Genomic DNA, 66,086 nt, shown 5'->3' with positions numbered 1-66,086 from the left:
TCAGTTTGAATCGCCCAAGCAGTGTCACAGTTCATTACAGAATGGTTGGTCCCAGTAGGATTAAGGGGGGCCACGTACGGTAGCTGAGCAGCTACCCGATTTTGCGATCTGTGTCGATAACTCCGCACAAATGGACCCCTGGAGTGTGGTGTCAATATGATATTACTTTGGCCATCTCGTAATGTATCCCGGCACTAATGCTACAAAAAAAAAATCCCTTACAATTTTTTATGTCATATCAAGAGACACAGCACCAGATGCAAAAAAAAAAAAACAAAAAACAAAAACTGTCGTCCATAAATAAAAATAAAGGGGACGACAGGAGCTACCGGCAGATAAAAGAAAGCACTGGTCCACGCCATCTTCACCACCCTAACCCTCACTCGCTCGGCATAATCTGCAAGGCGATGGGCGATTTAACATCACGAGAGAGGAGAGACGAGAGCGATCGAGCTGGGGGGGCCGCCGTGCATGTGCCGCTGGCTGTGACTGGCTGGCAAAAGGAAACAAGCTCACGGGTCCTACTTACCAGTTACCACTGCCCTCTACTTGCATTGAAAAAGAAAAACCCAGCAAGGAGAGAGGCCTGCCGCCTGCATCTGCAGGCTGCAGCCTGCAGGGACAGCCGTAGGACAGCGTCAAGGAGATCGACGCGCATTGGCTGGCGAACACGAAGGGATAGAGATAGAAAGATAGGAAATGGTAGACGAATATTTTTTTTATATGGTTACATGTGTGTGTGCAATGCAAGGAAGGCACCGTACCGTATGCATATGCATATATGCGAGAAGCACAAAGCAGGGCAGGGATGCGAGTAGCTAGCTAGCTAGCTGGTGGAGAGCACACGTTGGCAGGAAGCAAGCGAGAGCAAGCAAGCAAAGCGGAGGCCGGCGCATGTGACGCGCATGTGGAGCGATCGGGGCCCTGTTCGTGGGAATGTCCTACGGCCAGCGGGCACATGGCCATGGGGGGCACCGCATTATTTTGTGCCCCCGCTTTGAGTCCGCGCAACTTGCTCCCCACGCCTTACTGCCACCCTCTCTTTCCTCTCCTACTCTAACCACCGCCAGTAATGCCTTTTTTTTAATTTTTATTATGATTTATGAACCGCCGCCGCGGTAATGGTTTAATTTTTTATTTTTATTTATGAACTAATAAGAAGATGTTATGACTTACGAGTGCGGGAATTTCATGGCAAACGGTTCAAATATGAGTTGGTACAATTCACTGGTTCCAAACAGATCCAAGCTAAACGCTGAGATTGAAGACGGTGGACTTTGGAGGAGTCAAAATAACTTATATATATGCAACGTATATGTTCTCCTAATGCTAATTAACTAACTACTCCACAAGCAGGCAACTAAGCTACACCAAGGTGGTGCGTCCTTTGATCAGCCACGTTGGGTAATGCTCTCATGTGCCGCCCCCGGCTGCTACATATGCTTCGTGTTTGGGTCCTGGTAACAGACAGCGCATGACAGAGGAGAAGAATATAAAGCATCCATCGAAGATCATGCAGCGTGCCCGCCGCCCCGCCGTATCAGCCTCCAAGCTGAGCTGCTCCGATCCATAGCATGCAGTCAGATAAACTATACTCTATATAGTCTCAAATGATATATTCCATTATTCCCAAGCAACTTAGGGCCTGTTTGGCTCTAGGGTGTTAAAATTTAACACCCGTCACATCGAATGTTTGGATGCTAATTATGAGTATTAAACATAGATTAATTATAAAACTAATTGCACAAATGGAGTGTAATTCGCTAGACGAATCTATTATGCCTAATTAGTCCATGATTTGATAACGTGGTGCCACAGTAACTATTTACTAATGATGGATTAATTAGGCTTGATGGATTCATCTCGCGAATTAACACAAGGTTCTGCAATTAGTTTTATAATTAGTTTATATTTAGTTTTTCTAATTAGCATCCGAACATCCGATGTGATACTGTTAAAGTTTAGCATCTCGGCGTATAGGAGTAACTGTTAACATCACCATCATGGTTGTTCGGCATTGTCCTTCGTTCGACAGCGATGTTTCATCCTTATCTCCGCGCTAGAATCTCTGGATCTGGGATGTAAAATCCACGCCGAATTTTTGAACTGCTCGTAGCATGCATACCAGAGCAGAGGAGCAGCAGCAAGTGACCACACCTCTGGTCTCCAGCACGTGGTTGAGCTGCTCGGCAGCTGCAGCTGCCAGCCAGCTGACGGCCGGGCTCCCAAGTCTGAAACCCAGAACCAGAGAAGCCAGTAGTCCCTGCAGCTCCATGATTAATTAATTAATAAACTTCTGGGAGAGAAAAAAATTAAAAAGTACTCCACTGCTGCTGCTACCAGTCTATCTCTAATTCTACCCATGTATGTGTGTGATTGCCATGCATCTTCCTCCACAGTCTCTCACTTAGCTGTTGCTAGCTGTCTCCTTCCCCCCATCATGTGGCCTCCCTCCATCCATCCTTGCTCTCGTGCTACTTGCCACCCTTTTCCCCTCCCATCAAAGAAGCAAATAGATCCTAACTAACTTTGCCCTACCTAGCTAATATAATTACTGTACCTTTGGATAACTAACCACAGGCTGCATCAAGTCATCCATAACACAAGCTCTCTCTACAAAACCACCAACAGCTCACATATATAGTAGCATCAATATTAATACACTTTCTTGCTTGCTTAAAAGAATAAAAGGTAATGTAAATGAAAACAATGCTATAAGGTTAGCTTTTTTTTTTTGGCATTGACAAGAAGATGAAATTATTGCCCTGCGTAGTAGACTGCCCTAACCACCTAACCTACCACATCCCTTGGATCTTGATATGCATAGCCCTAAACACATGCATGATGTTGCAACAAACCGCCTCTAAAGTACATAGCGCTAGATGGGCCGCCGACACTAGCCCGATTTGGCCCGGCCTCGAATAGGCTTGATGGCTTTTTCATGCCATGCCAGGCCGGGCCGGCACTGCATGCCGAACTGCTGGCCTAGGCCCGGCACGATGACCTTTTTATCGTGCCGAGCCGACCTGCTAGTACGGCTGGTACTACCGTGTTAGTGCCGGGCCAGCATCGCCCCGTGAACGGCTGGCACTATAGGTTACACACCACTCAACTAAAACTCCAAGGTAAGGAGATGCAAAAATTTTCATCAAAATTACAGAATTCACATCATAGCACATTTAGACCACAGTCCAATCCACAACCAGAGATAGGAGAAACAATTTCAAAAGTTTGAGCTGGTGTAATGGCTGCCTCATTGAAAATCTATCTAGGTAAAACTCACACCTCGTGAGAAATCCTAGATAGGAAAAAAGAGTGCAGCCTAGCTCAATCAAATAAACATTAAAGTAGTTCAAAGTTAGTACAGGCCAAGTTTGAGTTACACATCTGAATCACCGGGAACATCTAGATACAAATTAGTAAAACTATCTTCAAGTTCCTTATCCTCCACCAGGTTCTGAATTCTTGCTTCTGCAGCCTCCCAGTCCTTGATGCAAGAGATCATCTCCACCATCTCAGAGCTCAATCGATGTCGCCTCTCCTCGATGATCCTGTCAGATGTACTAAAAGAAGACTCTGATGATACTGTAGAGACAGACACAGTTAGAACATCTTTAGCTAAGATTGACAGAATTGGATAAGTTCGTTTATGCTCATGCCACCAATTCAAGATGTTGAATCTATCATCAAAATGGGTGACAGTGTCACTATCCAAGTAGATAGAGAGTTCAGAGCCAATATCCATACTAGTTGCACTAGTGCTTGCTCAAAGCACTTGCAAATGATCTTCTAGACAAAGTGGGAGGCAAAGCGGGAGGAGGGGTGGAGAAAGAAGTACCAGGGACATCACCAAGTCCAAAAGCAGATACATCAGCATCACCACCACTTGAAAACATGTCATCCCAAGTATTATTTTTCTTATCAGAACTGGATGGCGGTGGAGACCTTTGTAATTTAACTGCACCAAACTTGTCATCATACAGCTTAAATGCAGTAGAAAGTTCAACTCTTACATTAGTGAAGTAAGTAGAATAATTAGTACCAGTAAGACTAGATAACAACCTGAGCATATTTTGAAAACCTTTCAATTTAGCTCTAGGGTCCAAGATGAATGCAACAGAATAAAGCATTAAAATATCCCTCCAGTACTTAAGATATTAATCTTTCATAGGAACAACCACATGCCTAAGCAATTCATCATTTTCATAATATTTCAGATGCTTAGCAATCAAAATAAGCTAATGCAACATAAGTGGAGATGTAGGATAATAAACACCAGAAAGTGCAATAGTAGAATCATAAAACAGTTCAAGGAATGATAATATACTCTCCGCAACAGTCCAGTGATCTTCTGTCAAAAGTAAATGATCTTTTTCACCCCGGGATAGTTAGTCTCAATAAAAACATTAAATGTCTACCTGTAAGGGATCAGATGCTTAAGAATGAGGTATGTGGAGTTCCACCTGACATCCATGTCCAAACCAAACTTTCTAGGATGAACATTCATAGCAAGGCAGAATATCTTAAATGCAGCAATGCGCTGGTTAGAAGAATTGTTGAAAGAAATTGCAGCTCTAAATACTTCAAGATATTGCTTAATCTAATGCAAGGCGGATTTAACCATAAGATTAATGATATGACAAGCACAATGCTGATGCAAGAATACTTTACCAACATAAGCAGACAATTTAGGACTCAGTTTCTCATTAGCATTGGTATTAGCATAGGCATTATCCAAAGTAACGGAAAACACATTTGAAATCAAACCATACTCCTCAAGCACAGCAGTCACACGATCAGCAATGTTCTAGCCATTGTATGATTCATCAATGAGCCTAAAACCAACTATCCTCTTCTCTAATTGCCAATCAAAGTAATGAGCAACCACACTAAGGTAATCTTCCTTAGCATTATCAGACCAGATATCAGAAGTGATAGGCACATATGAAACACTAGTTAATGATTCAATAGCTTAGCACGACAATCATTAAAGTACTTGCTGAAATCTCTAGTGGTCGTTTGCCTAGAGATAGTAGAGAATCTAGGATTATGAGCAAGCTTAATGTACTCTTCAAATGCAGCAAATTCACCAAAGCTAAGAGGAAGATCAAGTCTAGCAATCATTCGACATAGCTGAGTACGAGCTACCTTAGAACTATAATCCCAGTGATGGATACTTCCGTCCAAATTGAACTGGATCAAATATTGGAAAACACAAAGCTTTGACTTTCTCGCTAGGCATTTCTCAACATGTCGATTTAGATGGCCAATGCCAATAGAAGATCGAGCAGCGTATAAAGTGCCACAATGAATGCACTTGGAAGAGACCCTTACCCCCTTACCATCGATGTCCTTGAATATCTTTTCGAAGTCCTTCCAGCATTCAGAGGTGGTGGAACGACTCCTCTTGGTGTCGCTGCTCACAATGTCTGGATCAGCAGCAGCTGCTGCTGCTAATCCAGCACCGTCATCGCTGCCATCAGCGACGTCGATTGGTTCGATAGTACTGCCACCGAAGACCTCTTCCCGCTCTGCCTCTATGTCACTCTCGTCATCTAGACGCTGGCCCAGCATCTGAAGCTCATTGTTGTAGGTGTGCCCCTGGAACTCCTCCTTGTCATCTATCACCGGTGCTTTGGTCCCTCAATGGATTGCCCTGCAAACAGAGACGACAAGACGTAGTCAAGTAGCGAAGAAGACAACTAGACAAGAAGCAGAGAAGAGAGAAGCAGAGAAGGCAAGATCAAGCAGCGCGGCAAAAAGAGACGGCAAGATCAAGATCGATGGCTTACTAGCGAATCCGGACCACCAGAGCAACCAACAAGGTCAATGAACAACGGATCTAGCAAGAAGATGACGAGAGCGGCCGGAGAGTGGATCTAGTGATCTAAATCTAGAGAGGTGCGAGAGGATGAGAGTCGAGAGAGAGAGGTGGAGAGCGAGCGACGGGAGTCGAGGGAGGTGGCGACAGGAGAGAGCAGTGGGCAGGGGAAGAAAACAACTAGACAAGCAACGAAGAAGACAACTTGACAAGAAGCAGAGAAGGCAAGATCAAGCAGAGCGGCGAAAAGGGACGGCAAGATCAAGATCAATGGCTTACTTGCGAATCCAGAGCCTCAGAACGGCCAGTGAGGTTGATGAACGATCGATTCACCGGAGCTCTGGTCCCTCAACGGCTTCGCGACCGGCGGCGGTTCCGGAGCACCAAAGCGACCGGCGAGGTCGGAGCTCTTACTGACGGTTCCGGAGCACCAGAGCGACCAGCGAGGTCGACGAACAATGGATCTAGTAAGGAGATGATGAGAGTGGCCGGAGAGTGGATCTAGTCATCTAGATCTAGAGAGGTGCGAGAGGACGAGAGAGAGAGAGGCGGAGAGCGACGAGGAGTCGAGGGAGGCTGCGACAGGAGAGAGGAGTGGGTGGGGGAGCCGGGAGGCTAGGGTTTCTGGCCGGGGTAGCGGCTGACATCGGCTTCCCGTCGCCGTAGAGGGAGGAGATGAGAGGGCGAGAGAGAGTCGAGGGAGCCAGAGCGACGGCCGACGGGAGAGAGGAATGAGCCAGGCTAGGATTTCTGGCCGAGAGAGGCGCCGACGCCGGTTTATATACACCTCCCCTAACGGTCGGGACGACCTAATCCGCTGATCCAACTACTGGGGAGGGAGGTGGCTAGGGTATCAGACCGACCCAAAAACTGTGCCGGGCTCGGGCTGGCCCAGCATGTCGGGGAGGCAACCTAGGCACAGCATGGCGCATCGTGCCGGCCCGGCCCGGCCCAGGCACTATCCACTACGGGCCATGCTACGGGCCGCCCAGCGGGCCTAGCTAGCCCATGTGACCATCTATACTCTAAAGGCTACCGGCTTGTAGCATGCACACACTAATGCAAATGCAAATCCAGTGTGACGTGCCCCCACCATCACCCCTGCATGTGCCCTCACACGCCACGATATATACACAGCATATATGCCTCCACCTACTCTTGCAACCGATAACCATATACATACACACTATACGTCTCAACACGGCAAAGCATTGAGCAACAGTCTAGGAGAGAGGAGACTAGGCACTCTCTAGCTAAAGCCAAGCGGTGCCAGGAGGAAGAAGAAGAGGAGCTCGGGGGAGATGGCGCAGCTGCCACCGAGGGCGCCGAGCGCCGCGGCGCAGGACCACTGGTCGGCGGCGGGCGAGTTCCTCGGGTTCGCCGCGGCCAGGCGCGGCGCGCACCGCCGCTCGGCCAGCGACCCGGCCGCGTTCCTCGAGGCCGTGCCCATGGACGACGTCATCGCCGGCGACGACTTCGACCGCCTCGACGACGAGCAGCTCATGTCCATGTTCTCCGACGTCGACGCGCCGGCCGTCTCCGACGGCGGCGGCGGCGCGGAGAGGGCCGGGGACGCGCAGCTGATGGACTTGGGGGACGCGGAGGACGGAATGGCGGCGGCCTCGTCGCCGGCCAGCGCGCGGGCGGCCGCCGACGGCGTCGCTGACCCCAAGAGGGTCAAGAGGTTAGTTGCAACTTGCAGTCTGGTAAATTGTGTCAGTACATTTTGAGTAGAGTCTTCTTTTCATCTTCCAAATCTACCATGGTAAAACAGTAGATTGTGATCTCAGTAGTGACTCTGTCACTTTGTTGCTCATCCCGTAGACTAAAATTTCGAATTAGAATTTAGAAGTTACCAACGATAATTACTTTTGAGCAGTAATAATTAAAGTCAACTTTGAACCTCTGATTTTCACCAAATGAAAGGGGAAAAAAAGAGAGAAACTATAAAAATTTCTGGCACTTAAAATTTGCATTTTTACCCACATAGTCGACATATTATTCCTGAACTACACAACATTGCACATATTAATCTTCTTAAGAAAATTCTGGATTTCTGGCACTAACTCTTTCAAGAAGGAACAAACACATTTTGTCAGTCTTGTTTACTGAAATACGTAGTCTTTGTTCCTTGGGTGATTTTGTTTCAGGATATTGGCAAACAGGCAGTCAGCTCAGAGGTCACGAGTTAGGAAGCTGCAGTACATCTCCGAGCTCGAACGCAGTGTCACCAGTCTCCAGGTGACCACTTCTCTCTCAGACATAGTACATTGAACACTACTCCATCTGATGCTTAGATTCAGATATTGCCAAAATCAGTGGTTCTCTGTTTCGCTAATTCAACTCTACCATGGGTTACTATTCAGCTAAAGTAGTATTCACTATTTGCTTGAGCCATTTTGAGATCCATTTGTTTGATCATTCATCGTTGCTGCAGATGGAGGTGTCAGCACTGTCCCCTCGCGTGGCCTTCCTGGATCACCAGCGATCATTGCTCACCGTCGGTAACAGCCATCTCAAGCAAAGAATTGCGGCGCTTGCCCAAGACAAGATCTTCAAAGATGGTATCAGCAGATCCTTCTGCTCAGTTTAGACAGAATTTATTTGGTCTCCAACACACAAGTTTCAAGCTAATATGATGTAATGCAGCTCATCAAGAGGCACTGAAGAAGGAGATCGAGCGGCTACGCCAACTATTCCACCAGCAGCAGATCAAGGCCACAACCGGCGGCGCCGACATCGCCGCTGCCGCCTCGATGCAGGCGAGGCAAGAGCTGCTCGCGTGCGAGGGCGCTGCCATTCGATAGCGGAGGTGATCGTCGGTCGGCGCGACGCGCGCCAGCTTGTGCTGGGTTTTTTTGGAGGGGCAGTTCATCGTGTGGAAAGACACACCTGTTAGTAGTTTAAAAATTTGTGCAGTCTGATCGATATGCTGGCTTTGTTTGTTACTACTTCTTAATTTGTATGTGATGTAATTGCTCATCCTAGCTAAAAATTGGGCTGGGATGGGGGAATCGTTGTGAATGTATTGTTTGGACGGCCTCACATTTGTGTTGGTAAAGATCTTTCAAGGTGATTCGTTTCTTCAGTTGTTTGTTACGTCATCATTGCAAACTTCAGATATAGGGTTTTAATTGTAAGATAAGATAGGACCTATGTGAAACAGGGACGTAACATTATGATCTCCGGTGTCTACCAAAATATTCTGAGCGCACATATATTTTGCACGAATTTAAAGTCACGGTACGATGAGAAGTCTTCCCAGTTTGCTGAGGAATAATATGTTTATTTTTCTTTTGAGGTGAGGCATTTTTCTGTGCAATGAAACGAAATTTCTAAAAGACGACGATGAGATGGCGGCATTTCTCTCTTTCTTTCCGCGTAAGTCGGTTAAATGTTTGTGTGTGTGTTTCCCTCTTTCGGTCTTCGGATCCAGTTTGTTTTACATAGTCTTTGTTTTCTTTTTGGCTCATAATCGCTTTGTTAATTTTATTAGGTTTGCTCAACATCCTATTTTGCCTATCCATCCGCTTTGTGAATGTTCAACCTCAAGAAAAAGAATATTCTGCTCAAGAAAATAATTTTCTAGGTCAAATAAAAAATATTATACAAGTTGACCTAGATAGTTATGTGCATCAATTGCAAGATAGGCTGTTTTAGATATGCTCATAGGAATATGGTATGAGTCCCTATATTCATAGGGTTGAGTGTGTATGTAGATGTGAGCTTTTTGTGTCTTAGAAAAAAACTGCATGATGAGTGTAGACAAGAACATACCCTCTTACAACTTAAAAATATTTAACAATGCTGTTTTTTGTGTGCACTAGTCACATGAATTATTCTGTCTAAACTTATGACACGGGTATTGTTTGTAGTACCAAGAGATAAAAGAAATAAAGCGATTTTTTTAAAAAAAATACAAGATACGATGGCATATCATCCTACAAAAAAATTAAATGATAACTGTAGACAAGAACATACCTTTTTTAGGGGCATGGCCGCATGGGTGGGGGAGCAGAGAAAATGAATGATAAAGGGCTTGCGGAAGTGAGGAAGGCCTAGAACTAGAGATGGGCCACTGTTGAGCCATTTCTGGGCTTTGTGTGGTAGCTCGTGAACGCATATGGGCTCCCCCATCATGATGAATTCGGGAATGGGCTGGACCCTACATTCCGATGCACACAAGTGGGGAAACCGGCTTTTCCGTGAACCCCGCCGTCGTTGACGATGGTGTCAGGCGTCCGCGGCAGCCCTTGCCGTGTGAGCGCCGCCGGCAGCGAGGAGTGCCCGGGTAGGAAGGAAGTGAACACGACCGTCAATGAGAGACGACGGGACACGTGTGCCTTCATATTCGCTGGCCGCTGGCCGGCACTGTGCAGTGACGTCCACATGCGGACACGGGATACCCGTGTCATTTTCACACCGTTAGACACCTGTCCTGCCTTCTCTTCTTCTTTACGTGTGTCGTGTCGGCTCCTAAATCTGCCGGCCTTGCATGGACTTTTTCTTTAGCATGCTCGTGGCCGTGCCGTCACCGCTCGTCATGCCTGCCGCTTTTGACCTGCCTTCTTCCTTTCGTCGTGTCGCGGCGTCGGAGGCCACGCGAGACGTGGCAGATCTCTCGATGCCCGCCCGGCGGACGACGACGATGAGTCGACGACCCCACGCGCACCCCTCAATCGCGGCACCCGGGCCCTCCGCTCCACGCTCCTGCTGCGCTCGCTGCGCCAATTAATCCATCCGCTCGTATCCCGCAGCCTTCCCTTCTCCACTCGCTGCTGCTGCCACGCGCACCATGATGACCGTGCCGACGCGCCTCCTATCCCCTCTCCTCCTCCTACTCCTCCTCGCGGTCGCCGGCGCCGCCGTGCTCGCCGATGGGCGCCCCGTCTCCGGCGGCTGGAGCCTCCTCCCGGGGGACGCCGGCGCGACGGTCCTCCGGCTCCCGTCGGAGGCGGCGGCGGAGGGGTGCGAGATGACGTACGGGTTCCTGCCGTGCACCGACACGGCGCTCGGGAACCTCTTCCTCGTCCTGGCGTACGGCTTCCTCATGTTCAAGGCCGCCACCTACCTCTCCGCCGGCAGCGAGCTGCTGCTCGAGATCCTCGGCCCCGGCATCGTCGGGGGCCTCTTCCTCCCCATCCTCGGCGCGCTGCCCGACGCCATGCTCATCCTCGGTTCGTTTCTTTCACCCTTCATATATCTCCACTTCCGTGCCGCCGCCGGCCGCCCTCGTGGTTACTGCGAACGTTTCTCACTAGTAGTTAATTAAGCGCTTCGTAGCTGCATATTTGGTATTGGTACAGTACTCTGCTCAGATGAAAAAAAAAAGGTCACATTTGTCCGTTTCGAAAATCCAAAAGGCCATATCCGCACTCTTTTGCTAGGGGTAACAGTGAAACCTTGCACGTGCTTCAGTTACACTATCAGCGTCATCAAATAATTGTTGAGAATCAATCAGTCAGGACGAAGCTTTGTTAGTGTCCCAATCAATCAGTGATTAGTACACTTCTTCGAAACTTCAACATGGCCATGGCTTGTGTATGTTGACAACAACATCATCCACTAGTGAGATTTTGAGGTGCTATGAGACGCAAATTTGTGCCAAAGGTGCTACTCCACTAGCAACTAGTTTAGCCATTATCGTGCTCTCCATCTTATTTTTGTGCTTATAGTTGTAGATAGTTCATTTGCTCCCCTTTTATGTCACTCTTGTGCACCGACTTGAGTTTGACTGTACATGCGAAATCCTTAACCTGTTCTTTTTATGCTTCAGTTTCCGGGCTCTCTGGCTCTAAAGAGGTTGCGCAAAGCCAGGTTTTGATTGGAATGGGCCTGCTCGCGGGGTCAACAGTTATGCTTTTGACCCTACTCTGGGGATCTTGTGTTGTTGTTGGCAAATGTGATTTGTGGGAGAATTCAACTGCAACTGATTCTCAGGATACAAAACGCTTCAGTCTTTTTGGTATGTCGTTGGATACTGACCGTGTTCTTTCCCGTTTCCGTTCTAATATTTGAAAGGAGCATCATTCATTATAGACCTATACTTAGGAACATCTCCATTTTAACTGAAGATGGAAACCATATATTAATCAGACAATGGCAGAAGGTGAGGCTACTCAGGGTGTAACCTGAAAACATGAAATTTAGTTCATCTTGACGCGCTTTACCAGTAAACTTAAGCTTGAGGCCATGCAAATTGTTAACTTTCTGAGAGGGTCCTTTTCTCAAAATGGGTTCTTGAATGTGATGCCCCACATCAGTAGATTAGTTTAGATTGTTACTGTTGGCATTCAGTCTGAATTCAACGAATTGTGAGAACATTGTTCATGACACTTATGTCTTTTACCAGACATTTAGCATTTGAGGATTTAGGTCCTTTATTTGGTTGGTAAAATGGGAATTTTGGGGGCATGCATGGGAGTTGTTGTTTAGTGCAATATACCTACATCGATGCCCTTTATTATAACTTTGTAATGAAACTCTGAAGCTACAGAATTATTCTTCTCATTTTCCTTTCCATCCTGCCAAATTGGGCATTTAAACTAAATGGCAATTCTCCTGTGCAATCCAGTGCCCGCATTAGAGGCATTTCTTGAATCATGCAAGGTAAAAGAGAATCTACATTTTATTCTGTTCTGACTGTCCTTGAAACTTGGGATTTCTTCAACTGTTGACGCTGCTTCATTGGAATAATCTAATTTACATTACTTGAATTTGTGTTCTAATATTTGCTAAATAACCTCTGTATTTTTGCAGGCTCTGGTGTTTCTACTGATGTGCAGACCAGCTATGCAGCAAGAATCATGGCGATGTCTGTTCTCCCCTTTATCATTGTTCAGATCCCCAAAATTTTTAAGCTCCATTCCGGTCATCGTTTAACAGTCCTGCTTGGACTTATTGTTGCAGTTCTACTTGTGCTTGCTTATTGCCTATATCAGGTATTGTACTGACCTCAGGAAAATTTGAACTCTACATCTTGACACTTGATTTAATTCAACATTTCCCTATAGAATTAAGTTGAATATTTTTCAAGTGCTTGAAACCAACTTATTTTTTCACACTATACTAGGCCCTTGGATCAACATCAGCTACCTCAAACCATAAGTAGTTGGATGTTATCTAATGGCCTAGGATGGTGGCTGAAAATCAGGTTGGATTCAAACACTTGAGAATAACAAAACCAATGGAACTATCACCTATGGAACTTTGCTGGAAAAAATAAGAATATTTTCTCATCAAAACACTTGATGAAACCTTGAAATCGTCAATTTGAACCAGGAGAAACGTGGCTCTGTTCCATCCAAATCCAACTTTTCTTGGTTGAAGTGTCCTTTGTTATCTGCATGCCATTGTGCATTACTCTTACTTGATTAAATAATATTTTACCTTTCTTGCCCCATTAAACAACGGTTGTATCTTTCCACAAACAGATCTTTCAGCCATGGATCCAGAGGAGAAGATTAGAGTATGCAAGACTAAAACACGTAATGTCTGGACTTCTAAGACATGCTCAGATGCATGTGTTTGGCCGCCTTCTTGATGAAGATGGAAGACCGAATGTTCCTGTAATCGAGAAGTATGCCTCTGCACCTCACCTCCTCTTTTAGCTGTTTTTGCATATGCTAGTCTTTCTAACTGAGAGCCAAAAAATGGCAGGTTGTTCCATAAGATTGATCAGGACAATGATGGTAAACTAGAACGTGGCGAACTACAAGCTTTCATTATTGGTGTTAAGTTTGAAGATATTGACTTGGATAGTAGCCTAGCTGCAGAGCAAGTCATGGCAGACTTTGATACATCACAGAATTATGCCATTGAAAAGGCCGAGTTTGTTGACGGGATCTTGAGATGGCTCAAAGAAGCTAAACGTTCTGTTGCTTCCTCTGGTGCCTACTCAAAAAAGTTTTTGCAAGATTTTCATACGGTATATTTTTCAGTTCACAAGTTATGAAGCTATTTTATCGTACATGCGTAACAAGTTGCATCAACATCCTGTATATTGCAGAGAACTAGGGATGAACACAATCTGCTGCTTGGCAAGGATGATGAAGATGGTGAGGCCATTGAATATCCAACCTGGACATGCTTCAAGGCCATTTCACTGCTGCTGCTGGGAACTGCAATGGCAGCAGCATTTGCAGATCCACTTGTGGACGCTGTGCACAATTTTTCAAATGCGACTAGTATTCCTTCGTTCTTCGTTTCCTTCATTGCAATGCCCTTCGCAACTAACTCCAGCGAAGCTGTCTCTGCAATTATATTTGCTAGCCGAAAGAAGCAGAGGACTCTGTCACTTACATTCTCTGAGGTATGTCTACTGAATACCTCTTATCTCGTTAGACTGCCTAGAAAATACAAAATACCATCGTTGTGATTCGATCCAATACTTGTGCTGTACAAAAAATAACTTTCTGCATCCACCTTAAGTTTCGGATACTCCCCGTGTTATGCCATGTTTTCTTAACTGCAGGTCTACGGTGGGGTGACCATGAACAACACGCTCTGCTTGGCCGTGTTCCTGGCCCTCGTTTACGTTCGGGGTTTGACCTGGGATTTCTCCGCGGAGGTCCTCGTCATCTTCCTTGTCTGCACCATAATGGGCCTCTTCACCAGCTTCCGGACCAATTTCCCGCTCTGGACGTGTTTCGTGGCTTATCTGCTGTATCCGTTGTCGCTCATCATCGTCTACGTCCTCGACTTCAAGTTTGGCTGGTCCTAGGCCTGGGGTCTGTCAGGTGTCAAGTAACCAACACGTATAGGTATAACGTACAATGTACAACGTAGACGATGGGAAACTCGTACTGATCTGGTTCTCCTTGCGTATTATGGCTTTACTACGTGTAGAACCGTTGCAAATTTGTAGGACGGCATGGTCTGAACAAAATTATGGACGGGCACTAATTAGACTTGTGAGGAGTTCCATGTTATTGCTGAAAGCATCGAATAATTTTGAGAGAAAAAAGGTGATGCGGCTTCTGTGATTTGTCTTTTTGTTTGGTCCAAAGAGAGAAATATGTTGTCAGTATCCTGGCAAGTCATGCTACCAGTTGGAATTTGTCAAAAAAAATTATCTTAGTACATGGGCAATAAAAAGGCCTCTGCGCTAAAGTACACCATTATGGTTTCTAGGCCTGGTAAAAAAATTGTATCTAGGGCCGGTTTCTACAGCCGGTGATACGTAATAGTTCTAGAAATGTGTCATTTCTAAGCACCGGTTCTTCGACCAGTTAAAATGGCCTCTGCGCTAAACTACACTGGTTTTCAGGGCCGGTTTCTGCAGTCGGTGCTACGTGATCGGTTTTAGAAATGTGTTATTTCTAGCACTTGTTCTTGGATGGATCAGTGCGTTTTGAGGGATGTGCACCTTGCATGACCGGTTAATTCATCTTGCATCGTCTCTGTACATTTGTCCGGTGTAAAGTCGGACGCCTCTTTTTTGCCGTCAGCTCTTCATGTGATACTTGATCAGCTCCATCCTTGCCAACATTGCCTCCGAACATCTATCCAATGATTTTGTCCGACGCTCACTTCTTAACACCGTCGGATATTCGGGTGGTTTAGGGTTTTGCAAACACCGAGTCCAGAAAGCTCCGTCGCTCACAAATATAGCATCTCGTCGGATATTCCGGTGCTCAAGAGATTCTGCATTGTGTACCAATTGCTCTAATGGTTCATCTGATGCCTCAGCAAAACTCAGTGATATATATTTTCTTTCTTTAGACGCATCATTTGGATCACTTCAATACCATGACTTTGACTCTCGTTTAAGCACTGTTATTTAGATACCATGAAATGGATACCGTGACTTGGATACAATAGAATAATTCAAGATTCTTCATTTTATCATGGGTCACTTTAATACCATAATTTGGATTGCATCTTTAGGACCTATAAAGCTACAAATTAAGCACATACTTGACAAATCATTAGTTCTAATAACTATATTGTCACTCAATCACCAAAATCACAAACTATGCCTAATGAAACTATATTTCCTAAAAGCCCGCTTGGGCGATGCCCGTCATTATGTTCATGCGTACTTAACATGCATGAGGTTCTCGTGGTTAAATTGCGAGGAAGTTTACATCACTTTTAGGTTTAGAACACAAACTTCTCTCTTTACTTTATCCTTCAAAGAGGGTCTTTTAGAGCTCCAAAGGCTGTATCATTTTTTTTTGCAGATGCTATAAAACCAAGTGCAACACATTTTATTTGGATCCGGCATCGTAGCTACTACAGTTTGAAAATCAAATTATCTTCAAATTGTTATATTTGGGCTTTTGGCTAAGATGTTTAGCCTTAAGAAGGTCTCCTAAAATCCCGAAAAATCACCTACATTCATGTTTTGAAAAGCTGTATCTTACCAAATTAATTCCTCTCATACGTACTATCGGGAAAAATGTAAAGTTCTTCACAGAATCATGTGTATAGATTAAGTTTTAAATTTGAATTAAATTCAAATGTATGCGAAAAATGCTAAAAAATAGATAGGCTGTGTTAGATGCACATGTATGCTTAATGATATGTTCAGGATTTTTGGGTGTTACAATTTGGATCCTACACAGTACACACCAATCAATCTTCCCATATACCTTTTCATTTTCTCAAAAAGAAAAGAAAAGAAAAGAATGAAATCCGGCTTTGGTCCTGATTGCTACGCTCTGTGGTCTACTACACCCCACGTTAATGCGAGAGTGGATTCGGGTAGCTAGCTGTCCCGCTCTGCCCTGATCATAAGCAATAGGTATGGACACATAGGAGTATATGACAACTTTTTTTATTCTATTGGAACATTATTCGCTTAACTAATTAATTTGACCTGATGGGCAGCTAAAAGCCTAAAACTGATCTGGGTAGCTGTCCTGATCTGCCCTGATCATTGGAGATGGCCACATACAAAATGTTTTTTTTCCCTATCGGAACGTCGTTATTCTTTTGTCAGACTTGGAGCGCAGCCAAAATGGATCCGCTCTGCCCTGATCGTTGGAGATGGAGACTATTTGTAAACAACAGTTGTGGTCACATAGACACATACGACAGCATCATTTTCTGAGTTTTATTCAGTCCACGAGACATGGTGTGCACAGTCAAATCGTCGCCATAGGGTACTGATTCATGACAAAGGCTGGGAGACATAGGGCCTGAATTAGTCTGTTGCCACGATTTGCCGCATCAAATGTTAGCCACAAACCTTTAGGCCATCGTCCGATCGATTTGTCTCCTTACATTAGGTTTTGACAAAGAAACTTTGGGTGGTGAGAGGGATTGGCAACAAAGGCACAAAGCTGCTAGAGATGACAATTAGAGTCGACGCCCTATTAACAGTGGAAGGTCGGGTGGTAGCAGGCGAAGCTAGTGTGCGCGGCACATTTAGGACTAGAGGAGGCAAGAGTTTACAAGAAGAAAATATAAGTTGTTGGATCAGATACACGGATGGCTCCAGATTGGAGTGTGTTTGAATTGATTGAAAAAATGTTCAAGTTGGTTCTAGACTAAGTTTAGAAGGAAATAAAAATCTGGTGTTAGCAAATAATGCGAAAACAAGATCGATAGCGAGACACGATTTTTATGTGGAAAACCTTTGCAGGAAAAAATCACGGGCGCCAATCGGTGATCTTCACTATAATTAGAGAGTTACAACGCAGGGAATACAATAAGCCGTCGTTTTCTTCCCGTGCGGCTTACAAGATGTATATATACGGTGGACTAAACTGACTGCAGCCAAGTACGGAAACAAATTAGCTAATCACACAACCCGAACCATGGGCCCTCCAGGCATCCCCACAAGACTCACGTTATAATTCAAATCATATCCAACAAAGTCCACCTTGAGATGAATTCCATCTTGTAGCAAATGAAGTATCATCAATGAACTTACTTCAATAATAAATAATCACCGACGCCAAAAGTCACTAGGACTTAAACTTTAACACCAACCAAGCTTGAGCATAGCTCAAACTTAGCTGTAGGAACAGGCTTAGTCATCATATCAATGGGATTGTCATGAGTATTTATCTTGCATACTTTAACATCACCTTCAGCAATAACGCCTTGAATAAAATGATATCTCACATCAATGTGCTTTGTTCTTTAGTAAGGCAAATAGCACTTTGACTATCACAATGTATAGTAATGCAAGAAGAAATCCCACAAAGTTTAGAGTATAAACTCTCAACTAAATAAATTCTTTACAAGCTTCAGAAATAGCCATATATGTAGCTTCAGTAGTGGACAAAGTAACAGTAGCCTGTAAACTTGCTTTCCAACTAATAGCACAACCACCAATGGTAAAAACATAACCTGTGAGAGACCTCCTCTTATCCAAATCACCAACATAATCAGAATCAACATAACCAACGAATCCATCTCTAGATTTCCCAAACTGCAAACAAGCATTAGCAGTACCATGCAGATATCTGAAAATCCAATGAACTGCATTCTAATGCTCTCTGCCAAGATTAGCCATGTATCTACTGACAACACTCAATGCATGAGATAAATCAGGACGAGAAAAGATCATAGCATGCATAAGTGAACCAACTCCACTGGAATATGGAACTCTAGACATGTACTCCATATCATCATCTGACACTGGACATAAAGCTGAAGATAATTTGAAATGTGCAGCTAACAGAGTACTCACTAGTTTTGCATCATGCATATTAAAAGACGAAGAACCTTTTCAATATAACCTCGCTAATTGAGGTATAACATACCAGATTTTCTATCTCTGATAATTTTCATATCAAGAATTTTCTTAGCTGCACCTAGATCCTTCATCTCAAATTTTAAATTCAATTGTGCTTTCAACTTAGCTATTTCTGATTTATCCTTTGCAACAATCAACATATCATCAACATAAAGAAGCAAATAAATAGATGAACTATTAACTGTCTTCAAATAGGCACAACTATCATAATCAGACCGCTTAAAACCATGAGAGAGCATAAATGAGTCAAATCTCTTGTACCATTGCCTAGGAGATTGTTTCAAGTCATAAAAAGATTTTCTTTAATCTACACACAAGGTTTTCTTTTCCAGAAAATAACCTCTTCTAACTCCCCATGTAAGAATGCAATTTTAACATCTAACTGCTCCAACTCATAATCATGCATAGCAACAATACTCAACAAAGTACGAATGGAACTATGCTTCACAACTGGGAAAAAGACATCATTAAAATCAATACCTGGAATTTGACTATAGCCTTTAGCAACCAACCTTGCTTTATACCTTGCTGGCTCACTTGGAGAAATAGCTTCCTTTCTTTTGAAAATCCATTTGCAACAGACAGGTTTTTTATCCTTGGGCAATTTTACTAAATTCCAACTACCATTCTTTTCAAGTGACTCCATCTCATCTTGCATAGTGGTCTTCCAATTACTACCATCAGCAGAAGTAATAACCTCAGAATAATTAGAAGGTTCAGCACCTTCAATCTCTTCTGCAACACTCAGAGCATAAGCAATATTGCATTCTTCAATCAACCTTTTAGTTGGCTTAGGTGCCCTCTGGCCCTATCAGTAGCAATAGATTGTTATGGAGGCTGCACAACTGGAGAAGAATGCTCAACACTAGATGAATCATCAACAATTGGTGAATTATCAACAATAGATGCACCTTGGATAGCAACATTATCATTATCTAGTGTATTCTCAACATCAATAAAATGCTCCACCCGCACACTTGATTTTTGCTAAATAGGAGCACTACTAGATAGGTCGTTGTCAGGTAACATAGCAGATTCATTAAAGATAACATTCCTGCTAATTACAACCTTTTGAGTTTGTGGATTCCACAACTTATAACCTTTAACACCAAGTTGATAACTAAGAAAGATGCACTTAATAGCTCTAGGCTCTAATTTACCATTATCAACATGAGCATAAGCAATACAACCAAAAACTCTCAATTGCGAATAATCAGCTAGAGAACCAGACCAACCTCAATTGGAGTTTTCTTATCAAAAGCAATATGGGGTGAATGATTAATAAGATAGTAAGCAGTGGAAGCAGCTTCAGCCCAAAAATATCTATTCAAACCAGAATTAGACAACATGCAACGGGCCTTGGAGATGATAGTAATGTACATACGCTCAGCTACACCATTCTGTTGAGGTGTATAAGGAACATTGTAGTGCCTAACAATGCCTTCAGATTTGCAATATGACTTCAATTCATTAGAACAGAATTCCATCCCATTATCAGTGCGAAGCTTTTTAACCTTTTTTTCCAGTTTGGTTTTCAACTTCTTTAAATGCTGAAAAAGCTTCTAGTTTATCTTTCAAGAAATAAGGCCATACCTTTTCTAGAATAATCATCAATAATGGTCAGCATATAATGAGCACCACCAAGAGAAGGCTTGTGAGATGATCCCCATAAATCAGAATGCACATAATCAAAGAATACCTTTACTGGTATGACTCGAGGTATTAAATTTCATCCTCTTGTGTTTGCCAAACACACAATGCTCACAAAAATCCAACTTGCTGATGCTATGCTCATCGAGAAGTCCTCTCTTACTCAGCATTGCCAAGCCAAGCTCACTCATATGCCCAAGACACATATGCCAAATATTAGTAGCATCATAAGTTGATAATGAATTAGAAATTATAGCGGCATCACCTGTAATTATAGTACCATGAAGACGGTACAAATTGGCAGATTTTGAGTCACCTTTTATAATAATAAGAGAACCTTTTGACACCTTCAAAACTCCGTCTCCACTAGAGTACTTGCACCCTTTGCCATCAAGAGTACTTAAAGAAATAAGATTCTTGCTCATATCTGGAATATGCCTCACATTTGTCAAAGTTCCAGTAGTACCATCATGCATCTTAGTCTGGACGGATCCAATGCCAATAACCTAATGTGATCTATCATCACCCATTCTAATAGAACCACCTTGGATAGAATCATAAGTGATGAAGAAATCTCTATTAATGCATATATGAAAGGAAGCAATATTTGCATATCTAGCAAAAGCAACAAGAACCTTAGAACCATGTGAACTACCATCAGTAGCAGCAACAGAAGCATTACCTTCGTTAGATTTACCTTTTGGTCTATATGTGCCAGTTCTCTTTTCCTTGTTCTTCAACTTATAGCACTGAGATATAAAATGAGTCTTTTTCTTGCAATAATTGTAGAATTTCTCATCCTTGTCTCTAGACTTTGAACGACTCCTATAATCATTCGAGCTCTTGCCTCTATAATCATTATCTGCTTTCTTTTGTGTCCTGCCATGAACAGACAAAGCTTCTCCATTGGAAGCTGAACCTTCAGTAGACACCATCTATTTCATCTTTTCCTTGGCTGTTGCAATGCCTCATAAACTTCATTCATGGTTAGAGTATCACGACTATACAATATGGTATCTATGAAGTTTGCAAAAGAACTAGAACTAGGCGGTGAGTACAAAAGAATAAGATCCAAGTCCTCATCATCATATTTTACCTCCATAGACTGTAGGTCAGCAACAATCTCCTTAAAGACCGAAAGATGGTTAGGCATGTTAGGAATAGCACTTGTATTCATAACAGGGGCACTATGCCCATATATATACAGGTATATGGAGGGGTAAATATACACAAAACCCCCTAATAGAAAAGGTAAAATATCAACAGTACATATACATCTAACAAGGCACAGAACCACCTTCTTGCAACCTGTGCGTATATAACTTCATCTTCATATGCATCTTGCTTGTCAAATCTTTAGACATGCAGATTTACTCCAATTTGAGCCATAAAGCAGCAACGGTTTTCTCCTGCAAAACCTCTTGCAAAATATTATTTGAAAGATGAAGATGAATATGAGACAAGGCCTTACGATCTTTCCTCTTCTCATCATCAGACCAAGACTTTGAATCCTTGTTCCCGAATTTATCAAGCCTATCATCCAAATCAGTTTGCGCTAAAACAGCTCGCATCTTGACTTGCTATAGAGCGAACCTTGTATCTCGATCAAGCAGAGGAATATCATACTTCATCAAAGCCATTGCAAAGAAATAATCAGAAGAAAAAATAATCTGCAGTAATAATCTAGGTATATGTAACCCTAGCAGAACCTGCAGCCTGTGTACACTTCCGTGTACCTTCAGCAGAAAACTGAAGAACTCCTGGTAGCTTCCCGTGTGAGCGTAGCAGATTTTGCGAATTTCTTTTCACGCACGAAACGGCGGAGGTGCTGGTCTTCCCTCGATCCGCGTGCAACAGCTACCCGGAAACAGCGGCAGCAAATTCTCCTCCGCCCTGACGCAGCGGCTTGATTTTCCCGGTGACAGCAACTGTATAGATGGATGAAGCTGTACCGGCGACGTCGGCCGAGGAACTCGGCCAATCACGGAATCCTATTCCGTCTTGAACGCCGGGATCGCGGAGTAATCAAATCGACGAGTAACAGATTGGCTCAGCCGGCGGCGCGACGAACAGGATAAAACCTTAATTTTTTTCAATCTAATCTCGTAACCAACTCTTTTACTACTCGTTAGCGAATAATGCGAAAATAAGATCGAACACGAGACACGATTTTTACGTGAAAAATCTTTACGGCAAAAAACCACGGACACCAATCAGCGATCGAGAGTTACAATGCAGGGAATACAATGAGCTGTTATTTTCTTTCCATGTTAGTTACAAGATGTATATATAGGGTGAACTAAACTGATTTTATGCAAATACGGAAATAAATCCGCTAATTACACAACACAAACTGTGTGCCCTCCAGGCATCCCCGTAAGACTCACATTATAATTCAGATCATATCTAACATCTATGGGGGAGGATAGGGTAGAGTCGTGACCCTAGGCGTCAGCCTGATTTTTCCAACTATAGTGCATTGTTGGCATGCTTGGCTCACGGCCACAGCTCGTCACGCCACAGCCTATGGCGACTGACGCGAGAAATCGGCGCCACAGCTTGTGGCGTGATGTGGCGTGATCAGGGACCAAACAGGCTTTGTAGCATGAAGGTCCATCCTAGCAAGAGTAGTTGGTCCATGGAGTGGTCCAAGGTATTGGGGTAGTCCAGCTCCGCCCCTGGTAAAAACGACATAAAATAGATTTATGGTGATGATTTATATAACATTTTTATTTACTATGTTGGTTCTTGTGCAGTTAACCAATAATTAGGCAATAAAGATATCATAAGATCCTGGTATCAACTTTGTGAAAAGCAGCCAATCATTATTGGCAGCATCGACGGAGTCACATTGTGAAAGTAACCAAACAACCCCTGACTGCATCAACAGAGACAGCGTGTGAAAGCAACTAATCAACCTTGGCTGCATGCCTGCATTAGTGGGAACCTGGTGTTGCTTTTTTAAAAACTTCAACATGGCCTCACCCGCCAAAAGTCTACTGCAAGTTAAAAAGCTTTGCAGGATGAAGCCGGCCGCGGATTGCAAGAGAGAGTGGAAAATTGAAAGACGGTTGATATACATATACTTTTTATTTTATAAATGGAAGATAAAATTCCGGCTTCAGACATCCTCTTTCGAGAATGCATTAGATCACAAACAATACAGAGAGGCACATGTTCCAACTAAACACGTAGCCAAGATATCAGAAGATCTGATGTAGTAAAGAAACGTCACAAAAATAAAGAAAAAGGTGAAACTCAAAATCTTCAACAAGCTACTCCAGTAATCTCCCTTAGCGGCATGTTTCGTAAAGTCACCTTCAAATGAACTTCTCCACATCATGTGAAAGCAGAACCAAAGCATGAGCCAAATTCAACAACAGGGAAGAGAAACAACTCCATGTGCTGATTGATGCTCCGACCACCAAACTAAGATCGCAGCAAAACCATCCCCACTTGCACAATGGGGATAAGTAAGATACTATAGCCATTGAAGAATCCGAGTTGGGTAACCACAGTACCCACATGAAGTGCACCACCACTCAAAAAGCCTCCAAAATAACGCCTCCACCGAGGAAATGACGATAGTCGTCACCGCTGCTGTCCACCGGGATAAAGTTTTCACCTGAAGACCTAGTGATGGGGTGGATTCAGGACACATAGGTGGCGCCTCCAAGAAGGAAAATGACGCCCACAGGCATCATCGCCGTGGCTTTCGCCAATGCACCCTAACCCACCACAACACAGCCCCAAGGGTCGACGAGACACATCCTATACCGCACCATCGCCAACCACACGAGGTCAAAGCACCTAAGACCCAATGTCAACGAATTGTGTCTCATACCACACTCGTCGCACAACGAGTTCCTGAGCACCTCCGTTGCAAGCACGACATTTGTGACCGTAGTCACCAACCATCCTCTCCGGAATAGGTTCGTCGGACCGGTCCCCAAAGCCGAAGGGTGCCGGATCCAGGTAAGATGGATCTGGACGCTACCAGCTCGGGGGCGAAGGCTGCCGCCGTGAGATGCTACAGCCCCGATAGGAGAGGATGGGGGTGGGAACCAGCGGCATGGCTGCCTAATCACCCTGGCGCTACCTCCCAGCCACTAGGCGTTGGATCTGACCCCGGGAGAGGTAGATCAGGCTAGGGGCATGATGAATTTGGCACCGAGTAGCAAAATCTGGCCAGCCGGCCGCCGGATGCCGTGGCCACGGAAAACCTTTGGCATGAGGAAAGATGACCTCGCCACCGCCTTCTTTGCAACCGGGCGGGCTTCTGCTAGCCTGCTCGGGAGACGACCAGGGAGAGGGACGGAGGGAGGAGGTGGCGGCGCTTGGATCTCCCATCCGCCCGAGTTGCCCTAGGAGGAGCAGCGCGGGCGTCCCTCGTATGAGTCAGCTCACACAGGAGTTTCCAATCTTATCAAGGTTTACAGCCGATGACATTTTTGCACAATTTCAAAGATAGTTAAGATTGCAGCTACAGTTTATGTTCGGTGTTGGCCAATGGAAAATCGAAATACCATCTGTTATCACAAATCCACTGTAGAGCTAGCATGCGTGTGTTGTCACTCATCAATTGAAATAGTGTTACGCTGGAATGTCCAAGGGATTCTACTAAACAATCTGCACGGTCCTCAGTGTTAATTTGGCTGCGAACAATGTGCAAAATAAAAAAAATAATGCTTAACTTCACAATCAAATAATCTCCATCGTCAGCCCTACCACCATGTGCCTGCAACCGAAATATATGACATAATCACGGTCATGTGTGCCATCAGTGTGTCTCCTGTCGTCATCGTACGTTACTATTCAACAATCTATCATGGATATTTCGAATAATTGCCCTATCGCCTTCTTCGCATTATCATCTTGTGCTACACAACAACAAATCGATCTCTTGTGTGTTTTTAAAGTCTCTAAAATTATAATTTAGGCGCTACATCTCCTTGTTAGCCTACTGTTCTGATAATGATATGTACGACCATTAAGTCATAGAAAATTAACTAACGAACACTAGTAGAGAATTCACCTTCCATGCGCCCCATTTTATCCCGGTTTAAAGTTGGCCCGGGACAAAAGGTTCACCAACCGGGACTAAAGCTCGGTCACTGGTGGGGGGCTCACCAACCGGGACCTTTTATCCCGGTTGCAAAGGCTAGTGGAAAAAAAAGACCCCGGGATAAAAGGGTTGAGAGTCTTTTATCCCGGTTTGTAATACTAACCGGGATAAAAGGGAGTCTTTTTATCCTGGTTGGTGTTTCAAACCAGGATAAAAGGGTCCCCAATGGGGTGGCTGAAAGAGGAGTAAATCCCTCGAACCCTTTTATCCCGGTTTGTAATACCAACCGGGATAAAAGGGGGTCTTTTATCCTAGTTGGTGTTTCCAACCGGGATAAAAGGGTCCCCCACGAGTTAATACAAAAGGATTGCATCCCCTATATAGTCAGATGTGTTGTGTAGGTGGGATGGCAAGAAAGTTGTGGGTTCAAATCCCACGCAGCGCGCATGCGCATATTTCGCGTGACTTGTGGCTTGGGGCGTGCGCCCTCCTGGGAGCATGGGATTTCTTTTTTTCAGCGCCTGCCGTGGTGACCCGTTTTATCCCGATTGGTATTACCAACCGGGATAAAAGGGGGATCTTTTGTCCCGGTTGAGTGACCCTTTTGTCCCGATTGGTTTATCCCGGATGGATTTTCGGGAGATTTGCACCTTACCAACTGGGACTAAAGGCCAATTCTCTACCAGTGGAAACACACTTATATAAACTAACTTACCGTCAGAGTGAGCCACACATGCAAATCATCTACCTTTCAATTATGTTCTCTTTTCGTGTAAAATGGCTTACCCCAAAGTGTATTGTTTAGAGAAAAAGTCTTACAAGATTGTCCAACAACCTATCTAAGACCTTGTTTGTTTCAGCTAGAGATATTGAGAAAAGCATCTTGTACGTACTTGAAATGAGGAACGATGAATGTGTAAAGCTGAGGGTCCAAAGCTTGTGGCTGCCTGGTAACATGGATTCTATCTTACAGCCTCTTTCTCTGTTTCTCTACACACACATGGTAGAGAGTGGATTATAAATTCTAGACAAGTTGGCTCGTGGAATTTGAGATCAAAAGTTTTTGTAGCTAGGAATTATAAAAAGCTAGAATGCACAATCCTCTGGTTAAAACAAACAGCGCCTAAACTAACAAAGCATAACTAATCACATCGTATCAGAACACTTGAGCCACAAGAAGCCAAACCAGAACATTTCCTCTCTAATATTTAATCACGTCGAGCATCTCCAGCAATCTCCCAATTAACTCCCAATAACTAGTTAATGGGGATATCCCAATATCCATTTCATTGTTATTGGGAGAGTTATTTTTGCAGTCTTTCAAAACCTCATCCCAATCCAACTATCGTATTGGGAGAGTCACAACTCCTCCTCCTTTGTTAAGGGAGAGTTGGGGTGAATTATTGGGTTGTCCCAATAATTATTGGAAAAAGGAAAGAAAGTTTGCTGGAGCATTAATTTTTTACCAACCTTCCCAATACGGTAGTTGATCGGGAATTGGAGAACTGCTGGAGATGCTCACCGCTATCAAATACAAAAATTCACCTTTTAGTAATCACTCGAACCGCCGAATAATCCAAAAGATCACCTTTTAAGCTCAAAATCTAGGGTGCCACATTCCCTCCCTAGACATGAGTTGGATCGGATATAAAACAAAAATCATATCATGGAATCGGATTCGAGTACACATTTCCCATCCCTGCAGCATTAATTACCCTCAACCTCGAGCGGACAGCTTCCTCCCTACCGCCACAAACCATTATATTGCCATCACCATGCTGATCACCAACAAAGCCCATCCTATTTCCATAGGCTCGAATCAACCCATGCCGTTGGTGCTAGGCCCTGTCTGGAATGGAGGAAAATCACAGGAAAAATAGAGGAATCGATTCCAGAGGAAAGGTTTGGAGATTTGCTGTCTGAAATGGAGGAACGAGCTTCCCAGTTCCGCAGGAAAGGAAAGCTCTCCTTCACAAAACGTAGGAAATAAAACATCCACGCTGAGCTCTGGTTTCGCGTAAGCCCGAGGCAATGAAAGGGAAAGAAACAATCATCTCTGCCTAAAGAACGATGAGGACAAGAGAGAATCAGAAAAAAAAAAAGGAAAACAGATCTCAGCTCCTTGACCCACCGCAGCCATCCTGGGTTCTTTCAAGCGCTTGGCCGCGGAGCTCCTTGCAAGTTGCGAGCCGGGATGCTGCTGTAGACGCAGGCTTGCGCAGCTTGCCGCCGCCATGGAAACCTCGTGCAGCTTGCCGTCGCCATGGAAACCTCGTGCAGCTTGCCGGTCGCCATGGAAACCTCGTGCAGCTTGCTGCCGGTTGCCACCACGCATCTGCTCATGTTATTTTCTGTCTTGAGGAAGATAACGACGTGCACAAGAAATGGAAACGAATGGACCAGAGAGTGCCATATACATATGTGGGCCACCGGTTTTAATTTGGGCTGTATGGAAACGTGTGTATCTTAAATTGTTATATAATTCATGGAAAGCATACCTCTTGTTAAGTGTTTAACTTCGGTTGCAGCAATTTTCTAGCTGTGACAAAACTAAAAACCTGCACCGTTAGACTAGTAGACTGAGAGAGGAGTTGAGCTGAGCTAGCGATGGCCATGGAGACGGAGCAGCCACTGCCCATACTCCTGTCCGCCGATTCAGTAGCCGTCCTGGCCGTGGGCACCCTTCTTGCTCTTGCCCTGAACCACTTGGTCTCGTCATGGCGATCTGCTCGTCGTCTTCCCCCGAGCCCGCCGGGCCTCCCGGTGATCGGCCACCTCCACCTGCTGCGGCCGCCGGCGCACCGCACCTTCCACGAGCTCGCGGGAAAGCTCGGGCCCCTCATGCACATCCGCCTCGGCTCCACGCACTGCGTCGTGGCCGGCTCGGCCGACGTCGCTAGGGAGCTCATCCACCGCCACGACGCCGCCATCTCGGGGCGGCCGGTCACGGCGCTGGCCCGGCTCTTCTCCTACAGCTCCGCCGGCTTCGCCTTCACCCCCTACAGCCCACGGTGGCGCTTCCTGCGGCGGCTGTGCGTGTCCGAGGTGCTCAGTCCGCGCACCGTCGAGCAGCTGCGCCCCGTCCGCCGCGCCGCCCTGGCGCCGCTGCTGCGGGCCGTGCTGGCGGCGTCGGAGCGCGGCGAGGCGGCGGACGTCACCGGCGAGCTCGTCCGGTTCGCCAACGCGTCCATCATCCGGATGGTCGCCAGCGACGCGCCGGGGAGCGTCGCCGACGAGGCGCAGGGCCTCGTGAAGGCGGTGACGGAGCTGATCGGCGCCTTCAACGTGGAGGACTACGTCCCCCTGTGCCGCGGCTGGGACCTCCAGGGCCTCCGCAGTACGGCCGCCGGCGTCCACCGGCGATTTGACGCCTTGCTGGAGCAGATGATCAGGCACAAGGAGGAGGCCAGGGAGCGTGGCCGCAGCTGCGGCGCGATTTATGAGCTTGAGCACGAGCAGGAGGACGAGAAAGGGTCGGCGCCGGCGACACGCAAGCGCAACAAGGACCTGCTGGACATCCTGCTGGAGAAGGCGGAGGACGAGGCGGCGGAGGTGAAGCTCACCAGGGAGAACATCAAAGCCTTCATCACTGTAAGCTAGCTATATCTTAATTACCTTCATCGTGCGACATGGTCTATCGGAAAGTTTCATTAATAAACGGCGCGGCGCGGTGCAGGACGTGGTGACCGCGGGGTCCGACTCGTCGGCGGCCACGGTGGAGTGGATGCTGGCAGAGCTGGTGAACCACCCGGAGGTCATGCGCAAGGTGCGGGAGGAGATCGACGCGGTGGTCACCGGGGACTGCAGGATCGTCGGCGAGGCCGACCTGCCGAGGCTGCCCTACCTGCAGGCGGCGTTCAAGGAGACGCTGCGGCTGCACCCGGGGGCGCCGATCGCGCACCGGGTGTCGACGGCGGAGATCTCCGTCCGTGGGTTCATGGTACCGCCGCGGACGGCGGTGTTCATCAACGTGTGGGCCATCGGCCGCGACCCGGCCTTCTGGGAGGACCCGACGGCGTTCAGGCCGGAGCGCTTCATGCCCGGCGGCGCCGCAGCGGGGTTGGAGCCCCAGCCCCGCGGCCACCACTTCCAGTTCATGCCGTTCGGCGGCGGCCGCAGGGGGTGCCCCGGCGTGGGGCTCGCGCAGCAGTCCGTGCCGGCGGTGCTCGCGGCGCTCGTGCAGTGCTTCGACTGGGCGGTTGCTGATGGCGAGACGGGGTTGGTCGACATGGAGGAGTCCGACGTCGGGCTGGTGTGCGCTCGCAAGCACCCGCTTCTGCTCCGTCCCACCCCTCGCCTCAACCCGTTCCCGTCAGTCGTCTAGGCTAGCTCGAGTTGCCTCTTGCCGAACATGGATATTTCGCATATGCATACCACCACATGGACTACCCGAGCCATTCATCTTTGAATCAATAGTGAAATGGATCAACGTTGAATGGAGAAAAACCAACTGAGATAAACCATCGGTCACATGTACATGTGATTTTGCATTTTCCGCCTCTTGTCTGCATGCTGGCTGGCTTGCTGATCTATCTTCTATACAATGCTATCGTATGCATGCTCCTGTAAATCTGTAATGTATATAGGGGTATTTTACGACGCAATACCCATTAAGCTAAAAAAAAAAGAAGATACCATTTACCATCCTTCATCAGTGCTTCCTGCGCTTCTGATTATGGAGCTGTACGACCTTCCGAGTTAACAAATGAAATGAAACAACATATAGGTGGTAGGTTGATAGTTTCGATAGGTACCTAACCTACTCATACCATCAAGTTGGTTCAGCAAAGGATGAACGCAGTAACTACTCGAAGTAAACAATTCTACTCCTACCACTAGCCATACAAACCGAAATACCAGAAGATAAACTTTTTAATTGTAAGATAGCCCTCCTAAGGTCCCAGCCATGGCTTCACTTGCCCATCAACCACCCTCATCATACAGTACCTTCCCCGGAGATGCCATCTTATTCGTTAGGGACTTTATCTTGCAAAATGTATTTGTTAATGTTCAGGTTGCCCTTCTTGACTGTAGACAACACGAGCACGTATTGATCGCTCAAGCACGGGACTAAGCAACAAGCATAGCCTCAATGGCGTTCCACATGGCAACAACAGTGGTCATGGACAACAAGAAGGTAAGAAGCTTAAGGTAGCTCAGGACTTATTGCTCCTGAGCTGCCCACTGAATGTACGCAAGATTGGTGACATTCTCGATTCGACCTTTTCCACCTCTGATCATTTTCAGTGGGATGGTGATGGTGCGACATCAAGGAAATTGGCAAGTTGGACGCCACAATGTGGTGAGGACCCGCACTTTCCACAGCGCATGGTTGGTCTTCATGAGTTCCGTGGTATGGTCAAGCCAAGGAGAGAAGGCGTGGACGAGGAGTACGCATTGGAATGGGAGTAGATGGGATTTTTTTTGGACAAGAATAGATTGGATCAGCTGGAGGGGTTTAGGCTCTGGTTGCCATGTGAAATGTTGAGGAACTGCTGAACCCTAGTTAGGGGCGCATCGTTCATCTATTCAGCCAAGGAAAGCCCTTGCCATGGTAAGTACATGTTAGGTATGGTGTACAAGTCAAAAAGATACACAACTATCTCTATGATTTGTTACAAGATATTTATCTAACCTTATCTCTAACATGTTAGCATTGCATCTCCTAGGATCCTTTTTCCTATTCCTACTCTCTTTTAATTTATAAATACAATGGATGGCACTATAGAGCGCTAAGTGTGTCCATCCAATTTTCTCTCTATTCCTTCTTTTATGTGAGTTTATCTCTACCAACAAGAAGATTCAATTTTAGGATTGACATATACACTAAGTATGTTAGTAATTTCTTGCTCCTTCATTCGAAAATGTGATTTTTCACGCTCCTAGTGACTGGCGTCACTAGTGCAAAACTACTTCCTACATATTAGAAGATAGATATGATGGAAGATGGTAATAGATTGGTAACTCAATAGTAATACAAACAAATTGATTGACCAAGGATGATGGTTGGAAGTTATGTAGGCATGCTATCTTTTACCATTATTATATGTTCTTTGTTTTTTTACAGAAATAGTTTTCTAATACTTCTCTTTAGATGACAAAGTTAATCAAATATTACAATTCTAGGACAATTTATTTTTTTTGGTAAAATCGCTATTTCAAAATTGTACTAAGGTGAAAATTTGTTCATTGTTTGTTATTTGTTTTTGTCATTCAGTTAGTACAAACAATTGAGTAGTTTTAACTCACAAAAAGCACAAATCAAATATGTTGATTGAGGTTATTATAGGGCAAATAAACAGTGATGGATTGAGAGTGTAAAAAACAAGTTTTGGAAGAATAAGCATAAACTACAAAATTTTCTCGAATATGCAAGAGAACTTCGTATCATTGCATTAAGATAGAAGAAAGGCCAAAATAGTCATACAGCACACAGAGACCCTTGCCCACAACACACACAGACCGTTGCCCCTAGCGGGTTCTTATATCACATTCGTGCTAGGGAAAACTCAGAAATGACCATTAGCCTTTAACCAACTCTATCCACCGACAGGACCAGCAGCGGCCAAGGCGTTCAGCCCTTTAGCACCTGTGAGCATCCAGGGTCCAGCTCCTCCTCCGTGAGCAGGACAGACTGATCAATCCTAGGGGAGACATTATTGAACACAACCTCATTCCGTGCCTTCCAGATTATCCAAGCCACCAATACGACCTTCGTAGCTCTTGATCCAACCGTGTTACTAGCTTGCTGCCACCGATGGAAGAAATCATCTGTCTTGTGGTGTGACCTCATGTAGCTCAATAATGCTTAAAAGACGGTGCCAAAATTTACGTGCAAAGACGCTACAGGTGGGGCATCGCATGACGGGTGAGCCTATCAGCTATTGTTGGTGTACGACGACCCCAAAGTGGACTCCTTCACAATAGTCCCAAGTAGACTGACCGAAGGGTGAGAGGGTCTACCTCTCGGTCTGTTGCTTCACTTCTTCTCCCCTACTCACGCCTGCTTCTACCTCTACCTCCACAGCTACTTCTTTTGCTCCGAAATAAAGATAAGAGAGTAAATGCGCAACTATATAAAAGCTTTCATTAACTTCGGACCAGCCATCCCATCAATTACAGCTACCCCTCTATTTATAGGAAGGCGAACCACCTTAATTACGCTTTGTTGTTACACAATGATTAGATTCCGGAAATATTCCAGAGTAGAATAGCGATTACACCCTCGGTATGGAACATATTTGCCCTTCGTAGAGAAGACCCTCAGATCTACATTCTGAAGTTTTCTCCGGATGTCAAGCCTTGCCTTTCTTTGGCTACGTTGCTGATTTGCAATGCTCCATGATTCGAGGTTCACATCGCCATTGAGCACGGGCCTTCCGAAGGGGCCTTTGTTCACCTGCGGCATAGAGTTAGGTTTTCGAAAGTAATTTGAATGTCAGGGCGAACGTTGGACACATGTCTCGTTTCGATGGTGATTTCCTCAATAGCCGTCTAGCAACGATTGTGAGCAACCAACCAAAGAAAAACTTGCACTTCCTTGGAGCCCAAGTGTCCCAGATCACTTTGCTTGGGGCAAAGTGGACTGAACAAGTAAAGAAGGCCAAGTAGGCTGATCTGGTTGAGAACTGACTAGATTCTTCCAATCTCCATTTATGCACAACTTCCACTTCATGCTGAAGCACTATTGACGCTCGTTATTGACACACTTTTAGTACCATTTAAGTGGTGTTTTCATATATATTCTTACACTAACCCGCCACTTGACACTTGAAATAACCTCATTATTGCATACGTGTTGTATATGGAGGATATTCTATTTTTGCAAGAAATTGGACTAAATGGAGCATAATTGGATAAAGCCCTGAACAAGCGACGACCTAGAGAAAGACGAAGGCCAACGGGCTCAAAAAGGGCTTAGGCCGATCGGCCTATAGAGGCCTAGGCCGATCGGCCTACAATCCTTCGGGCTCCTCTGATGCTTATTTTTGTCAATCACTCCTCCAAGATTACTTAAGAGCTAAGTTTGCGAAGATATGGCAAGATGAGTTCGAGATCAAGGAGGATCAATCAATGAATTGGAAAGATATCAAGAGACATCCTTATCCCCAACCTATCGACGTGCCAGGCCCACATGCAAGTGAAAATAAGACTCCAAGATGCCTGAGAAGACTTGGGGATGAAGGAGGGCGTGAGAGACCACAAGGAAGGGCCAGGTCGATCAGCCTGGAAGCCCCCTCCCCTCGGGGCGATCAGCTTGGGGCTTTCCTTACTCCTCTCGCCTTCCAATTTTCACCACGCGCTCTTCAGACTATAAATACCTCAAAAATACACCGTCCACCAGAACTTGACGAAACCAAGGATATCTACCAGAGGGAGATGAGGGCCGCTGCAAGTCTTTGAAGTTGTCTAGGAGATGGCTTAGGTCGACCCTAGCCGCCATGGCCTCCCTGCGCGGTTGTGTCATGGTGGAGTTCAGGATCTAGTTGTGATCATCAATGGTATGTACTTGGAGGTGATGATCTAAATACATCTATTATATGAGCAATGTTCTTCATGTTATCCAATTTGTTAGCGACTCAATGCCTCCTTTTATGCTCTTCTATCTATCATGAATATGTTTATTCCTTAGTCTAATACATGATTAGACTACGTAGCATGCTTTATGTAATCATGGTGATTAGATCTAGTATGTTAATCCTTCTTGATAGCTAGACATGTTCACCTATGTTCGTGCCCTTAAACTGCCTGCGCTAATAGAGAGGATCGTGACAGGATCTGGCTTGTGTAAGGTGGGGGTTTTCGGGAGGTTGACTGGAGGTAGTTGTGGGGACCTCCCTTTAGGAGTCCTGCTAATCACCGGTATTAGTCCCTAGATCAGTAGGCTAATACAGTTACCATCACAGTTCAGTATTTTAAGCAATAAAAAATGCATAATTTGATAAAGGAAAGGTTTTCACCTTAGCATAGTGAAGGGAAGCGCAGGTGCCCATCCACTAACAAGATGGTCAAAATACCTGGAAACCTGTATGATGAAAGTAAGGCTGAGTACACTTATGGTTGGTACTCAGCAAACCCCAACCTTAACTAGTATATTAATTGCAATATGGGAGTGGTCAAGGAATATGGTTGAGAGGCAAAACGTATGCCTAAAGGATCTCACATATGCAAAGTGGATTTAAAAAGGTGAGTTTTGTAAAGACTCTCTAAAAGGTTATTATTATATTATAAGTGAAAGTTGTGGTCCTAGAGGGGGAAACTACCTCCCCTACCAGTCCCCAGGTTTTAATTCTGGAATCTGGTCTACGACCTTCATTTGGCAATTCCAACATGCTAATTTCCCACCCAAAGACTAATCATGGGGGCTTTAACAAACTGGGCTCATAACCGTGAGCCTCGGTTATCGATAGATCAAAACTCTGCGTAGAGGTGTACACATCCATACATTCGATCAGCCCATACCTTGTTCCTAGGCAGTACTGACCTACGAGACCCATGCCCGCCCATGTCTATCTCTAGACAGCATTCCCTAGGTCCATCCACGGATATACTCGGGTCTAAACAGGGGACACTAACATCTGCCTTGCGAATCCTCTCCCGGGAAATGTGCACAAAAAAAAATAAATAGGGCCTCCGGCCCTCAAGGTCTCCGATCCTCCAAACAGTCAACTTGTGTTGACCGGACGTGGGACTCTGCGAAGGTCCTACTCTAGCATATCCATTGCCCGTCTTGGCCCCTGTGGATGGATGACTAGGTTCAGCTAGCGGGGTTCAAATCAAGGCCTCACGTGAACAGGAACTCCCGAAGGTTGTACCTTTTGGTCGCGGCGATCGCAGTTAGGTCGACGACCAGGCCGACCGTGGCATTCGCCATCTCCTCATTCGTCACGATGACGATTGTCACGGTGGTGGTTGTCTAGTCGGCGATCGTCGTCGTTGGGATGGTGGTCATTGCTTTGGGACTGGTCCACCTCCTCCTCTTAAATGGGTTCCAGCCGACCTCCCCTGCAATGGCCATGATTGGCTCGGCTACGATCGGATCTACTCTGAGTAGATCGGATTCGGGAGTGCCGGGTAGATATAGATCTGGGTGAGACGATTGGCTTCATGAGCATGTTGGGACCTAGGCCTTTTCCTTGATCTAGGTGTTAGCAACATGGAGACGCACCCAGATCCTTTGCAGTTGCTCTGAATCTGGAAAGTTTTCTAGACCGGCAAAGACAGCCCTCAGGTTGGCTTGGGGTGTAGCAAAAACGTCGTGGCCGGCTTGTTCTAAGTCGGCATGTAGATTACGAGCACGCAGGGGATTAGGGCACCTCTGTCGACCTCCTGCGTCGTCCTGGCCACCATTGTTGCCGTTGTTAGGTGCCAGCGGGACGGGCGGTGCGCCGGCCGCTGCGGGGGTGGCAGGCAGCTGACAAACTTGCTCGACTCATTCCTGTTGGTGGCGCCTGCTACGGTCTCGATTCCCCTCGTCGTGCCCTTCCTCCTAGGAGGAAGTTTTGCCATCACGAGGAGGTTCGTCGGCGGAGACAGTGAATACTTCCCGATCTAGTGACGTAGAGCTTTCATCGTCACCCTCACTGTAAGGGTTTGGGGTTAGGGCGAAGCGAGGGACCTGGAACTCACTGCAGTTCAGAAATTGGGTGGGCTCGGGTGGGTCGTCAGATTGGATCTGGAAGCACGAGTTTTTCAGAAAACAGGGCAGCCGAGTTTTTGATGCCAAAAGGGGCGCAGGGCTGCCCTGCGCCGACCTTCTGGGGCGTGGTGCCGCCTCGGAGAGGTTGATGCACTCAGCAATGGTATTGCTAATGCGATCTTACCCCACGATTCGATCAGAGGGTGTGGGTAGGCGGGTTGCCGCGAGGATGCGCGGGATCCTCTTAGAGAGAGAGAGAGAGAGAGAGAGAGATCGCCGACCTGCTGGTAAGCGGCGTGATGATTCTCGGGTGAAGACCTTGCTCCGTTGATGCAGGTCCAACGGATACTAAGCTGGTGGCGGATACCGAGTCGGTGATGGAGGTGTTGGAGTCGGAGTCCACCGGTATGCTTCCAAAGCGGAGCTAGATCGGATTGGCGAGGAAGTCCTCCATGCTCTCGGGGAAGATGACGCCGGGACGGGATGCCATCGAGCTCGCTGGGGAGGATCTCACGATCACCCCTACCTCGTGCACCAACTGTTGGATTTAGTGATTGGCAGTCTAGCAGGGGGTTACCCAGGTGGTAGATTTGTAGGCGGGGAGATCGTAAGATGTAACACCATGTTCTCCAAAGCCACACTGCCCAGCCCTTCTGAGGGGCGAGCACACGTACACATAGCACCCTGCTTACACTTTCGTTCTCGCTTCATGTAAAATGGTTAACCCGAAGTTGCAATGGCTAGTGTACAAAGGCTTATAAGTTGGCTCCACCCTTACTCAACTAGCAATGTGGTACTAAACATGCGCACTTGTGCTCATGGACCACTACTGGGCCATCCAAATTTGGGCCGGATGTCACATACACCCCCTTAAAGAACTCGACGTCCTCGTCGGTCCAAGTCACTCACACATAGACAAATATCCAGGAACGTTCCCTCTTAGTGCACGACCGTACGTCCACCGCCGGCACCATATGTCATACCGTGTGTCCCATTCAAAGCCCACACGCGCCATGCGCCATATGCCCGCATATTGACCCGTACGCGCAACCGCGAGGGTCGGCTCTAATACCATTTGTAACACCCCGTCCTCCAAAGCCGCACTGCCCAGCCCTTCCGAGGGGCGGGCACACGTACACATAGCACTCTTCTTACACTTTCATCCTCGCTTCGTGTAAAAGGCTTAACCCGAAGGTGTTATGGCTAGTGGACAAAGGCTTATAAGTTGGTTCCACCCTTGCTCAATTAGCAATGTGGTACTAAACATGCGCGCCTGCGCTCATGGGCCACTGCTGGGCCAACCAAGTTTGGGTTGGATGTCACATACACACACCTCAAAGAACCCGACGTCCTCGTCGGTCCAAGTCACCCACACATGGGCAACTGTATAGGAACGTTCCCTCTTAGCACACGACCATACGTCCTCTACCGGCGTCATATACCATATCGTGTGTCCCATCCAAAGCCCACACGTGTCATGCGCCATATGCCCGCACATTGACCCGTACACGCAACCGCGAGGGTCGGCTCTGATACCATTTGTAACACCCCATCCTCCGAAGCCGTACTGCCCAGCCCTTCCGAGGGGCGGGCACACGTACACATAGCACTTTGCTTACACTTTTATCCTCACTACGTGTAAAAGGGTTAATCCGAACGTGCTATGGCTAGTGGATAAAGGCTTATAAGTTGGCTCCACCCTTGCTCAACTAGCAATGTGGTACTAAACATGTGCACCTACGCTCATGCGCCAGTACTGGGCCATCCAAATTTGGGTCGGATGTCACATAAGACCAAGAACTCGAATGGTAATACAGGGACGCAAGGTTTAGATAGGTTCGGGTCTCCGGAGAGAAATACCCTACGTCCTGTGTTCTAGTAGATTGTATTGTTGATCGAGGTGCAAAGAGTTAACGTGCCCTCGGGGGGCGCCCCTAGCCACCTTATGTAGGCTGACGACCTAGGGTTACAATTAGATATGATCTAATCCTAGTCGGTTGTTACATGTAAAGCAATCTGAGTCCGTTTATAACAAATGTCCCGTGATATCTGGGCAGAATCCGTTCACCCGACCTCCGGACTAGTGCTCCACATATCTTCATACCTTGGCCCGCATGGCGTGGTCGAGTGGGCCCACCTGTTAGGGCCGACCAGTATCCTGGTTGGCGGGGACCCATGGTACCCTTATCCCTCACTAAGCTTCTCAGCCAACTTGTTGGCCAGTAGCTTTGTAACAAGTTTAGCAATAATGCTATGTATGAGGCTAATTAATCGGCCGATAATCCTTGACCATGGTAGCATCTTCCTTTTTCGGTATAAGTGTCAATAATCCTTTGATTTGCTTACAACATTCAAAGAGGTACTTTGAGGTCATTTACTTTCTACGAAAATATGTTGCTCACTAGATATTGAAAAAGACACTACAGAGATAGTAGATGTAGATTTCTGTTGGTACCATAATACTACCTTTTGCTAGCGATGGTGAAAGATAGTCAGCTAGGTATCCAACCAAAAGAACAGCCATGGTTTCAACCACTGCTAGAACAGAGGGTAGAAGGTACCGGATCTTGTCACATAAATAGAAGTAAGATTTTGAAGAAGTTGCACTTCTTAGCATTGAATAATACCACCAGATGTTTAGCATGTGTTTGGTTTGGGACCATGTGAATTAAAATGGATTTGTCCCTAATTTTTGGGATGGGATGAATCCATCTCATGTTTGGTTGAGAGGGATGGATCCATTCAAGTTATTTATTTGGTTGGAGGGGTTGAGATGGGTGCTATTTTTACACCGTTAGCAACAGTCATCTATGGGTCCCATCTGCCATCCTTTTTTTTCTGTGCACCTCATATTCTTCCTCGAGATTGAGTTGCACGCATACCTCACAGCTAAGGCCTCCACACAGCCGCCACTCTTACCCCGACACCACACTGCGCTACCGACCGCTCGACCCTGCCTAGGCCATCGTGATCCCTGCCCCACCTCACGTCTTACCGCCACTTACCCTTGCCCCTACCCTGCGACACTAGCAGTCCATCCCTACCCCTACCCCGTGTCATTGGCCACCCGTGCCTACCCTGCATCGCGTTGCCACCCACCCTTGCCCCACACTGTGTCTCCACTGGGCCACGCCGGACACTGAAGACTTCCCTCTTGCTGAGAAGGAGGTCTACAGATCCTGTGCTCGCACCTTTGCTCTCTGAAGCTTGGTAGCTCTAGTTTCTACTCACCTCCTGGTGTGATTGCCTCCAAGCAGTATAGATGGACTCGAGATGACATCAAAGGGGGTTGACCTGTTCACTCGTTTCAAGGGAATGAGATGGAACATGCATCTCAACAACATATTCCCTTGTAGATTTATCCCAACCCACATGAACCTCCATCAAAACACTTATGAAAGGGCCAGCAAAAACTAAAACACAAACACCTTGAACCTGCCAAACCCCAAATCAAACCTCATTAGGTTATCATCGCCATCAGCGTGATGGAGAACTCAAAAGACCTTGCTACAAAGCGAACTTGTCATCACCACCTCACTAATCTGGCAATCTCGCTATAGGAAAACCAAAGCCACAATACATCTTCACTTTCACCGAAGATGAGAAGGCACCACGCCAAAACACCAACACCAAAAAAACTCAACATGAAGAACCTCTCAACTCAAGATGGATGGAGAAAATGGTAAACTGATCAATGGTGGTATTTTTCTAACGTGATCTTGTAACGAATATGTCAAACTATTAAATTTTCACTAGCTTTCTTTGTTTTCTAACTTTTTAGTATAATTTCATCCCTCTATTTACTTAAACATTATCATGGAATATGTCCCTCAGATTTTGTTTAATAGATATACATTTACTCCTCCAACCGGGAGAAATTTTGATATTTGGCATTGAATCTGCATGCCTCACGCGTTATAACCCTCAATTTACAAGCATTTCAAAAATATAACCCTCCGCCTGCGAATTCTTTCAATTTGGAGGACTTCATCCCCTTTTCTCGATTTTACAAATTTATTTTTTCTTTTCATTTTCCAGACCAACAGAACATACAACGTTTCCCCTGACCATATCTTCTTTGCATTTAGGATCCAATCGATTAAACTGACCGACACCTCTAGTGTCATTGTCCTCCCTCCCCTCCACCTCCCTATGCACTCTCCCCTCTGTCTCCCTCTACTACCCCCCTCCCTCCCACCACATTCTTTGCCCTCCCCTCTGCCGCATTAGCCTCCTATGTCGCAAGGGTCCTCATCCGCACGACCGTGGCTGTACGACATCTAGGGTTTGTTGAGGCTCGTCAGAAATAATTGGAGCAGCGATGCGACTAGAGGTTGTGCCTCCACCGATGGTTGATGAGGTGACCGGTTTGCCATTGATAATGTGCTCGAACTGCAAGCATTTGAGGCTCACCGCATTCACCTGCAAGTGGACTAAAAATTGGGGCAAGAGATTTTTCAAGTGCCCAAAGAATGATGATTGGGTGAGTGGTTCCTTCAAATTTGTGTTCACAAGTCTCGATTTTGCGCAATGTGAGTTGGATCAATTTTTACAAGTGGCGGTAGATGTGGCATTATCATGGTTCAGAATCAGTATGAGCAGTACCTTGAGAGTAAGGGTTATTTGCAGCTGACCTCGATCATGGATGCCATCCCTAGAATGCTTATGGAAGAAATCGAACAAGTCAAGTTGGCATTCAATAAAATGAAGGAGTTGACCTTGGTGAAGATGGGAATGGGTGAGATGAAGAACAAATAACTAAGAAAGAAAATTCCATGTGTTCCAGTAGTGTTTGTGGTGATATGCATAGTTTGGATTGTGCTGAAGTATACTGCAGCTGTATTTCTTGTTATGCAATGAATTGGAGCTTCTACCAATAAAAATTGTGATCTTGTGATCTGTTCTATTAATTTGAAAAATTTTGGCAGCATGTCCCCATAACAAGTGCTTTGAGGGATGAAGAAAATTACCAAACATAAATTGGCATACATAAGCAAATTACCATACATAAATTGGCACACATAAAAAGAAGTCTGATGTTCACAGTTTCATTCACTACATAGTCGCATGTTGCATACAAAAGAAAATTAAGTCTTAAGTTCACAAATTCAGCAAAGAGAGATTACAAAAACATCCATGACAGGTTAGGTTCATAGTTTCCTTGCAACACAGCAAATTCAGTTTACAAAATAAACCATGGCAGGCACAACAGTTTCATTTATTTCAGTTATTTACCTTACTTGGAGCGAGTTTCTTCTTCACGGCCTTCTTTTTCTTTGTTGGGGGAGTACTTGGTGTAGCAGTGGTGGTCAAGGCAAGTTGACTAAAAAGATGAAAACTTTACATTGTCAGGTTTTATAATGAATGGACAAAATCAATTTGATGAATATTTTATCTTCTTGTGATGGGCACGGAACTAGTGTTGACTAAACTTTCCTACTCAGGAACTATGGGCAATGCAAGTTGGCTAAGAAAATAAACTTTACATTGTCAAGTCGCTGAAAATTAGAAGACATACATGCAATTCAATTTGATGCAATATCTTACTTTTTGTGGTAGGTCCTAGACTAGCGTTGAATGAACTTTCCTGCTCAACAACTTTTTGCCTTTTGGGTGTACTTGCGGCACCTTTGCTAGAACCAGGTGGCCTTCCTAGCGGTCCTTTTTTTGGCATTACTCTTTCTACAAGAGTTCATAATAGAGAAAGTTGGACACAACGAAATAGGAAATAAGTATGAATCAAGTAGCATAATAGCATAATGTTTTACCTCTTCTTAGTTCCATTGAGAGGGCACTTTGGTGACATTATCCTATATCCATGACCAAAGCAATTCTTACACTGCACCTGCCACATGCCTTTGGTTCTAGGCTTCTTTCCCTTAGGAATTCTATTCTTCCTTTCTCTCCAAATTGCTCTCTTACTCAAAGGTGGCAACAGTTGAACCCAATATCAACATGTGGCCACTAAGACTTGTTAGGTAATGGTTTAATGACATTTAAATATACTAGCCTAAAATGATATACTGAATAGTAAGGATGCATATAATTGCCCATTGGATTTCTTTCAATGGTTATGAGTGCCAAAGCATGTGGGCATGGTTTCCTTGAGACTTGCCACTCCCTGCAAGAGCATACATGTTTTTCAGATTCACCACATGTCGAATGATCTTGTGCTTTGAAGTGATCTTTGTGACCTCTACGTCATCCTTTCCACCTTCTCTGATATTCAAGTGATCCAATTGTCTACTTAATGCATTCAGTTGGTGAACTACAATGGGTAGCATCACATGATCTTCAGGTTTTTCACCTATTTTCCTCCTTTTTGCATACAACTCCATGAATTAATCTCTAAAAGTGTCTACACAATCAGCTATAGGAAGGTCTTTAATTTCCTTCACCCACTTATCCCAAACCTCTGCAACATTGTTGGTAATATGATCACACTTTATTTCTTCTAAAAATGAGCTCCTCGTCCATTTTAAATTGTGAAGCTCTATCAAAAAAGGATCCACCTTTTAACTTTCTGCATAAATCTTGTCCATTTGGTACTTGTGATATTCAGGCTAGAAAGTCCTAGCTATAGCATACATTCTCCCGTATGCAGGACTTTGAAACATCTTGACAAAATTCTTCATCAAGTGGGAAAAACAATCTCTATTCTTTGCCCAAGGATACACATCCTTCATAGCATTTGCTATAGCGTTGGAAGCATTTGAACTATATAGCTAGGTAAGGTGGATTGCCAGTTGCCTTTTACAGCTACTGCATGAACCAAGTCCAATTGGAGGATCTTCCCTATCATAAATAATTGGATGCTCACCAGGAATAAGATCACCAACTAGCAACTCCGCACCCTCTAGGTCCATATTAGTTCCTTCTCCTTTTTAGATGCAAGTCTTGCTTTCTCTGCTCTCTCATCCTCCATTCTTGGACCAACAAATTCATACATTGCATCTTCATCCATCACAAAGAAAACAACACCTATCTAGTCATTTGCAATTGGAGCTATTTTTATATTGTCCCAATCAATAACATGTGCAATAGCTGGCTCATTGCTTGATACTATTGTTACACTAGCATTAGCATTATCTATGACCATATTGCTCATGACTTCCGTAACAACTGATTTCAAAAGCAATTCTGCAAGTTTATTCTCCACATCAACAAATAAAAACATCTTCTTGTCATTCTATCTATTAGAGAAACAAAATGTCAAAGCCTTATCATCCACCAATCTCCTTTCCCCACCACTGCCCATGTCATATTCAGATATTACAACCTATTGGTTGCTTCCCCAATTCACCTTAGCCGCTATGTCCTTTTCTAACTCCTCCAAAGTATAACATTGAGAGCGAACTACCCATTCATCATATTTACGTGGCACATCAACATAGCTACCATCATCGAGATTCGAGAATGGCTTTGAACTGAGACACCTGAACACACAATCTAAATGTTGCATCCGGATCTGCCCTATCGAATATCTATCCATACATCCTTCTTCCCCAAATCGATCTTGGATAGAATATGAGAGGGATTAATGGACGAATGAGAAGGCTTACCTGGGAGGGACCTCAAATGGGATCATGGAGTCCGTTCATGCGGTTTCGGGCACCCGAATCCGCCGACAGCCAAAACCCTAGCAAGCGGTGGCGCTTCTATTCTAGATAGAGAGAGGGGGTGCATGAAAATGGTAGAGATGGCTCAATCCAATTGGAATAAAAGTTATCCGTTTAGTTGGTCTCGAGAACGAAAAGAAAAAAGAAATTCAGAATTTGAGAAAAGGGGACGAAATTCTCCAAATCAAAATAATTCACGGGTGGAGGGTTATACTCCCTCCATCCTAAATTATAAGTCGTTTTAGCTTTTTATGATTCGTAGATTTTTCTATGCACCTAAATATGTACTCGCCTCCGTTTCAAATTGTAGGTTATTTTGACTTTTATAGGTTCATAGATATTATTATGTACCTAGACATACATTATATCTATATGCGTAATAATATTTATAAACTAAGAAACTAAAATGAATTATAATTTGTAATAATATTTATAAACTAAAAAAATTAAAATGAATTATAATTTGGAAGGGAGGAGTATCATGTTTAGATCCTCTAGTATTTTGAAAGGCTCCTGAGTTGAGGGTTACGACGTGTGACTGTATGAGGCGTGCGGATTAGATGTCAGTGGCAGGTTGAGCTGAGCAATTTAAAGCGGATTACTTTTTAAACCGCGGTGGCGCCGTCCGATCGTTGCCCCTGCCGTCTGATGCCCGCCACGAGCACAGCCAGAGACCGTCCTCCTCACATCCCCATCCCCATCCCCATCCCCATTGACGCCTGCTCCGGCCGCAGCTCCGGCCGCAGCACACCTGTGGTCCCCGGACCGCCCGCCCCAAATTCCCCATACCTCCCGCTTCCATCCCTCAGATAACCCTAGCATTCAGTGGGGCGGCGCGGGACGCGGCGGCGAGCACGTGCGAGGCTGCGACGGCGAGGAGCTGTCCGGCGGGGTTGTGCGCGAGGCGAGACACGCACGGGACGCGGCGGCGGCGTCAGCGTCGGCGTCGGCAGCGAGCACGTGCGAGGCTGCGCACAACTGCATCCTCCTCCCCCCTGGTGGAGCAGGCGAAAGGGATTGAGTTCTCTCTCATGGCCGTCGCGGCAGCCATGGCAGCGGCCTTTCCCCCCTCCGGCTACGCGCCTCCGCTCCCTACTACCACCTTCAACCCTACCCCCGGCACCCACCTCGCCCCATTCACTCTGCATCTCCGCGTCGGCCCACGTCGCGCCGCTGCTGTTACCGCCGCCGCCGCCACCCTCCGCGAGGTCTGCGCCGGCCGCGTCCCGGACCACGTCCTACAGAGGTGAACGCACAACCGCACAGCTTTCCATTATCATGCCATGAAATTGGTCCCTTCCCCTTCTCGGTGGAGGCAGCAACTGAAATTTATTCGTTTCAGGGCTGAGGAGGTTGGGTATGTCGTGCCCACCGAGGTGCAGGAGCAATCCCTGCCGCTTCTGCTGTCCGGCCAGGATTGCATTCTCCATGCGCAGGTGGTCCTCTCCTCGATAGGCTTCTTGCCCAACTGTTTCCTATACCAAATAGTTCATGTTCTGAGATATTCTTGTTATCTCATTTCACGATTGCAAGCTTATTGTAGACAGGCTCCGGGAAGACACTGGCGTATCTCTTGTCTGTCTTCTCCGCCATCGATTTCAGAAGGTCCTCTGTGCAAGCACTTGTTGTCGTCCCCACAAGGGAGCTTGGCATACAGGTGAGTGCTGATTGCTGCTCCTTGCCATGGAATTTGCTTGTCCACTACATTCTATCTGACAGAGTTGCTTCCATAATTGTACTGCTCCAAGGTCACCAAGGTTGCTAGACTGCTTGCAGCCAAGGCCTGCACCGTCATGGCTTTGCTTGATGGTGGCATGCTCAAGAGGCAAAAGAGCTGGGTCAAGGTAATACTCTTCATATTTTTGTGCGTTTGTGTCTATGTCGATGCTTGGTTAGTTAGGACCATTTTATTTCGGATAATAAGGGATATTCAATTGTTAGGTCCCAATCCATCTTTGATATTCGACGTATGCTTTTGTGGCTCTAGTGTTGGTAGTAATAGCATAACATTAAAAGGAAACTCTCTAATACAACCCTCTAATACTGGAATGTAAAGGATCGTTCTATTTAAGTTTTCCTTTTCTCTGCTGTGATGTACTGATGCGGTCATGCTGATAATATTGGTAAATTTCCAGGCAGAGCCCCCTGCAATAATTGTAGCTACCGTGCCAAGCTTGTGTCAAATGGTTGAGAGGCGCGCTTTCTCCCTTCAATCCATGAGAGTGTTAGTTATTGATGAGGTGAGGTCATCACTCCATTTTCTTCAGTCTTCAACCAAATTAAATGCAGAGTTTGCTTCATTCACTGATTAAGTGTCAGTATATTCGCCTAGCGGCTAACCTTGTCTTTATAGGTTGATTTTATTTTTGGATCATCAAAGCAAGTGAGCTCTCTTCGCAAAATATTAACCTCTTATTCAGCAGCCTCCAGTCGTCAAACCATATTCGCAAGCGCATCAATCCCTCAGCACAATCGCTTTCTGCATGACTGCGTGCAGCATAAGTGGACCAAGGTGTTGTATTAACTTTCACTGAACAGAACTTCGGGAAGTTTTTTGTACTTCAAAGAAGGCTAATGTTCTTTTTGTGTATTCTATTTTATCATGGTGCAGAGTGATGTGGTTCATGTTCATGTCAACCCTGTACAGCCCATGCCTTCGCACCTATGTCACAAATATGTGGTGAGCATGTCGAATTCTTTGTGCATTGTTTAATGACTGTGCTTTCAGTTCCTCTTTTAGCTCATGTAAGAAACCTTTCAATCTTCTCCCCCTTACCCACAAAATGTAGGCACTTACCGTAGGCATGCCCACCCACAGGCTCATTGTTGTAAAATATAGTACATTAATATTATTGTCAAGATCTACTTCTTGGTTGGTACTTTCCTGTAGGAACCTACCCACAGCCATGGCACATTTCTTCTAATTTTCAACTAATCCAATGGATAGAAGCAGCCTCTCTGTTCCTTTTTTTTTTCATTCCCACAATTTAGTGCCTACTGGCCAACTAGGTCCACAACTAACCTCCTTGCTCCAGAGATCTGTTTTCAATCTGTCTGAAATGTAGTGACTATAACAACACAATCAATGTGCAGATCTGCACTAAGAAGGAAAGGCTGCATGTTTTACTATCATTGCTTGAGAGGGATGCACCAAAGTCTGCAATCATATTTGTTGCTGAACAGGTAACCGTGCACATGAAGTTCTTTTGATAACATGCCACATGTTGTTTATCAAATTTCTCTAGTATATTGGGATTTTGTCATCTATTGGGTGCTTCCTTAGTAGAGGTGCCAATTGGCCTTGTGATCGCAAGATGGGCCAGCAATATTATCTCAGATGCGAATACAAAGTAGTCATTGGACAAGTAACCGGCTGTATCTGATGATATGGAATGATATAGAACAATGCATGCTGCAGTTATGGGCCATGATGCTGTTCTGCCATGACCCAATTTGACATCTGCACTTTAGCAAACTTGTTTCTTGCCTTTTCACTTGCTAATGGCTGGGCAAGTGCCCAGTTCAAATCTATAATATTTCTGCAAATCAATACCCCAGCTACCATTCATCATTGGAAACACCAACATCTGGCCCTGTGATGGCTTTTAGCATTGTCTGAGGTAGAGGCAGGGTCCACCAAATACAGCGAGACATCCATAATTTCAGTTCCCACGATTGTTGTGCACTAACCGATGCCCAATTCATAGGCTTTTAGATCCCTTAAAAACTAAATCTGTGTACCAGCTTTTAAACCTTTGGCATTTTATAACAATTATAAGTAACAAGTCCGGTTTGTTTACTAACAAAGAAGTATCTATTTTTCACCCAGTCCTAAGCAGTTTTGTTGATGATGAATGAAGTATTGTATCAGCGTCATCTTTGCTTTCTGTTTTTGTAACTGCTGAACCTATTTTCTTAGTCTGAGAGATCAAAGAAGGCTGGAAATCCTCCTTCAACAGCCGTCGTTATTGAATTCCTGAGAAATTCATACAAGGGAAGTCTAGATGTGCTTCTTCTGGAAGAAGATATGAATTTCAATGCTCGAGCTGCCTCATTCTCTGTAAGCGCCCTCTGAGTTCATTTTCTGAAGGGCCCAGCATCTTTGTTGTCCGTACTGGCTGACTATGACATTTGTATCGTCCGCAGGAAGTGATGGGAAGAGGTTTCATGCTAGTTTCAACGGACATAGCAAGCAGAGGGTTTGACCTTCCTCAAACCAGCCACATATACAACTTTGACCTTCCTAAGACCGCGACTGACTATCTGCACCGTGCTGGAAGAACTGGGAGAGAACCATTCTCCAGGTTGGAATGCAGTGTGACAACCTTGATAACAGAGGACGAGCACTTCGTGTTACAGAGATTTCAGAATGAGCTCAAATTCCACTGTGAAGAGCTGCCCCTGGAGTCCATGTTCACGTTTAACTCGTCATAGTTTGTCATAACAAATTTGGTCCTGATTTGTCATTAACATCTCGTGCAGCGTAGTTCACTGGATTGTAAGTAATAGATTATGAAACGACAGCTGGGGGTTGTCTATTGGTCGCATACCCAAAGCACGATTATATTAGACTGAAGCATGTGTGCCAAATCAACAACATAAAGCATGACTATATTAGACCTGAATCATCCATGCCAAATTAACAACAGAAACGAGCGAAACCATATTCCATAAGCGGTATGGATAACAAGTTGGCAGCCATGGTACTCTAGTCTGGTGCCACGGGCGGTTGTTTAGGTTCACACAAACAACTTTCAGAGGGGGCAAATTCCCGAGAACTAGGAAAGTTTGGGTGGCGCCAAGAATAGCGTCAAGAAGCCGACTGAGCTAAGCTGGACGGGGATCAATTGACATGATGGAGCAGGCGGCTGTCAATTTATGGTTGAGGAGGCTGCAGCAACTTGGAATCGCAGGCCACGATCTTCACCTTGCTCAGTGTTTCTGAAATCTCCTCGCTCTTGAAGGTTGCATCTGTTAGAATGAAGGTCCAGACGTTGTCGCAGAACCTGTAGGTGTGCAGATGGCCCTGTACAGCGACAAGGAAAGTCATTACATATATCATCTCATGCCAAAATGAAACGAAGTGCTAAACAGAGGGAATCTGCCAGTCTGAAACCACTTATATATAAGACAATTTAGAAACTCATTTTAATCGATTTTGGAACATTTAAGCCCCAACTTACTGATTGTAGAGTATTAAGCAATCAAACGCAAGCACATACACTGTACTCATATGGCAGGCATGTGCAAAGCCACAAAGGCATACAACCCCTACTCATATGCAGTAAGGCACTTGTCTTTGCAGGGTAATATTTTGAAGTTGAGTGAATAATAGAAAGAGTTCAATATGCGAAGCTATTGGCAAGGACATCGCCTTCAACGAAGAAAGATATCACCTAGGTTCATGCTAGATCATACAAAAAAGTCGTTTTGCCTCAAAAAAAATGTCTCATGGTTTAAAACAAAGAGAATACTAGTTTTCATATTAATGACAGTTACGTGTTACAGTTGGAAGTAAAATATGTTCTATAAGGTTTGCAATGGCTAAGAGGGTGCAAATTAACAAACTGCAAGATAAACCTGCAATATGGCAGGCAGCTACCTAGAATTTTCATGTACACACAGCATTATTAAAACGAAAAAAACTGTGTTAAATTCCATACGTTAAATTGGGTAAGGAAAGTTCAGTTTTGCAGTTATTTACAGCCTCAGTTATAAGTCTACAGAAAGTTCAACCAAATGCCAAATTTGGAAATTAATCAAGTCGAGGTTTGCTTCCACAAGAAAAAAAATTTGTTCATACAAGAACACTGAGCAGTACTATTGGCTTAGATAAATGACAAGCCATAGTAACTTGAACTGTGGACTGCATTACCTGAACTTGTTTTATGACAAAATAGAGGCAGTGTGCACACATGCACAAGATATTATGGCAAGGCTATAATGATGATGTTGGTGATACTATATATGTATAGTAAATATTATTAAGGGGTGTTTGGGAACACCGTGCTAAACTTTAGCACATGTCGTATCGGATGTTTGGATATTAATTAGGAGTATTAAACATAGTCTAATTATAAAACTAATTGTACAGATGGAGTCTAATTCGTGAGACGAATCTATTAAGCCTAATTAGTCCATGATTTGACAATGTGGTGCTACAGTAACCATTTGCTAATGATGGATTAATTAACCTTAATAAATTCATCTCACGAATTAGACTCCATTTGTGCAATTAGTTTTGTAATTACCTCATGTTTAGTCCTTCTAATTAGCATCCGAACATCCGATGTGACCCTGCTAAAGTTTAGCACCTCGTATCCAAACACCCCATAAAGCACGCTTGAACAATTCTTGCAAGCATATATGCTAGTTGACAACTAGGTCATGGTACAATATAGTGCATGTAACAATCACAATCTGAAGGAGAGAATTATTAAATAATAAATGCTAAATTCAGAGCCACAGTTTAACACATATCAGAGCAATGGAAAATAAAAGGGATAACAGTAAAGGAATGCGAGGCCTACATGCAAGTGTATCTGTGTATTTCACACTACAAGTAAACACCAACACACTTGCTTCCATATTTTGAGCAGCATACTAAAATGTAGTCCACATATGGAGTAGGAACAGTTTTTTAGACCCATTATTTTCCTTTATCGGTTCTGAATGGATGAATCTAATAAATTTGCAGTGCATAACATGATTTCTTGCAAAAATAAAACACAAGCAAAGACACATTGTAGTAGCAAGATAATTAGTTAAACAGGAATTTTCACAGGTGTCTACCTTATCTAAGTGCTTATCATAAAGTACAAAACATAAGAAGTCTGAAACTGCACCCCATATGCGTTCTGCTAGTTTATAAAAAGAGATAAGAAAAAAAAACACCTGTTGTTTGGCTAGAACAGTTTTATTTGAAGTGGCTTATAACTAACAGATTTGTATCGTTACAGCTATATTGGCAGGTAACGAAAAGGAATCTCAACATCCCTTCAAAACTCTAGACCTATGATTTCTTTAGCAGTAACAACACCAAACATAGCACCCAAAGGGGGAAGGGAAGGTTGCACTGTTATACTCCCTCCGTTCTCTTTTGATAGGCGTATTTCTAAATCTGAAAAGTTCTCTTTTGATAATCTTATTGCAGTTCAACTATCCATCTGTTTAATGGTTATCTTGGATCTGATGCGTGACTCTTCATTCTTCCAAACTCTTCATTCTTCCAACCAAGATTGGCTACATGGTATCCAGAAGTCTATGCCTTATGAATTGTTTATTTACAAGGACTAGTTAATGACATGATTAAATGGATGATAAGTAAGATGATAGGTAGGATTGTTTTCCTTGGTCATTGTGCCAAGAGGAAATAGTACTATCAAATATAGAATGGAGGGAATATCAATCAACAGGACATATTGAATATCTACCTTGATGTTAACCTTGCTCTTGACCTGACTGTCCAGCGCGTCAGTCATGGACTAAAGACATAGAAGAGAAGGATCAAGACCAACTCAACTAAGCAGCAACTGACAGCAGGACGTGATAATTTCAAGACCATCATTGCCAAACCTTGTCGAACTGCACAAGAACTTGAATGGCGAGCTCGGGGCTGACGGCCCCGCTGGAGACGAGCTCGTCCAGCGTATCGGTGAGGCAGGTGCCGATGGTGGACCTCCGGTACAGCTCGAAGGTGGCCATCCCCTGCAACGCCTCAACATCATCAGAATACGCCGCGGAGAATCGTATTAGAAGTTTTTAGGCTATCAGATTAATGAATGATCACGATTATGTGATTAGGATGGCTATGGGGTGGCACATCCAGGATGAAAATCCCATCTCCTGATCGAACAACACCAGCACGCATTTCACGGGCGCAGACCAAATAACCGAAATCCCCCCACTCAGCTCAACCTCGCAATCGTCCCCCCAAACCACGAACCGCGAGACGCCCCAAGCAAACCCTAACTGAAATTCGGTGGCGCTCACCAGCGGCCGCGCGCGGATCGGAGGCCGGATTAGCAATCCGGCCGTGGCGCCCAGCAAAGGCCGCCTAGAAAACTCAGGAACCGAAACGTGAGAGGTTCTTACCAACGAGGATCGGGACGGGGACGGATCGGACGAGGGCGAAGACGAAGGGCCCCTTGGGATCTGCCTTAACAGCGGCGTCGACGCGGAGCGGGGAGCCTTGTGGGGGAGGGATCGCGCCGACGAGAGGTGGTGAGGGAGGAGAGGGAGCAGGGGAGTTGGAATTCGAAATCTGGATTCTTATATACGAACGGAGGAGAAGTGGTGGAGGGGAATAGGATGCTTATATAGGCTCCGTTCCGCAACAGGGGTCGGGGGGGAGGAGAACTAGAAGCCACGCTTCTCTTCCATCCGGCCGCGATGGCGGTGCCAATTCCCGATTCTACCCCTCCGTTCCTCTATACAGCTGTAGCCCGTACAAGGACAACCGTAGACATCCTAACTTTTTTATTTTATTTTCATAAAAGACAACAAAATTCTTATATTTACCCTTGGTTTACTTATTCGTTATTTTTACCACGGTACTAGTAATATAGATATTTATGAAAATATTTGTTAAAATGTATCATCAACAGTCTTACTCGTCGCGGTAGCAAATGACGGAGCTAACCAAGTGTCATGAAAAAGGATTGACTTTGGTAGCTTAAAAGTATGCAGTCATTGTGAAAATACGATTATTAATCAGGGAAAAGCATACTGAAGGTATATTTTTTGGTTTGATATCATGAATTATTTGGAGGCAAAGCAGCGATCTAATTAAAATTACAAAGGAAAAAGTCATACGATCATTCTTTATCTGAAAAGAAATTAAAGTCCATTTCATCATTTGTTTATACATGCATTTTCTAGCTGCACTGTAAATTGAATCATTAACTATTAATATAAGCCACACTTAAATATGCGACCTTCCTTTTTGTAGTTGATGTGACCTTATTTGGCCACCATCCTTTATAATTCTCTATTTATCTTAAACTTGACAAGTGCAAATTGAATTTATTTGGGACAAAGACACTATATGTTACTGTAGTTGGCAAGGCCAAGACTGAGACAAATAATCTCGAGTCAAACATGATTTTGGTGTTTTGCACGTCAACGGCAAGTGTTCAGAACATATATATCCAGCCTCATAAGTCATAAATATCTTGTTAAATCAAATATGCATTGTGCTCTTTTTGCATGGCAGGGCCAGGTTAGGTGCTTCAGAGTGTACCATACATTTCTTCAACCAGCTTTGAACGTATGGTGCTTGGTGCCTATGTGTAAAGTAACAGAACTGTGTATGTTCTGAAATTGCAAAAGATAGGTGCCAAAAGAAAAGGCAACTTTACCAATTTTCCAACGACTGGTCCAGCAACTTTGGACTCATGCCGTCTGTTACTGCAATCATCTTGGTGTGATGATTATGGACTAATTGCTTTAGATGGGGTGTTTAGATACTAGGTGCTAAACTTTAGCAGTGCCACATCGGAGGTTCGGGTGCTAATTAGGAGGACTAAACATGAGCTAATTATAAAACTAATTGCAGAACCCCTGTGCTAATTCGCGAGATGAATCTATTAAGCCTATATAATCCATCATTAGCAATGGTTACTGTAGCACCACATTGTCAAATCATGGACTAATTAGGCTTAATAGATTCGTCTCGCGAATTAGACTCCATCTGCACAATTAGTTTTATAATTAGTCTATGTTTAATACTCCTAATTAGCATCAAACATCCGATATGACAGGTGCTAAACTTTAGCATGGTGTATCCAAACACCCCCGAACTTGTAACTTGTGTTATTAACGAATCTTTGATTTTTACATGCATTTAACTCTCGTGGGATCTTAGGTTTGAATTATCTGTTACATAGATGGACGTAGAAAACCATAAAACGAACGATGGCGTTGTTTTTCTAATGTTTACGGATCTTTGTAACAAGTTTTTTCAAATACTAAATTTTATTAGTTATTTTTTTCGTTTTCTAACTTTTTACGAGGAACTAATATTCCTTTCAGCTTACCATATTGGCGTTTTATATCTTGGCCCAATCCGCATTGGTGGGCTAGGAATCTGGGACTAAATTCCCGGCCCACCGACGTCGAAGGGCCCGCAGTTGGGCCTGAATATCCTCTTAATCATCTCCAAATAAACGCTGAAGAGAAGATAATTTCACCACTGGCACGTGCCGTGCAATCTTCTTTATTTCCTTTACACATGTAGCCGGAAAAAAAAATGTACCAGAGTTTACGCTCGAACCTTCCTTTATCTTTTTTCCCCCTTCCCTCCTCGCGTTGCAGAATATACTTTAGATCTGCTGGCGAATTTGTCTACGTGATCAAAGGCACCAGAGTAGGAGGAGGAATGAACTTTCCTGAGGAAAAGAAAGAAGGAAATGGGCAGAAGAAGGAAGGAACGTGTACTCCTATCGAGGAGTTACCGCCCCGTAGAAACGCGTTTACCGCGCGGGGCGTTTCAGGCGGTGCAGGGCGGCAGCGGCAGGCTGGTGCTCGTGGCTCAGGGGACAAGGGTCACATGGCATCTGCCTAGGGTGGCCCCCTCACATGCAATTTTGGCTGCGAGCCCATGCGGCCATGCCATGCCATGCCATGCCGCTGTACTGCGCCGCGCCACCTCTCTCCCCTCCCTCTGCGCCGCTGCGGCCGGCCACAGCCCACAGCAACAGTCTCCCACACTCCTCTCCTCTCTTGAGCTCTCGCTCTCTGCTCCCTGCGACTGTGTGTGTGTGTGTGTGTGTGTGTTAGTGCGAGGGGAGTGAGCGAGATATTATTGCGCCCTCCAACCCCATTAACATCACTCACCCTCCCCGCTGCTTCCTTCCTCTGGGAGAGAGAACAGAAATGCTCCACAGCTGCTCCCTCCTCGCTCGTCGCCTTCCCCTGGCTTGTTGAGCGCTCCCGGGCACCAGATCTGAGTTACAGAGACTGTCTCCCGTGCCTTCGGCGTAGCGTTTGGGAGGTGGTGTTTCCAGGATGAGCAAGGAGGATGTGCTCAAGGTGCAGGTGCGTGACCTTGCTTCGCCCCAACTCAACCCACCAAACCAACCAACCATTCTTCTTGTTCTTGCCGCCATTTTCTCCGGCCAGGCAGGCGGAGGGCGGCTTTGCTTGCTTGTGTTTGCAGCATGTGTCCCCCCTTCCCTTCTTTGTCCCCCCGTGTGTTTTTTTCGTTTCTTGGAATCGCTTTTGTTTTGTTTTGCTGTTGCGGTGACGTTTCTGATTCCCAAATTCTTAGACTCTGGTGCTGAGGGTCAACATACACTGTGATGGGTGCGAGAAGAAGGTCAAGAAGACCCTCCACAAGATCGATGGTAAGAAAGAAAAATACTGGTTTCTTTTAACAGCGGATTGCTTGCGTTTTTCTTGTTGGTGCGTATTTTGTTTGTCAGCGCGTGCTCTGCGTTTTCTGACGAGAATGTGTGATGGAATTGGTCTGTGTAGGCGTGTACCAGAGCAGCATCGACGCGGAGCAGGGGAAGGTGACGGTGTCCGGCTTGCTGGATCCGGACACCATCATCCGGAAGCTCAACAAGGCCGGCAAGCCCGCCCAGCTGTGGGGCGCCAAGCCCGGCGCCCCTCAGAACGGCCACCATGGCGGCGGCGGCGGCAAGGGCCAGACCAAGGACGTCGGCGGCAAGGGCCATTCCAAGGACGCCGGCGGCGGCAAGGGCCAGAAGGGCGGAGGGGGCGTTGGCAGCCACAACAAGGGCGGAGGTGGCGGCGGCGGGGGGAAGGATGCGAAGATGATGCTGCCGCAATCCATGCCGCAGCCCACGCCGCAGCAGCTCCAGCAGCTGCAGCATCAGATGCAGATGAAGGGGATGAAGCTCCCGCCGGAGCTGTTGGGCGGCAAGATGCCAGCGTTCGCAGCGGCCGCGCCGCTCAAGGACCCCAAGTCCGTCAAGTTCGCCATCCCCGAGGACAACTTCGACGACGAGGGCAGCGAGTTCGACGACGAATTCGACGACTACGACGACGAGGACGATTACGACGACGACGGCCTAGACGACGACTTCTACGACGACCCCAAGATGATGATGAAGCCCATGGCCATGCCGCCTGGCGCCGGCGGGGGCGACAAGAAGGGTGGTAACGGTGGCGGCGGCGGAAAGAAGGGTGGCGGTGGGAACGAGATCCCCGTGCACATCAAGGGGAACGGCCAGGCCAACCACGGCGGCGGTAAGAACGGGGGCGGTGGTCAGCCGCACAATGCGAAGGGTGGCGCCCCGGGCGGCGGGAACCAGCCGGGCCCGGGGAAGAAGGGCGGCGGCGCCGTCGGTGTCGGTGGGCCGATGGGCGGCATGCTGCCTCAACAGGCCATGATGAGGCCTAACATGATGGGTGGTGCCGGCTTCCCCGGCGCGGGGCAGATGGGCGGCGGACCCATGACCATGAGCATGCCGATGGGCCACCACCCGCACATGGGTATCATGCAGCAGGGTGGCGGTGGCGGTGGTGCCGTACAGGGCATGCCAGCGCCGGGGTTCTACCAGGGAGGCGCCAACGCAGGTGGTGGCGGTGGCATGCCGTCGGGAGCAGAGATGCTGCAGGCCGCCGCGGCGGCCGGGAACCCCATGGCTCAGCAGCAGTACATGTTGATGCAGCAACAGCAGCAGCAGCAACAGCAGCAGCAGCAGCAGCAGCAGCAGCAGCAGCAGATGATGATGATGAATGGCCATGGGCACGGGCCGCACGGCCATGGCCACCACCACCACGGCCACGGCGGCGCCGGTTACTACGGCTACGGCCGCCCACCGATGCATTACCCGATGGCCTACCCAATGCCGCCGCACTCGCACACCGACAATTACAACATCTTCAGCGATGAGAACCCCAACAGCTGCTCAGTGATGTGAGGTGGGGGAAGAGATCCAGGCCTGTTGCTTCATCTTGCTGCTCTGATCAAAGTGAATCAAGTGAAGGAACTGAAGGCGATCGTCGATCAGCATCACCAATTCACCATGGTTGAAACTCCTTGGATGGATGAATTAGTATACATGAGAAATGAGTCCCCAGCTAGAACCTATCCTCCTTTCCCTTTTCTCTTTCTCTTTTGTTCTTATCTTATTTTCCGCCTTTCTTTGGAGAAAAGGAACTTCCTTGAATGCGAAGGTAGGTATAGTAATTATGGATAGTTGTCATAAGAGAGGAGATGATGATGATGATGATTGCCTTTATAGCCACCACTCAATAGGGGCGGTGCTTGTGGCTTCATCCCTTCTTGCTTCATAAGGTGGGCTGATGGTAGATCAATATTGTCAATCTCAGTAACTCAGTGTGCATATATGTTGTGGTTTCCATTCTAACTATATAATGGTCATGGAAGTTCTACAATAATGGTGCTTGGTTTGGTCCTGTGGCGCTGTCACTGAACCTAAAACCTTTTGATGCTGTACATGCTCATTTCTTGATCTGAGCTTGCATTTTTCCGTGCATTTTGCAGCACCAAAGGTGCAGTTCTTTTATTTTGGTACAAGGCCAGCTGCAATTGCTTTCGGTCTGGATATCTACCAATTCAAAATTGTAGATCCATCTGCTCTGTAGTTGCAATCTCAACTCATTTGTGCATTTAAATTCATCCCATATCGTTTTTTCTCCATAAGAACCTGATCAATTCTGTTAGTGACACACTGACAATGTGTGGCCAAATTTGACCTTATGGTGGGCCCTGAATAAATTGTTGTTGAAATTTTCAACAATGTGCTCTTATGAGAGCTTGAAAGTTTGCTCAGGAGGGATATGAAATTCCGTGCTCCCGTTTCCACTGCCCTCACCTGCACCTACATATGCTCAGGAGGCATATTAACTTTTTTTTATATAAATTTATGTTTGCAAAATACAGCTCGCTTTGAACAAAAGGCTTGCTTCCACAGAAGTAAATTCCAGTTGTGCCAAAAAAAAAAGGGATTAAAGCCTTTTCCATTTTATGGCTGTATACCCTTTGTGTGTTTGTCATTGAACTTGTTCCTTCCAGCCAGCCACCTCAACTTATGTTGGGCTCATTGTTTCAGTACTTATGAAATTTATACACCGATCTTGCGAGCAAAATAAAAGATTGTTTGATACGCCCTGCATAATTCAACCAGGACTTCTTTCTGTGCAAACTTTGCTGCCTGATCAAGCCTAACGAACAGGATTTGGCTTTACATTTCTGGGGGGGGGGGGGGGAGACTCTGTTTACATGCTACAGGGATTTCTTTCAATGCAATGGATGAACTTGCTGACGCGCTACCTACCGCATGCAAGAACACGGTCGACGGATGAAGGGGATGAGGAATTGCATTGCTAATTCTCGGGACAGGTTTCGATTTCCCTGGGGAAAGGTCTTTTCGATGTCAGAAACGGTTGAAACCGGCGCACTGAATCGTAATTTCCGGATATTCCTTCGTCGCACCTCAAATTTCCATGAGTTTGACTTGCTATGGACTGCCAAATGAAGAGTTATGTGTATGCTGTCAACAAAATTTTGGTGTCAGGCCAGACAAATTTTGGATTGTCACACCTGCTCCTGCACCTGAGCAGTATACTAACAGTAACAGGTTACCATTTCTTTTGGTGTCTGTCTGAAACGAATGCAGCCTAGTGGAGTTAGAAAAAAGAAGGTACTAACAGTGTGAGAAAACTATTTCATGGTGGGATAAGTTTATTCGCATGGTATTTGTATATTCGGCGGTAGCTGTTGCTGAGTGGCGGATCCGTCTCCTCTGGATTTCGTGGCGCTTTCTTTGCTCCGTACCAGGGCGCCGAATTCTAGGCCTTGTTTAGTTGGGGAATTTGGGAGGTGCCAAATTACTGTTACAGCACTGTAGCACACTGTAGCGTTTCGTTTGTATTTGTGAATTATTGTCCAAATATTGACTAATTAGGCTCAAAAGATTCGTCTCGCAAAGTACAACAAAACTGTGCAATTAGTTTTTAATTTCATCTACATTTAGTACTCCATGCATGTACCGCAAGTTTGATGTGATGGGGAATCTTCTTTTTGCATAGTGTCAAAGTTGGGAGTTGGGAGTAACTAAACAGGGCCCTATTTGCTGGGGACCGGCACTCCGGCAGGCATGAACGAGCAGCAATGATGGTCGCGCTAGGGTTCAGAATTTTTTTTTTTTGAAAAGGAGGGATTCGATTATTTGCGCCATGGATTACCATCATTAAGCACGCCTCCAACTGGGGCTTAAACTACAGAGGTTTGCCATGATGAGGCTTACAGTACCTTGGAACGTTACTCTGTGCTTTCTCTGTTGTTTCCTTTCTACTTTCGTAGGCCCGATCCCGTTTACCAGGGTTCCGGATTCTTCAGTTTTTTAAAGTTTAGTTCTAAGCAACATTTATGTGGTGAAAAGAAACCCCCTTTATGCAATCGCTCGGCTAGTTCAGTGGATCCAGATTTCTGGAACTGGTGTTGAGAGGAGGAGGCCATTCTAATGAGAGACAATTTTGGTAATTGTCATGGTTCTAAACAAAACAAAAACATTGTTTATGTTTCTTGCAAGAAAAGCATCAATCAAACTACATGTTTTGGCAGGGTTTCATCTGATTCAGCTAATGAATTTTAAAACCGTATTGTGCTTGATTATTACCATGTTCTCCAACGGTGCTAGGTTAGTTAGATCTCAGAGTGCCAACATTATCGATGGGAGAAACAAACCATCTCTCGTTGAAGAGCTATGCTAGATCTAAAAACGAGACGATTATCACCACATTTTTAACAACGGTCCTGTTTGGGAAGCTTTTAGAAGCTTTTGCTTCTCCAGGAAGCTCCAAAAGCCAAAAGCTCCCCAAACAGGTTGCTTCTCTAAGCGGTTAAAAGCACCGGTTTTTGGTACTAAAATTGGGAAAGCTTTTTTTTTTGAAACTTTAAATTGGAAAAGCTCCCTCCGCGTCGCTTCCCGAGCTTTTCATCCCCGTGACGGATCTTGCGTCCGCCCCCTCTCCACTTCGTCCTCACGTCGCCTCATCCCGACCTCGCCACTCCATCTGAAGACCGCCGGGCGCCGTCCGTCCTCCGAGCTTGAGATCCGCGGATACCCCTGCTGGACGGCCGCCGCCGAGCTCTCTCCCCTCACGACCGAAGGCAGCTGCCCTGAGCTCCCTTGCCTCTACGGCCGCCGCCGCCCTCGAGTTCCCCTCCTGCTGTCACCGCCCAAGTCTCCCTCCTTCAACAGCTTCCCTCGATGTCCGCCGGCGCCCCGACCTCCCTTTTCGTCGGCATCCGCCGTCACCCCGGCCTCTCTTTCCTCGACGGCGGCTGCTGGTCCGACCTCCCCTCCCTCCATTTTCTCGACTCCCACGCTCTCTGGCTCCCCCTCGTTGCCGCGCCGTCGCCCGGAGCTCGTCTTCCTCAATCCTCACATCGACAGCGGCGAAAAGCAAGGTTGCCAAACAGATCACTTTCGCTTCTCCAGGAAGCGCTTCCTGGGCCACCAAGAAGAGCTTTTCCAGGAAGTAGCTTCTGGAAAAGCTACCGCTACCCCAGACAGGGCCTAAGAGAGAAGCTTATAGATGGAAGCTAGCTTTAGTGCTATTTTTACATGACCTGTACACTCTTATAGCTGATACTATCTCTGTTCTTATACACATGACATTTAACATCTACTATATTATTAGAGAGGTTATCTATTATCAACCTATAAAAGATTAGCTTCACCCTTGGAGACTTCTCCTAGTGGCAAGTGGCAACGCAAGTGGCAACGTAAGCAAAGCGTAGGTCAAAAGAATTGGCTGCCGGCGAACGAGTTCTCCGGGGGCCATGTTTCGAGGGTGAGGGTGCACTGAATCATTGCATCGCAAAAGGACCCGGACCTGCTGTGCTAGCATAGGCTGTGTAGTAGTAGTAGGATAGCAGCTGTCCATGTTGCCGAATGAAATGAAGCACTCAAGCTCCGGTGTGGGCGGTAGGCCAGGAGGATGGTGCAGAGTGCCGCGTCCCAATTATAGCGGCTTTAACCTTTGGGCCCCGATCTCCATCCATCCATCGACCGCAATGATCCCTGCCATGCCCTTGACAGGAATAATGGGTTGGTGCTGCTGGTGTCTCGCGCGGCAGCGGCAGAGAGGACACGAGAGGTGTGCCAAAATAATGCAACCGAGCCTCTTGAACAGAGAGGGTGGTAGACTGGTAGGATGGGGTTTCTTATTAAGTTATTAGTGAAGCTTTGTAGTTTGTTTTCCTTAATAAAGGACTAGTCCATCAATCATGCTCCCGCACGGGCTAATTAAAATATATTGTATTTGAAAATTATTTAGAAATTAAACTTGTAGCTAACAATTAAAATTAGTTACCTACTATTCTCTCATTTTTTTCAATATTTCAACATAATGCTCATATAGATGTGTACTTATCTTTGTTCAATTGTGGTTGATTTTTAATTAGTAATTACTCTATACACTTTTTCATCCACATTTACACTCTTTTCATTTTGTATCGCACCTCCATACATTGTGTTTAGCATAAAAATCAATAATTTTTTCATCACTTCCTCACATACATGTATAAATGGTCTACATGGTGACACTCATCATGCGTATACACATTAACCATGACATAAATATGTAATTTAGAATCATATATTAGTTTAATATTTTTGTATGATGCACATGAAGATAATTAGATTAAGATTTTCGTGTTTACTTTAGGTTATTTTTAATAACGACATACGTGGATAACTTAGACACAAATTTAGAATATCATTTTAAGTTTTGCTTTATAATGATATGCATGAGTAAATTGAATGACAATTATGAGGTTATTTTACATTATTTTTTATATTGGCAAAGCTCGCTAATTTTGACATAGGTTTTGGATTTATTTTAGAATATTTTTATAGTGATAGTGGTAGGTAATCTTTTGGAAATATAATAAACCAATGACTATTATTATCAGAGTTTACTGGATTGATGTTTGATGTTTCTTATTATTGTGAGAATTTCTAGGATTTATCCTTTTTTCTAGTAAGTCTCGTGATAACTAATGCGGAGTCTCCAATGGAAAAAAATAAGACCGCATTTGCTACAAAACTATTACCTTGAGCTACCTCTCATTTGTTAAATATTCGAACACAATACTTATATAGATACATACTTATTATCTTCATCTGATTGTGATAGATTTTAGTTAGTAATTACTCTATAACGTTTTCATCCACATTTGCAATCTTTAATTTTTCACTTTGCATCACTGGTATGCGCTTGAATTTGTTTAATGGACCATAAGCTTGAGCTACAATTTTAACATAGAAATCTATATTCTCAATAGAATACAAATAGTGTATGAAATAGATGATTTAGAATCATATATTGGTGTATGTTTTTTATTAAGGTGATTTGGATTCAAATGTAGGGTTACCTCATGTTATTTTTTATAATAGCATATGTGGGTAATATATATGCAAATTTAAGGGGTTATTTTAAGTTATTATTGGAGTATTAGTGGTGGGAAATTTAGTTGCAAATTTAGGGGTTATTTTAAATATTGTTTATAATAGCGTAAGTGGGTAATTTTAATGAATATTAGGGGGTTACTTTAATTTATTTTATATTATGGCAGGTGGGTAATTTAGATATAGATTTAGGGGGTTGCTTTAGGCTATTTTTATAATGGCATAGGTAGGTAACTTTTTAGAAAACATAATAGATCCAATCCCTATGATGATTTGAGTCTAATTGGCGAGATGTTTTGCTTTTTTGTAAGAATTTCTAGAATTTCTCTCTTTTTATATAGTGTCCACCTAGGATCCTAGGTGGCTTCACCTGGAGGCTCCAAAAGAAGCCTCCAATTAGTAATAGTAAGATTGCTGTGTTTTTTTTCCTCCCAGTATATGAATGAAAGCTTTGGAATAGAGAGTCTTGTACCTTGACATACAAATTTTCTAGAAATTGTGCATACACTCCAACCTCGTGGATTTTTTTTATTTTAGCGGAAAAGTCGTTTTTGTCTTTGAACTATCTACCAAGACTCAGTTTAGTCCCTGAACTACCAAAACAGCCGTTTCAGTCCTCGAACTCTTTTGCACAGCTCAATTTCATCCTTCATCCTACATATTGCGCCACGTTGGCGTTTCAGTCCTCGAACTCTTTTGCATAGCTCAATTTCATCCTTCATCCTACATATTGCGCCACGTTGGTGTGCCATGTCAGCCGGTTCCATGTGTGTTAGGGTCAAGATGAGAGCCCCTTTCTCACTCCCCAATTGAGTTATGGATTGTACTGTAGTAAAAGGACCAATGCATCCTATTTAGTAAATTGTATCGAACAATTCAACCACTTTTTTACACACCGGCAAAAAGAGAATGTATACTTCAGCAAGTAATTCCAAACCAACTTTTTTACAAGTTCAGCAGTAAGAGGAGAATGGTATCTTACAAACCTCGAGCAAATAAGGACGTCAAACATTTATGGATATGTGCAGCATATAGAGGATAGAAAGGGTATTTTAAAACCTTAGCCGACTGGATGCAGACATGGCATTGCCAACATGGCACAACACGTAGGATGAATGACGAAATTGAGCTATTCAAGAGAGTTCGAGAACTGAAATGACTGTCTTGGTAGTTCAGGGACTAAGTTGAGCATTGGTCAATAGTTCGAGGACGAAAACGACTATTCCACCTTTCATTTTGTACTGTGTTTACATGTCTGAGACTAAATATCTATGCCTTTTCATGTTCCTCCCTGAAACGGCTCAACTTAGCTCAGCTCGGTCCACCTGGATTGGATACGAACTTGATCGGCTTGACTCGTTAACGGAACGAGCAAAAAAAATGTAGCTTGACTCGACTTGTTAGTAGTTGAAGCCAGCTCGTTGGCCCCGTGAGCTAGCTCGAGCTGCTGCTCATTATAGGTAACGAGAACTTCAGCTTGGCAACTTCCAAGCATTGGAACAATACTAAATTGCAGAATATACTAAATTCAAAAAAGATCGAAAGAAACCAAAGCAATGCCACAATTTGTTTTTGAGTGCACACAAGTCTCTGGAAGTTAAGGTGCCAATAGTAGCTCTATCAATTCAGGCACGGGTTGATTTGACGTGCTAGGTTTTGTTTTCTCCCCCACTATTCGCTGAGTTAAAACCTGAGTTCATGACAACACGCCTAGTCACCGCAGCTTTCAGCCAGTACAACGTTTGGGTTTGTTGATGTCACGTTATGCATAATGTGCAAGCTAGTACATGGGTACACTAATTTTTTTCCTAGCTTTTTACCATGCTTGCCATGGCTAGGAGTTTCTTAGCAACACCATTTTTTTCGACAAGTGGTAACTCCATTTCTGAAGCCAATTGTTGGTGCCAACTCGCAGCATGGGCTCCGATCCTAGAAAGGCAGAAACTCCATCGCCGACAGAGGTCAACACCATTCTCCATATGGCTTCTCTTCAAACGAATCACGAGAGACGAGATCGATCGGAGCAGCCAGCAGAGGATGAAGACGTGATCTGGACCTTGATTGATAGGGACCATGGGGGCCCAGTCCTTGCCTCCTTGGCGCCAGCCGCCAGACGAGATGCCATCGCAGATTCGCAGGCATTCATGGCCAACTCCGTGGCAACGAGCAATCTTTCTCCGGCGCTGATAGTTGATTCGTCCGTTCGGCGGCCACGAGAAGCCGCGGGCACTGACCACCGAGCCACCGACGCCCGGCATGCTCTGTTCACTAGTCATACCTGTTAGGGCATGTTCAACCATTTAGACAGTTGATGTCTACAAGGTTTGCCATGTCATATAAAGACACAGCAACACAGACAGCTTGTACAATGACTTGTCTACTAGACTGTCTGCATATAATTAAATTCATGCATGAACTTGTAAACAATAGTGATCGAGTATAAACTTATCTATGTAGCTCATATGTGAGGATGCATTTAGTTATCACTTATCAGTACAAAGTTCCATTCACAATTTCAGAAAAAAGAATAATATCGCTTACCTGTTAACATTCAGTTATCACATATCAGTAGAGGAGATTCAAATTCTAACCTAGAGATTGAAAATGAAGCTCAGTTCCATATTTATCAAAATGACATCTGCAGTGGTATTGAAGGCACATATTTCACTTTAAGTTAAATAAGCACAATATGAGTACAGAACCAGTGCATGTGTTATGTAAACTCATGACATAGAGCTTGCTGCAAAGAAAGCTAACTGTTTGTACCCAAACGAAAACTCTAAATTGTTCCCATCATCTCAATTCAGAATTGCTAACTAAAATATATAACTAAAAATTTAGAAAGTGCAAGAAGTTGTGTATAGTTAGAATTCAGAATTGTTAGCTAAAGAAAATATGTACTCAAGTTCAGAACTGTAGTCTAATCTCTGTAAACACTACACAACGCTAACATATATCAATTTTGTAAGTTTCCTCATCATTCAACCTACAGTACAAAACACTGAAACAAAGCTATAGAATACTCCATGCAATCTCGCTGGCTTTTTATGTGCATGTGTGCGTATTGCCAAGCTTTCAGGTAATAATTTTGTGCAATTTGATGTTTTTACAATATGATAAATTGGAATTGAACTTACAAGGCTACAAGATCTGAAGATGGGGTGGAGAAATTGAGATTCCACTGGCCACCGTGGAAGAAGTCAACACTGTGTCACAGCTGAGGAGGCGTAGCACCAAAAGACAGAAGAGGTGGGAGTCTTTAATCTAAAAGAGGCGTATTTTGTAACTTTACATTTTCTAGCAGTGAGTTTGCACTTTGTAAATAGTGGCAGCGAACCAGGGTTAAAGGCCTGGGTAGGGTGTTGAGTTGAACTCATCTTGTTATTCATTTAGCAATAGAACAACAAAGGGTAAAGGGGCTCGTTGCTCCTCCCTGATCTTGAAAATTCGATCCTCTCGTGTGTACTCACGTCGATGGAGATTGCCGACGGCCAAGGGGCATTTCAAGTGGTATCAGATTCAGTTATCCTCGGTGCGCGTCTGTATTCAAATTGCAGTATTCCATCGGTGTTGAACTGGTGAACTGAGTTGGTTTTGGGCGATTGATTCGTGTACCGCGCAGAACCAATTGCAATTCGAGATCCCCATGTAATTCCTTCTCGCAACTGGTTCCACTTGCGGACGATTTGACTCAGATTCATTGTGTGGGCGGCGGATCGAGAAGTTTTGGAAGCGGCTCTGGCGGCGGCGAGTTGGAGGAGCAGGAGGCAGTGACCAAGTGCAAAACTAGGGCGCAACGGCGAACATCTCGTCACGTGTTCGAGGAATCGATGAGTGACTGCTATTCTCCTTCAGCTTTGAGTGATTTAGTGCGTGCCTCGTGTAGCGGGGTTCGATGTTTCATCAAATCACGATGTAGTTCGCTTGGCTTGAGGTGTAGTCACCACGGCTCCTCCTAAGCCCTCGGTACAGACCAAACTGCTGTTGAGCAAGATGGATGAACGTGACCAGATGGATGATGCGCGGTGGGAACATGTCATGGAACATCTGGATCTGCTGTTTGCTCAGGTTGGGGACATCAATACTAATCAACAGAAAATTAGCAGCGCAGTTCAACATGAGCGCAAAAGTTGTAAAACAAATGCTTTTGAATTAGTAGCTGTTATC

At 45.1% G+C, this 66,086-nt stretch overlaps 6 protein-coding genes across 6 annotated transcripts; 5 read left to right on the top strand and 1 right to left on the bottom strand.

Moving 5' to 3' along the window:
• Nucleotides 1-6,971: 6,971 nt before the first annotated feature.
• LOC101782719 (basic leucine zipper 19) lies at nt 6,972-8,909 on the top strand. The gene is made up of 4 exons (XM_004951264.3): nt 6,972-7,505; nt 7,972-8,062; nt 8,259-8,385; nt 8,471-8,909. The coding sequence occupies exons 1-4, from the start codon at nt 7,123-7,125 to the stop codon at nt 8,626-8,628; spliced, it is 759 nt and encodes a 252-aa protein (XP_004951321.1). The 5' UTR covers nt 6,972-7,122; the 3' UTR covers nt 8,629-8,909.
• Nucleotides 8,910-10,429: 1,520 nt separating this feature from the next.
• On the top strand, nt 10,430-14,807 carry LOC101782315 (sodium/calcium exchanger NCL2). Its single transcript, XM_004951263.4, has 7 exons — nt 10,430-10,998; nt 11,598-11,786; nt 12,581-12,762; nt 13,255-13,400; nt 13,481-13,748; nt 13,830-14,132; nt 14,295-14,807. The coding sequence occupies exons 1-7, from the start codon at nt 10,617-10,619 to the stop codon at nt 14,541-14,543; spliced, it is 1,719 nt and encodes a 572-aa protein (XP_004951320.1). The 5' UTR covers nt 10,430-10,616; the 3' UTR covers nt 14,544-14,807.
• A 12,957-nt stretch (nt 14,808-27,764) lies between these two features.
• Nucleotides 27,765-29,894, top strand: LOC101781914 (cytochrome P450 93G1). The gene is made up of 2 exons (XM_004951262.2): nt 27,765-28,839; nt 28,925-29,894. The coding sequence occupies exons 1-2, from the start codon at nt 27,856-27,858 to the stop codon at nt 29,570-29,572; spliced, it is 1,632 nt and encodes a 543-aa protein (XP_004951319.1). The 5' UTR covers nt 27,765-27,855; the 3' UTR covers nt 29,573-29,894.
• A 14,273-nt stretch (nt 29,895-44,167) lies between these two features.
• Nucleotides 44,168-48,120, top strand: LOC101781508 (DEAD-box ATP-dependent RNA helicase 58, chloroplastic). Its single transcript, XM_004951261.4, has 10 exons — nt 44,168-44,752; nt 44,849-44,942; nt 45,050-45,163; nt 45,255-45,350; nt 45,642-45,746; nt 45,860-46,018; nt 46,118-46,186; nt 46,600-46,689; nt 47,426-47,566; nt 47,653-48,120. Exons 1-10 carry the CDS (start codon nt 44,538-44,540, stop codon nt 47,938-47,940), a joined length of 1,371 nt encoding a protein of 456 aa, XP_004951318.1. The 5' UTR covers nt 44,168-44,537; the 3' UTR covers nt 47,941-48,120.
• Nucleotides 48,121-48,172: 52 nt separating this feature from the next.
• Nucleotides 48,173-51,784, bottom strand: LOC101780710 (transcription initiation factor IIA subunit 2). Its single transcript, XM_004951259.3, has 4 exons — nt 51,601-51,784; nt 51,082-51,213; nt 50,940-50,990; nt 48,173-48,532 (listed from the first exon to the last, which is right to left on the bottom strand). Exons 2-4 carry the CDS (start codon nt 51,208-51,210, stop codon nt 48,383-48,385), a joined length of 330 nt encoding a protein of 109 aa, XP_004951316.1. The 5' UTR covers nt 51,211-51,213; nt 51,601-51,784; the 3' UTR covers nt 48,173-48,382.
• Nucleotides 51,785-54,190: 2,406 nt separating this feature from the next.
• LOC101781111 (heavy metal-associated isoprenylated plant protein 32) lies at nt 54,191-56,877 on the top strand. The gene is made up of 3 exons (XM_004951260.3): nt 54,191-54,543; nt 54,776-54,851; nt 54,982-56,877. The coding sequence occupies exons 1-3, from the start codon at nt 54,514-54,516 to the stop codon at nt 56,394-56,396; spliced, it is 1,521 nt and encodes a 506-aa protein (XP_004951317.1). The 5' UTR covers nt 54,191-54,513; the 3' UTR covers nt 56,397-56,877.
• The last annotated feature ends 9,209 nt before the right edge of the window (nt 56,878-66,086 follow it).

This window comes from Setaria italica, chromosome I (assembly GCF_000263155.2).
Source record: "Setaria italica strain Yugu1 chromosome I, Setaria_italica_v2.0, whole genome shotgun sequence".
NCBI classification, from domain to species: Eukaryota; Viridiplantae; Streptophyta; class Magnoliopsida; order Poales; family Poaceae; genus Setaria; species Setaria italica.
Note: the sequence above shows the minus strand (reverse complement) of the source record. Positions and strands in the feature narration are given on the sequence as shown.

Excerpts from the sequence above, each read along its gene's own strand:
- LOC101782719 (XM_004951264.3), top strand. The coding sequence starts at position 7,123 with ATGGCGCAGCTGCCACCGAGGGCGCCGAGCGCCGCGGCGCAGGACCAC. Across the intron at positions 8,063-8,258 it reads GCAGTGTCACCAGTCTCCAG|ATGGAGGTGTCAGCACTGTC; the intron begins GTGACCACTTCT and ends TCGTTGCTGCAG. Across the intron at positions 8,386-8,470 it reads AGACAAGATCTTCAAAGATG|CTCATCAAGAGGCACTGAAG; the intron begins GTATCAGCAGAT and ends GATGTAATGCAG.
- LOC101780710 (XM_004951259.3), bottom strand. The coding sequence starts at position 51,210 with ATGGCCACCTTCGAGCTGTACCGGAGGTCCACCATCGGCACCTGCCTC. Across the intron at positions 50,991-51,081 it reads TTCTTGTGCAGTTCGACAAG|TCCATGACTGACGCGCTGGA; the intron begins GTTTGGCAATGA and ends CTATGTCTTTAG. Across the intron at positions 48,533-50,939 it reads AGAGCAAGGTTAACATCAAG|GGCCATCTGCACACCTACAG; the intron begins GTAGATATTCAA and ends GTCGCTGTACAG.
- LOC101781914 (XM_004951262.2), top strand. The coding sequence starts at position 27,856 with ATGGCCATGGAGACGGAGCAGCCACTGCCCATACTCCTGTCCGCCGAT. Across the intron at positions 28,840-28,924 it reads ACATCAAAGCCTTCATCACT|GACGTGGTGACCGCGGGGTC; the intron begins GTAAGCTAGCTA and ends GGCGCGGTGCAG.
- LOC101781508 (XM_004951261.4), top strand. The coding sequence starts at position 44,538 with ATGGCCGTCGCGGCAGCCATGGCAGCGGCCTTTCCCCCCTCCGGCTAC. Across the intron at positions 44,753-44,848 it reads CCGGACCACGTCCTACAGAG|GGCTGAGGAGGTTGGGTATG; the intron begins GTGAACGCACAA and ends TATTCGTTTCAG. Across the intron at positions 46,019-46,117 it reads TGCAGCATAAGTGGACCAAG|AGTGATGTGGTTCATGTTCA; the intron begins GTGTTGTATTAA and ends ATCATGGTGCAG.
- LOC101782315 (XM_004951263.4), top strand. The coding sequence starts at position 10,617 with ATGATGACCGTGCCGACGCGCCTCCTATCCCCTCTCCTCCTCCTACTC. Across the intron at positions 12,763-13,254 it reads TTGCTTATTGCCTATATCAG|ATCTTTCAGCCATGGATCCA; the intron begins GTATTGTACTGA and ends TTCCACAAACAG. Across the intron at positions 14,133-14,294 it reads TGTCACTTACATTCTCTGAG|GTCTACGGTGGGGTGACCAT; the intron begins GTATGTCTACTG and ends TCTTAACTGCAG.
- LOC101781111 (XM_004951260.3), top strand. The coding sequence starts at position 54,514 with ATGAGCAAGGAGGATGTGCTCAAGGTGCAG. Across the intron at positions 54,544-54,775 it reads AGGATGTGCTCAAGGTGCAG|ACTCTGGTGCTGAGGGTCAA; the intron begins GTGCGTGACCTT and ends CCAAATTCTTAG. Across the intron at positions 54,852-54,981 it reads GACCCTCCACAAGATCGATG|GCGTGTACCAGAGCAGCATC; the intron begins GTAAGAAAGAAA and ends TGGTCTGTGTAG.